Below are 67,799 nucleotides of genomic sequence, written 5' to 3' on the forward strand. Positions count from 1 at the left end.
GCAGAAGTGCAGATGGGGGCAGCATAAAGAAGGGGGCACAGAGCAGCGACAAAGACCAATCCACCTGTTATATATATACATAGATGCCTTGGATTACGAGCATAATTGGTTCCGGGACCGTGCTTGTAATCCAAACCAACTCTTAAACCAAAGCAAATTTTCCCATAAGAAATCACTGATAAACAAACAATGAGAAACAGCAGAATATGTGATATTATAAGTTAGGATGGAGCTGCAGATCCCCACAATGCAGTAGCGTAGTACAACAGGCTAGAATAGAGAAGCAGGGCTGCTGTCAGAGGTCTGTATGGTCACATGACAGCAATGGGGAAGGGGTGTGTGTTCAGCATGGACCAATCAGGAAGGTAGAATCACAGAGCTGTGCAGGAGGACAGTGACAGAAACTTTATTTACAGCAGTTTAAATTGCTGAGTGTGAGTGCAGGCACATTATAACAGTGGTGTGTATAGCTGAGTGTTAGTGCAGGCACATTATAGCAGCAGTGTGTATAGCTGAGTGTAAGTGCAGGCAGATTATAGCAGTGGTGTGTATAGCTGAGCGTGAGTGCAGGCACATTATAGCAGCAGTGTGTATAACTGAGTGTAAGTGCAGGCACATCATAACAGCAGTGTGTATAGCTGAGTGTGAGTGCAGGCACATTATAGCAGGAATGGAGAGGATGGGAAACACAAGGGCTGACAGATCTGCTATAATTTGAAAGGTGAAAGAAACTTCCTGGGTCAGAGTACAGGGCTGTAGGCCACCTTGTGCAGGCCATGCCGCTCCCTTTCCCTCCCAGTACAGGGAGCTCTTAAACCAAAGCAATGCTCTTAAACCAAGTTACAATTTTGAAAGACTGAGCTCTTCTTGCAAAACGCTCTTAATCCAAGTTACTCTTAAACTGAGGTACCACTGTGTGTGTCTATATATATATATATATATATATATATATATATGCAGTAATGGGAGCTCAGGCCACTAGGCGGCAGCATAACACATTAGTCCTAGTTGTCGGAATAAGAGAGGAGCAGCACGACATACATATCCGAGAAAACATCATCCAGAATTGTTATTTCACAGACAATACAACAAAAAACAATCCTCTCAGGATGGCTGCTTCCCTTTCAGTATATAGATGACTGGTGCACACAGAGCATAGTCCTCCACTGTCTACGGACAAGCTTCAGCCCTGAACAAATCAATGGCGTTCAGCATCTCAGCGAGTCTCCCTGCCAGAGCTTCTGTCTCCAATGTCCTGGACTGGAAGTTACATAAAGGTTCCTGGAAAACATCACAGGCTGAGATCACTCTGCACAATGCCAGGCAGTGTCTGGGAAGGTGTAAAGCCGCAGTCACTAAAGGAAAGACACAAGGAGGGATGAACCCCCCTCTGGATTTAGTCAGAGTCTGAGGATCGGAGGAACACTTCTTGCCCTTGTGTCTGTCTGATTTTTTCCACCTCAATACTGTGAATAGTAGGATGTGTCCCGATGCCACCTGGTCATCCCCCAGCCCACAAGTACATGGTTCCTGGCCTTTATTTCGGTGACCAATACCCCAAGGAGACCAAGGAGTGCTGGGACCTTTAGTTTTCTGGTAATGTTATTGAGGAGGAAGGTTCTGGAGGGACTGTAATTAGATATTTATAGTGCTTGATAAATCTCTATACTCTAATCCCTTTTGTATCTTCTCCTTCTCCCGATTTTCTGCAACTAATACAGCCCCAACCACTTTGCACACAGACTCCGTTCAAACTGAGTTTGAAGCCCTCGGCGGCGACAGGTGTGCTATGTATTTTTGGTTTTCATCGGATTTGTCTTTTTTAAGGAATTTACGTTTAAAGGGTAAAAATTTTCCATAGAAATAAATGGCAGAATGTTCAAAAATTCAAATATCCCACAGCGCAGCCCTAACCAGCCAATCACAGCACTTATGCAAATAGCTGAAACGTAGAAGCCAATAGAAACTCACAGGTCCTTCACTTAATGCTTGACAACATCCACACAGTCACATGTCCCCTCTTGGACAATAGAAGCAGACAGCCCCTTACGACTTAGCTTCAATTACATAAATAGAGTCTTCCACAAGATTGTCATGGTAACTGAGCACAAGGTCGCTGTAGATGCCACTGTTAAAGGGCCGGTATCAAAGTCGCTCTTAAAGGGCTGATACAGAAGTTGTTCTTAAAGAGCCATTACTGAAATCACTCTTAGGCTATGTTCACACTACGTAAAAGTACGGCCGTTGTTGCTGATGGCACCTGCATCAGAGCTCTGCGGGCGGAAATATCCTCCGGCCAGAGACTGGCCGTTCCGTGACCCGGCCGGATCACGGAACGGCCGGTCTCTTACGTAGTGTGAACATAGCCTTAAAAGGGCTGGAATGCTTTGGTCTTAAATGTTTCGTTACCTTTTTGTTAGAGGGGTCCCCTAAAAATAAGCTGAGCACAGGTTTCCTGCAGCCGGACCACTAGCGATCAGCTAAAATTTGCAAGGGAAGCCAATAGAGAGTGCTCAGTTCTTCTGCAGCGCCTCCAGAGGATAGTTTAAGTATTACATCGCTCCTATTGAAATTAGTGGATTAAACAGACCTGTTGAGTCCTCCACAGAGTTAACTGCCTTTAAAATAATATGGAGACTATGAACATGAGACAACTCCCTTTATGAACGCTGATTTCCCTCATTGTAACCCATACAACCCCTTTAAGTCATGCAGTCGGAGTGATATTACTGTTACCTTCTATTTCTCCCCTTTCTATGGCCGCGCGTCGCCCCCCTCTGGTTGGAGATTGTTGTGAGGTGCGACTGTACACGACCCAGATCACCGTATTGCGGAGGTTTCAAGGATCGCTGCCAGTGACAAGCGGCTCGCAACGCTCGGGGACGACTTCATGTCAGTTTTATAGGACGAGCAGTTAAAAGTACGAAACCTGATAACACATGGTAAACAGATGTCTGCATCACAGGCCGGACCCTCCCAAACCAGATATCCCCCCCTCGTGTACACATCACCCCTCCCAAACCAGATATCCCCCCCCCTCGTGTACACATCACTCCTCCCAAACCAGATATCCCCCCCTTGTGTACACATCACCCCTCCCAAACCAGATATCCCCCCCTTGTGTACACATCACCCCTCCCAAACCAGATATCCCCCCCCTCGTGTACACATCACCCCTCCCAAACCAGATATCCCCCCTCCCCCTCGTGTACACATCACCCCTCCCAAACCAGATATCCCCCCTCCCCCTCATGTACACATCACCCCTCCCAAACCAGATATCCCCCCTCCCCCTCATGTACACATCACCCCTCCCAAACCAGATATCCCCCCCTCATGTACACATCACCCCTCCCAAACCAGATATCCCCCCTCCCCCTCATGTACACATCACCCCTCCCAAACCAGATATACCCCTCAACCCATCAACCCTCCCAAACCTACTGATACCCCCCCCCCCTTTTTTTTTTACACTTGTATAGTCCCTTTAGGGGACTTTTACATACATACATTGGATTCTATGCCATAGCATAGCAGGGATCAGTGTTATCGATGATCTGATAGAGCCTGCCTGTGTCCTGTGGCCTGTGTCCTGTGTCCTGTGTCCTGTGGCCTGTGGCCTGTGTCCTGTGTCCTGTGGCAGACTGTATCAGAAGATTGAAGACCTGACTGCACAGAGGAAGGTAAGAGACCTCCAGCAGTCAGGCCATGCGATTGGGACCCCTGCAGACATGCTGAGAGGGTCCTGATCGCTAAGTGACCGGAGTTGCGGCATTTAAGAAGTTAATGGGGGGGGGGGGGGGGGCTGGCTGGTGATATCAGCTGGTCCTCACCCGCTATGGGGCGAGCTCAGCTCCTGAGCCCACTGCATAGCCCGGGACCCCAGCAGGGCGTACATTTACACCCTTCTGCGGTAAGGCACAGGCAGTGGGGGCATAAATGTACGCCCATGGTCGTTAAGAGGTTAAAGGGGTACTCTGAAAATAAAAAATGTCAACTGGTGGCAGAAGGTTATACAGATTTGTGATTTCATTCTATTTAAAAATCTCCAGTCTTCCAGTACTTATCAGCTGCTGTATGTCCTGCAGAAAGTAGTCTATTCTTTCCAGTCTGACACAGCGCTCTCTGCTGCCACCTCTGTCCATGTCAGGAACTGTCCAGAGCAGCAGCAAATCCCCATAGAAAACCTCCCCTGCTCTGGACAGTTCCTTACAGTGACAGCAGAGAGTACTGTGTCAGACTAGAAAGAATACACCACTTCCTGCAGGACATACAGCAGCTTATAAGTACTGGAAGTCTTAAAGTTTTTTTTAATAGAAGTAATTTACAAATCTATATAAGTTTCTGACACCAGCTAATTTGACAACATTTTTACCACTTTAAAGGAGTACCCTGACTTCAAAAATATCTGCAAAAGCACGTAGCTGTCCTGACCCATTTCGAAAATTATAATTAATCCTTGAGGACTGGAGTTGGGGAGCACAGATATAGACAAGTATTATCATGTAATGTTTTAGTTAAAGGGGTACTCCGATGCCAGAAAATTGACAATACACTATCAATTTCCTTATAAATTAAATTTTTTTTTTACAAATATTTATATTAGAAAATAAACTGAGGATTGGATCTACAAACATGATACATTCCCTTTAAGGAAGTGGCGTCAAACCAGCGGCGTTCCAGTTGTTGCAAAATTACAATGATCCCACCATGATCAGCTGGATGGGCACCAGTTTGATCCCTTTAAGGGTTAAGTTCTGACTTTGTACCCGTCTCTGGTTGTGGACATCGGGCCGGGCCCGGGGGGGTTGTTCCCAGGTACAGGCCGGCATTGTAGCTCTTCTAAGGAGACAATAAATTTCCCAAAGACAATGGTGGAAACTGGTGGAACACCCATCAAGAAATGTCAAAAACAAAAAGAAGATATTTTGGGTCCCAGTGTGCGTCCTCTCGGGCTCGCCTCCAGGACCTGCGTGTAAATGGATAGTACCAGCTGGTTTTCTCATAAGGAAAAGTAGCTGCCTTGGGAAATCCCGCTTCCTGTTTTTACACAGACAGCGGTTATTGTCAGATATTAAGTAGAAAGTCCAAATTTTTTGGTTTAAAAGAATCTGATGACAAAGGGAAGCAAAAAAAAAAATAATTATATATATATATATATATATATATATATATATATATATTTATATATATAGGAAACGTGATTAGAATTGTATATATTTTTTTAGCATTACTTTTTATTAATTTTTAAAATTATTATTATTATTATTTTAAATTCTCAAAACCAACCCCCACAAAGCATTATCCAGTAACTCCAATCCCGTAATAACATTGTTCTACTTCATAGATCTTTTAATGTTTTTCAAAAAATTTTATAATTTTTTTTATTTTCAAAATTTGGCCCATTAACAGTTCTTGCTTTCGGACTCAAGTAACATAATGGTCTCCATATCCCTTCCTCCTCCTTGCTCTGGGTTATGGGCAGAGTTATTCTTTAGCTATAATTATACAATAATCTCTTATCTGTAATTTTATTCTCATTACTTAAAGTGTTACTGTCAGTAGGATTATAGCGTCCTATCTCAGGGTAGCATAAACTAGTGACAGAGAAGCTGAACAGAATGATGTATCACTTACATTGTACTGTACAGCTGATCCAGAGATATCCTCCTGAATAACATGGACAATAAGTAGTCCTCTCCATTATGTGCATGAGCCCAGTAGTCCTGGATATTCATGAGAAACAGAAAACTCCGCCCACCAGCTGCTGATTGACAGTTATCTATCCATGCTGTGTATAGGCAGTCACCTGTCAATCAGCAGCTGGAGGGCGGGGGAGGGGTATGGCAATAATCTTATTCTCCTGCATATCAGGAGAACAGCTAAACAGAATGATGTAAGTAATACACTGATCTGTTCAGCATTTCTGTCACTGGTTTATGCTGCCCTCATTTAAGGTGGAATAAACCTAGAGACAGATTCTCTTTAAATAGATGTAAATTGCAGAATAGAAGTAATTTATTCATTCTTTCAAAGTTGCAACTTTTTTTCCCCCTTGGTGCAGCCATATTGGAAACATACACTGTATAGAGAGTACAGCAGGGCGCACTTTGTGGCAGCATAGAATGAATGGTGGTAAAAGAAGCACTCCAGCGTTTATGTAAGGCACACTTACTAACACTAATCCTACAGTGTCAGCTGTTTCATCCCAGCTCTGCCGCATACGATTCATTACTGTGGCTGGGTCATGTGACCAGCACTAAGACCACTAGAAAATCACATGGTTTTATGCGCCCTGGGTCAGCTGACTTTTGTGAACTACAGGATGATGACATCACCTATCAAATCCCTTCATGGGCTTTCAGAACCCTTCCCACCAACATGCTGCAGCTGTCATAGCTGTTATCTCTATGGGCTCTCAGTATATAGTAGGTATACACCTCACCTGAGGCTGCACATGATGTGCAAAGGGCCAGAGATTTGTAATTTACTTCTATTAAAAAATCTCCAGTCTTCCAGTACTTATCAGCTGCTGTATGTCCTGCAGGAAGTGGTGTATTCTCTCCAGTCTGACACAGTGCTCGCTGCTGCCACCTCTGTCCATGTCAGGAACTGTCCAGAGCAGGAGAGCTTTTCTCTGGGGATTTGCTGCTGCTTTGGACAGTTCCTGATATGGACAGAGGTGGCAGCAGAGAGGAGACAATACACCACATCCTGCAGGACTTACAGCAGCTGATAAGTACTGGAAGACTGGAAAATTTTTATAGAAGTAAATTACAAATCCCTGGCACTTTGTGGCACCAGTTAATTTAAAAGATTTTTTTTTTTTTAAAGCAAAATATTGATAAACGTTATTTTCATTGTTTTCCATTTGCTCCAATGGGGTGAACCACATGGGAAACAAAGTTAGACAAATTAAAGGTGAGCACCACGCATTTCGCATTGTGTTGTGTATTACCTTCAACAAAATGACTCACAAGGGGGAGAGAAACGGAATAAAATAAAGGTGGGCTCCGACGCGTTTCACATTGTGTCCTATTCACTCCAGTATGGAAAAAGAGAGTGAGCACAATACAGGCGTCTCCCACGCATTTCAGGTTATTTCATATTTATGCTGTGAAGCTCGATGGGAGAAAGGTTTCCCATGTAGCTTGGAGCACGCGTTTTGTATCTTACGAGGGTCTTGTCTTCCGCATCCGTTATAATGTGATTACAGGGGTTAATAATCCGGGAATTCTTCTCCACCTTGTTCTGACCTCGTTCCTGGGGTCGGAGATGCCGATGAGCAGATTACATTCTGTGAAGGTGGGGAAACAGATTTACACCCGCTGGCTCCATCTTCCTGGATACAGAAAACAAATACCGAGTATCGATGAACAGAAGCCAAGCATAATATTGTGTCGGAAATACGGAGGAGAATCGGCTTCTGTGGATTATTAATAGATTGCGCAGAGTGAAGTCATCCTTGTTATTCACGTCTTCTCGGACCTCGATGGACCTTCCTGACCTCAGCCGACATTTCACTATGGTGGAAGGACCGAAACGCGTCAATGAGGAGAGGCTGGTCCCAGTTTTCTTAACAATATCCAGGATCTGGCTTTATAATCCATAAAATAATAGCCATAAAAAGTTGCAGAAAATACACACGCCCTTAACCCCTTATGGACCGGGGAAAACTGCGACCTATTTATTGTTTATTTTCTTTGGTCCTAGGCTATGTTCACATGTGTATGGGCATCATTTAAAGGAAAATAATGTCCGTTATTTCAAAACCGAAATAACGGACGTAATCTGCCATTAAATGTCGGCCATCCACTCAATTTAAAAAGTGTGTGAACAGATCCTTTCTGTGTTTTCTGTCCACTCCTGGTTTTGGTTGAAAAATACTGACAAATATACTGTGTGTGACCATAGCCAAAAGATGTATAGTATATCAGAGATCATGTTTATGTAATTAATGCCGCTATATCAATAAAGCTGCCATGATAATAGTGTCACCATAATAATAGTGCTGCTGCCATATTAGTGTCACCATAATAATAGTGCTGCCATATTAGTGTCACCATAATAATAGTGCTGCCATATTAGTGTCACCATAATAATAGTGCTGCCATATTAGTGTCACCATAATAATAGTGCTGCCATATTAGTGTCACCATAATAATAGTGCTGCCATATTAGTGTCACCATAATAATAGTGCTGCTGTAATAATAGTGTCACCATAATAATAGTGCTGCTGTAATAATAGTGTCACCATAATAATAGTGCTGCTGTAATAATAGTGCCACCATAATAATAGTGCCGCCATAATAATAGTGTCACCATAATAATAGTGCTGCTGTAATAATAAGTGTCACCATAATAATAGTGCCGCCATAATAATAGTGCTGCAATAGTAGTGCCTCCATAATAATAGTGCCGCCATAATAATAGTGCCACCATAATAATAGTTCTGCTGTAATAATAGTGCTGCCATAATAATAGTGCCGCCATAATAATAGTGCTGCTGTAATAGCAGTGCCGCCATAATAATAGTGCTGCAATAGTAGTGCCTCCATAATAATAGTGCTGCTGTAATAATAGTGTCACCATAATAATAGTGCCGCCATAATTATAGTGCCACCATAATAATAGTTCTGCTGTAATAATAGTGCTGCCATAATAATAGTGCCGCCATAATAATAGTGCTGCTGTAATAGCAGTGCCGCCAAAATAATAGTGCTGCAATAGTAGTGCCTCCATAATAATAGTGCTGCCATAATAATAGTGCCGCCATAATAATAGTGCCGCCATAATAATAGTGCTGCTGTAATAGCAGTGCCGCCATAATAATAGTGCTGCAAGTGCCACCATATTAATAGTCATAGTTATAGTCATGCTGCGGTAATAATTGTGTTGCTATATTAATAGTTCTGCCATAAAAATAGTGCCACCATAATAATAGTGCCATGATAATAGTGCCGCCATAATAATAGTGCCACCGTAATAACTGCAGCTGTAATAATAGTGCCACAATAATACTGCTGCCATTATAATAGTACCACCATATTAATAGTGTCGCCATAATAATAGCACTGACATAATTATAGTGCCACCATAGTAGTAGCGCTGCTGTCATAATAGTGTTGCTATAATAATGGCGCCACCTTAACATTGCTGTCATAATTATAGTGCTGCCACAATAATTGTACTGCTATAATAATAGTACCGCCATATTAATAGTGCCGTCATAGTAATAGTGCTGCTGTAATAATAATGTTACCATAATAATGGTGCTGCCATAATAATAATAGTACCGCAATAATAATAATAATAATAATAATAGTACCACCATAATAATAATGCTTCTATCATAATAATAGTACCACCATAATAATAGTACCGCCATAATAATAGTGCTGCCATAATAATAGTGCTGCCATAATAATAATAATAATAGTGCTGCCATAATAATAGTGCTGCCATAATAATAATAATAGTGCTGCCATAATAATATTAGTGCTGCCATAATAATAGTGCTGCCATAATTATAATAATAGTGCTGCCATAATAATAATAGTGCTGTCATAATAATAATAATAATAGTGCTGCCATAATAATAATAATGGTGCTGGCATAATAATAGTGCTGGCATAATAATAATAGTAGTACTACCATAATACTCATAGCACCGCCATAATAATAGTGCTGACATAGTAATAACAGTGCTGCCATAATAATAATAATAGTACTGCCATAATAATAGTACCGCCATAATAATAGTTCTGCCATAATAATAGTGCTGCCATAATAATAATAGTACCGCCATAATAATAGTGCTGCCATAATAATAATAGTACCGCCATAATAATAGTGCTGCCATAATAATAATAGTACCGCCATAATAATAGTGCTGCCATAATAATAATAGTATCGCCATAATAATAGTGCTGCCATAATAATAGTGCTGCCATAATAATAGTGCTGCCATAATAATAGTGCCACTGTAATAATAGTACCGCCATATTAATAGTGCCGCCGTAGTAATAGTACCTCCATAATAATAATTTTACCAAAATATAATGTAATAAGTAGTGCCACCATAATGATGTTGTAAGAATAGTACTGCCATAGCTGCTTACTACCCAGTTGGCCGGTCCTGCCCAAATATACTCACCATGCTTCCAGCCAGCAGCAGCATGCCCCTATATACAGTGACAGTTATAAAGTATCATCTTGATCACTGCCAAAGTGACCTATATATATTAATAACTACAGTGGCCTATACATATTACCAACTACAGTGCCCTATATATATTACCAACTACAGTGCCCTATATATATTACCAACTACAGTGGCCTATATATATTACCAACTACTGTGGCCTATATATATTACCAACTACAGTGCCCTATATATATTACCAACTACAGTGGCCTATATATATTACCAACTACAGTGCCCTATATATATTACCAACTACTGTGGCCTATATATATTACCAACTACAGTGGCCTATATATATTACCAACTACAGTGCCCTATATATATTACCAACTACTGTGCCCTATATATATTACCAACTACAGTGCCCTATATACAGTATATTACCAGCCATAAACAGGTATATAAAGTGCTAAAGCTTCATGGCTGAGCAGCTGCATGCACGCCTTACATCACCAGGCACAATGCCAGGCATCAGATGGAGGGGTGTACAACCACCACCGGACTCTGGAGCACAGGAGACGTGTTGTGTACAGTGACGGTTCACACTTCTTTATCCAGTGTCTGAAGGAGGGGTCTGGGTTTGCTGATGCCAGGAGAATGTTCCCTGCCTGACTCCTATATTGTGTCTCTCTCCTGTTTCATTGACAATCCAGCACTTGTGGCCTAAGCTGACTCTTTAGGTTTGGGGCCCCTAATGGCGGTCGGACCGGCAGAACCATGAAGAGGCAGGGACACGAATATATTCAGTCATATAGTGTGTGATTGAATATATTGAATATATAGGCTGCTATCCTGCACACGGCCACTAGATGGCACAAGATGACATCTCTTTCCACAACTCGTCTAATTCCGCACTTCATAGACCTGAGTGCTGCGCTATGGATATATAACAGCTCTGTGATTCATTATCTGACAAGTGTGGGAACCTTCATGTGGTCTGATTGTACCGCCATCTATGTGGCAGTGTCTCCACCGTCTCTGCCTTGTATGTGTTGGAATCTTAATTTTTCAATAGAACTTTTCTGCACTTGGTCACCCCTGCAGCTTATAGATCCTGGACCCCAAGGAAGAATCTATGATGGGCGCCACCTACCAGGTGCCATATAGTGCTCCGCAATGCGATGACCTCCTATAGCTACAGCACTAAACACAACAAGATGAATCCTGTGAACAATATACATACATTGCTATGGCTCATGGAGCCATCACCTACACAAGTTGCTGCGATGGGCAATAATTCCCCATGCCAGGGCACACAATTTAGTTCAGAATGATCCCCTGGGTTCTAAAGCAACGTCTGTACAACCCCAAACCATCATGTGTAAGAACAACTGTCTCACATCTAGACATTACTCCTTTATAGGCTTCCTGTTCCTGCTGTACATTCTTGCCAGGAATTCAGCCACCTATTATTATGTGGGAGAGGAAATGGTCAAGAAGGTGTAGTGGGAAGGATATATTTTAGCTGAATTCCCGGCTAGAGTATAAAGCAGGAACAGGAAGTCTGTTACAGGATCTACACTAGACATGAAGTGAAGTGATGAAGACAACAGAGCAGACAGTTTGCTTTAAAAGTTAGCATGGGACCCCCTTTTGACATTTGGGTGGGAATTCCATCATGGCAAATAGAAGTGCCCCTTTAAATAGCAGGAAGTAGCTGCCTTACAGCTGTTATGAGGCTGCTTACCCTATCATATGGTCACCCGGGGATTCACTCGATCCCTTTCTTAGATCCTCCTGGCAGTCAGCAACAGGTACATTGCATCTGTGGTGTCCCACCACGGTGTTCTTTTCTGTTTCTTATGCACCTTTCGTAAAAGCTCTGTACTCAGGTTAAGTGGTGATGAAGGGTACTTTGCAGTTTCACCACTAGATGTCAGTGCTTTGTATTTCTATGTATTGCACGGCTAAAGGAAGCTAAGGGTTAAGAGTTGTGTTGTTTCTGACCAATGGGTGGTGCTTTCTACTTCTAACCTATTACCTTTCTTCTTTCTTATGCTTGCACTCACCCCCACCACTCACAGGGTAGTTCACTTAAACCCCTGTAGGAGGTGTTACTTGGTGGAGAAAGTGTAGCTCTCAGTTCTAGTCAGATTCTCGTGGGAGAGAGACACATGAGACAACAGTCCCAGTTGTAGCCAAGCCAGGGCCTGGCTTATTCCAGGACCCTGGTCAGGGACCAAGAGAGCAGTTTAGTCTAGGCATGAGTGTGTTCAAATGCAGCTAGAGACAACTAGTTATTTCACTACTTCTACTATATCTATTATGCAGTGCTAAGCACATTAAGGGAGAAGTGTCCAGGGACACCCTAACCCACGCCGAGAATCAGTCTTAAAGGTGCAGGGCAGTATCCTAAGCATACAAGAAGAACTAATCTGGATAGGACAAAGCTACCAAAGGAAGGTCTACGTATCCTATCTCGCAGTGCAGGTAACTGTGACATCCCCCGAAACTCAACTTAGCCCAGATAACCACGGCTGGGGCTTGTATCATCCTATTAGGACGGGTCACTTGACACTGTAGGGTACAAGGTGATCAGACCAAAGTCTATAGGCAGTATACAAAGTAAAGCATTATTCAGCTCAACACACCCACAGCAGTTCACCCGCCCGGTGCACGGCAGTGCAAGCTTCACCAAACAAACAAATTGGATAAAAGCCGGCAATCCTGGAATACGTCCAAAATTCGGTCTTTATTAAATCTTTACTTGCAAAAATAAGAAACTCAGCGACAGATCTGACGCGTTTTGGTCTCTATAGCTATGAGTAAGGTCGAGAGACCGAAACGCATTAGCTTCTATCGCTCAGTTTGTTTTTTTTGTAATTAAAGATTTAAAGGAGTACTCCGGACTGGGGGCTTTTTTGTCTATGGCCGGGGAGGAGGTGGATGAGGGCAGCGACTTCCCTGTTCCATCCCTGCCGCTCCATCGCGCCGCTCCAGGTCCGCACTGCCCAGCCGCTTCCTGGTCCCTGACGTGGGCTTGAGACGTGACGTTTCAAGTCCGCTCAGCCAGTCAGTGGCGGAGGTAGGATCCCGCCCCCGCCACTGACTGGCTGAGCGGACTTGAAACGTCACGTCTCAAGCCCCTGCAGAGACCAGGAAGCGGCTGGGAAGTGCGGACTGCGATCCGGGACCCTCAGGACCACAATGACAAGAGCCCAAGGGACCCATCACAACCCCGCAGGTCACCGACTTATTGGGGAACACAACGGGCCACACCAACAAAGCAGGTACCAACATCACACCTGTGTGCTGGACTAGCACTGGCGTCACGGCACTACCATCTCTAACTGAGCTGCCAGGCATATATATATATATATATACCATACCATACATATATATATATACCATCTAGTACCACCAACTAACTGTACAACAAAAACCTCTCATGTAACCACCACACATGGAATATTTGTTTTCCGTAGGGGAGCACTGCATAGTGAGACACCTTCTCTCCACCATAGGGCAGCCAGTGTAAAGGTCGTCCGGCGTAATGTCACCCTCCATAGGAAACCATTACTGGATCATAAAACTTTCTCTCAAGATTTCAGAACTTCCTTCTCTGGAAAATAAAATGTCAGAAGAATTAATGTCAGGAAACAATTTCTATAACTGCGGCTTCCTGATGTCACCACAGACAGAACCGAAATATGTAAGACTTCAATATACCGTATATAACAGAGAAAACTGCTACATACAGGTTAGTGCCGGGAGACACCTGGGGTCACATGACCACCTTTTGGGTTTGGTATAGAATCATAAACCATATTATAGTTATATATACTTGTATATATGGCACAGTGTTATGGTAGTTATATTCTTGTATATAGGAGCAGTATTATAGTAGTTATATTCCTGTATATAGGAGGCAGTATTATAGTAGATATATTCTTGTATATAGGAGTTAGTATTATAGTAGATATATTCTTGTATATAGGAGCAGTATTATAGTAGTTATATTCCTGTATGTAGGAGCAGTATTATAGTAGTTATATTCCTGTATATAGGGGGCAGTATTATAGTAGTTATATTCCTGTATATAGGGGGCAGTATTATAGTAGTTATATTCCTGTATATAGGGGGCAGTATTACTGTATAGTAGTTATATTCTTGTATATAGGAGCAGTATTATAGTAGTTATATTCTTGTATATAGGAGCAGTATTATAGTAGTTATATTCTTGTATATAGAAGCAGTATTATAGTAGTTATATTCTTGTATATAGGAGCAGTATTATAGTAGTTATATTCTTGTATATAGGAGCAGTATTATAGTAGATATATTCTTGTATATAGGAGTTAGTATTATAGTAGATATATTCTTGTATATAGGAGCAGTATTATAGTAGTTATATTCCTGTATATAGGAGCAGTATTATAGTAGTTATATTCTTGTATATAGGAGCAGTATTATAGTAGATATATTCTTGTATATAGGAGTTAGTATTATAGTAGATATATTCTTGTATATAGGAGCAGTATTATAGTAGTTATATTCCTGTATATAGGAGCAGTATTATAGTAGTTATGGCTCAGGGAAGAAACAGAGTGCTGCACCTCACACCTATGGCTGATACTAGTGCCGCTTGGCTAAATAAAAAACACATCAGAATTTTGTGTATGAATTGATCAAGCCATACTGCCCCATGTACCTCGTGCCGGTATCTGATACACATGGGTCCCTACACTAAGTCCACACCGTGCCAGTCAGTGGCCACCAACCCCGCAGGCGTGCACAGCCAGGGAACGGGGGCCATGGGACGGCCCTGCGACCCCCATGCCACAGGACCAGACCCAAAAACACCAAACGAGAACCCGGCCAGCACCGCCGGCGGAGAAGGTCGCCCCCAAGCAGCACAAGTCTGGATAAGGTATTACCCTCACCATAGCTGCAGCAAACAGAATGGGAAAAAAACAGGAGGGATTAAAACCATGACCAAAATTAGCAGGAGATGCCTGTGCTCACATGTCTGGACCTTATGTTTTTCCCATTCTGTGAGAGCAGCAATGGTAAGTGTAATACCATATCCATACTTGTGTCGTTTGGGGGCAGCCTTCCCCGCCGGTGGTGCTGGCCGGGTTTTGGTGGGGCTTTTTGGGTCTGGTCCTGTGACATTGGGGTTGCAGGGCCGTTCCATGGCCTCCCTTCCCTGCACGTGCACGCTTTGCGGGGTTGGCGGTCGCTGACCGACACGGTGTGGAGTTAGCGTAGGGACCCGTGTGGACCAGAGGACCTGCGCGGTGGTACACGGGGCAATATGGCTTGATCAATTCATATACAGACACTCTGGTGTTGATTTTTAATATAGGCCTAGCGGCATTAGTATCAGCCATAGATGGGATGTGCAGCGGTTCCATTCTCTCCAGTTCGTATTATAGTAGTTATATTCTTGTATATAGGAGCAGTATTATAGTAGTTATACTCCTGTATATAGGAGCAGTATTATAGTAGTTATATTCCTGTATATAGGAGCAGTATTATAGTAGTTATATTCTTGTATATAGGAGCAGTATTATAGTAGTTATAATCCTGTACATATGTAGAGATAAGGGGTAATATAGATACAGAGCAGTCAGATTGTCCTTGTTCTTGTTAATATTTTTCTACAGTTTCTTCTATATTGTCTCTATACATATATACTGCACATATATACGGTACATTACATTCTTTGCATCCAGCTGTCATAAAGCAGACTGCTGTGATGTTGCATTGCATGACATATGGAGTAATCCAATAATCAGTCAGCCATGTGCATGGAGTACCGGCATACACTTGAGTATTTCTCTGGCTGACGCGATGTTAGTTTTATTCCGGGGAGACACTTTGTGATTTTTACGTTAGGAGGAAACATCTCTGACACCTATATTAGTATTGTGCGGTATCAGAGTTGTCATCAGTCGGCTATACAGAAAATATACATGTGATATATATCAGTAACCCACAAACCATAAATCTCAGAATTATCTGTCCACAGATCTTTCTATCTCTCATTCTGTTGTCTGCTTGATGGGAAAGCGAAATCCTTGTTCTTATTTAGCCCAGGAGATGGGGATGTGATTATCCGTCTTTTGTGACAATGATATGTAGCGGACTGTATGTGTTCAGGGTTGGGTAAAAATCTGCTAAAGCCGGGAGGGAAAACTTGTATAAGGAAAGAAGCGAGCAGTAACATTCTCGAGAATCTGCCCAGATAGCAGAGGATGCGTAAATAATACCGTAATACAGTACCATACATCTCCACTGTATATTGCCATATGGTAACAACATAAATTAAAAGGAGAACAGTGCCATGCGGTAATAGAATGTAGCTCTAGAGATGATAGCACTATAGACTATCATAGGTTTACATATAATACTACCATCTAGTGTCATATATAGCTACAAAGTATTCAGCTTCCCAAATTATCCTACCACTTGATGATGCACCAAATCCCATGGGGACCACAGCTGGGTAATTTACACACAGATGGAAGGCAAGAAATGATAAGAGAGAGCAAGCAAGGAGGAGGGGAGGGTCAGAGAGAAGGGCATTAGGTAGTCTGTGAGAAAGGGGGACATGGAGCAGTCTGTGGGAGAGGGGGCATGGAGCAGTCTGTTAGAGAGGGGGGCATGGAGCAGTCTGTGAGAGAGGGGGCATGGAGAAGTCTGAGAGAGGGGGCATGGAGCAGTCTGTGAGAGAGGGGGCATGGAGAAGTCTGAGAGAGGGGGCATGGAGCAGTCTGTGAGAGAGGGGACATGCAGCAGTCTGTGAGAGAGACATGGAGCAGTCTGTGAGAGAGGGGACATGCAGCAGTCTGTGAGAGAGAGACATGGAGCAGTCTGTGAGAGAGGTGGCATGGAGCAGTCTGTGAGAGAGACATGGAGCAGTCTGTGAGAGAGGGGGCATGGAGCAGTCTGTGAGAGAGGGGAGCATGGAGCAGTGTGTAAGAGAGGAGGGCATGGAGCAGTCTGTGAGACAGGGGGCATGCAGCAGTCTGTGAGAGAGGGGGACATGGAGCAGTCTGTGAGAGAGGAGGGCATGAAGCAGTCTGTGAGAGAGGGGGCATGGAGCAGTCTGTGAGAGAGGGGGGTATGAAGCAGTCTGTGAGAGGTGGGCATGGAGCAGTCTGTGAGAGAGGGACATGGAACAGTCTGTGAAAGAGGGGGCATGGAGCAGTCTGTGAGAGAGAGGGACATGGAGCAGTCTGTGAGAGAGGAGGGCATAGAGCAGTCTGTGAGAGAGGTGGGTATGGAGCAGTCTGTGAGAGAGGGGGGCATGGAGCAGTCTGTGAGCGAGGGACATGGAGTAGTCTGCAAGAGAGGGGGGTATGGAGCAGTGTGTGAGAGAGGGGGCATGGAGCAGCCTGTGAGAGGGACAAAGAGCAGTCTTTGAGAGAGGGGGCATAGAGCATTCTGTGAGAGAGGGGGCATGGAGCAGTCTGTGAGAGAGGGGGCATGGAGCAGTCTGTGAGAGAGGGGGGCATGGAGCAGTCTGTGAGAGAGGGACATGGAGCAGTCTGTGAGAGAGGGGGGCATGGCGCAGTCTGTGAGAGAGGGGGCATGGAGCAGTCTGTGAGAGAGGGACATGGAGCAGTCTGTGAGAGAGGGACATGGAGCAGTCTGTGAGAGAGGGGGGCATGGCGCAGTCTATAAACAATCTCTGAGAAGTCCACTAGATACCATGTGTACCGTACAATATTAGTTCTTTCACCGCCTTAGATCACAGAGAATACTTGAATTAACCATAGATCATCACTGTCTTAGACTAGAGGGTAAAGGCACATTAATCCTTTCTGTACCCCAGACCACCAGGATACTGACATAAACCTCTTTACTGCGCCAGGCCACAAGGGGTGCAGACATTAACCCATTCTGTACCAGTGATTCTTAATTCCAGTCCTTACAGCCCACCAAAAGGTCAGGATTCGAGGATATGTCATAAATTAAACAATATATATATATTGAGAAGCACTGTCCTAGACCACAAGGGGTACAGAGATGAACCCATTCTATAGCCTAGACAAGAAGTTTTACAGACATTTCCCCCCTCTAGACCGTGCACCAGACTTTAATTCCTTCTCTGCTCTATACCACCTTTCCCTACATTGGTTACAGAGCATGCCCACTACACTTTCCCATAGAATTCAATAAGGCATCTACAGAGACCAGTTTCCTACAAGTCATGTGGCTTCTGTACCAGACAGCTCATACTCTCTCATAGTCATGAACACAGAATAGAATAAAGAGGAAAAAAAAAAATTTAACATTTTTACAAAAAAGTTTGGCTATCAGGTTGTGTTGGATTAGGGAGCGTTTTTCTTTGCTCTGTTTCTCGGGTTTGGTAGCGGAGATGAAAGGAAGGAGAAGGTGCTATGTCCTAATAATTCACGGGCCTGGTAAGTGGACGGGAGGCGCTGGCTCTTTGATTTAACCCTTCGTGGCTATTAGCAGTTTCCTCTCTCACCTCGCCGCTCCCCTCGCTTCCTCCTTGACCTTTTTATTTTTTTCATCATTTATGGTCCAATTTGGTCGTGAAAAACCCAGCGAGCGCGGCCGTCACTCCGGCCCGGACGCACCGCCGATCACTTTGACATTTGTAGCTATGGAAAAAGCATTAGGCAGGTGTAGGGGACGATCCGCAGCCCCCACAACAAGCCTTTGTTTCGCTCACATTTGCCCCCCGGCTACAACATCAGGCACAATTCATTTTCCACTGAAATCTCAGACCCTTTCCCCAGAAATACATTTCATTCTTTTTATGTCATCGAGAATCAGACTTCACAGCGCCCGGCTTTCCAGCTGTTCAGAAGGGCGGGGAGGCTGCTGAGACTTGTAGTCCTTCCTATATGTCCCTGCAGAGATTTTTACATGATGGTTGATTCCATTTTATTTCATTTGAATTTCTTTCCAGGGTTGGAGCCGATGTCACGCAGCATAGTAGATGGTGAATTAACCCCTTCAGAGATACGACCGACATAAAGACGTGTGGAGAGTCAAAGGCCGTTGCTGCTCCACTGGGAATTCTACGGGATTGTAACGTCTATAGTCAGCTTAACCCCTGAGATGCTGTGAGCAATACGAGTCCCTTTGTCTCTCTATCATCTGTCTATTGCAGTGAACCCCAACCTGCCGCCCTTCAGTTGCTGCAAAACAAAGTCCGTTCTTGCCTTAAAATAATGCACTGCATTGAATGCAGAATGGCCGTCGTTCACACACTGTATTGAACAACAGCTGTTGTTCCTCTACGGCTGCACAAATAAGGGAATTGTCAATTATTTGCGGCCACTTATTCAGAAACAATGGACGTTGTTCCCGCTCTGTCCATACAATGTATGGCCGTTCTGACGGCCGTACGTTGTATGGACTTCAATGGTTAATTGGATTGCAGGCTACACCCAAATGTACCCGCTATCCATATAAAAAAATGATGTTCCTATCGGCTGCAGGAGCGTGTCAAACAGCGGCCGTTGTTTATACATAGTGTGAACATAGCCTAAAAGTAACCAGATCTGTTAAACAGACTGCAAAATGCAGTGTGAACACAGCTGTATTTATACAGAATAATAAAAGGGTAGAGCCACAGTGCTTTTTTTTTTTTTTTTGTCTATTTAAAGAATACGTTTAAAGGAAAAAAACGGATGCAAATACACATGGTAAAAGCGGATACTCTTTAACGCCATACTGCAGCTTCAGTTTTTTATTGACTTACATTACAAAAAAAAAAAATGATGGAAACTGATCCATTTGGCATGATTTCATTAAACCTATACAAGATACAGTGAAACGGATGCAAAAACGCAGCGTGGAGCTTTATAATAAAAAATGATAATAAAAGGCCATACAGCAATAATTTCCGATTATCAGATCGATACTTGTGTCTGTAATATGGACAAGAAAAAAACAGCTTAAAGCCATGTTCACACAACGTATCTTTTGCATAAATCACCGCCGTGGTTGCAATTTGCAACAACGGCCGTGATTTATACAAAACATACGTTGTATTGGAATGAATGGAGACTCCGGCGGGATTCCATCCGGCCACACGAAAAACTGACATGTCAGTCTTCTGCAGCCGCTATTCGTTGAATGTCAGTTCATACAATGGAGCGTGCGGCCAGAGCCACACGCTCCATTGTATGAACTGACATTCAACGAATAGCGGCTGCAGAAGACTGACATGTCCATTGTGTACAGCGGTAAATTGGGATGCAGAGGCACAGGGGTGCGCCCGCATCCGAATTTAGCAGAAATGAAGATCATCCGGCCGATACTGCAGTACTGGCCGGGATGATCTTCAGGAACACCAGCCGTTCTGTGACCCGGCCGGGTCATAGAACTGTCGGTGTTATACGTAGTGTGAACCCAGCCTAAGGCCAGATTCACGTGTAACGTATCCGCAGCAGATCATTACTCTGCGATTTCGCAGCGAAATCCGCTGCGGATACCTCTCCTGTCAGTGTCAATGTGATAACATACTCGCTGCGGGATTGTCATTGTTATGTAATCACATTGACACTGACAGGAGAGGTATCCGCAGCGGATTTATCTGCGAGCTCGCAGTGTGAAATCCGCTGTGGATATGTGACATGTGAATCTGGCCTAAAGGTCAGGTATAGCAGCAGCACCTCTCTGGCCTCCAGGTCAGGTCTGGTTTGCAATTTAGTTCTATTCACTTCAATAAAACTGGGATTTTTTGAATGGGGTCCAGGGAAGCAGTTATCTATAGCAACCAATCAGATTCTAGGTTAAATTTTTCACAGGCCTTTTTGAAAATGAAAGCTTTATGTGATTGGTTGCTATGGTAACTCATAACTCTCCCCCCTGAGTCCAGTATGGCGTCATGGGTGTAACGATAGTTGTGTCGGCCATAACAGCTGCCATGGGACCCTGAGGCTGAGGAGGAGGTCACCATGATGTAGGAAAGCTTCTCTTTACTGCTAAGTGACATTCTCTAGCTGCATTACTGCTATTGGGTGGTGGGGGCCTAAACTGACTTTACTATGGACCCCTATAAAGTTTAGTTACACCCTGTATGGTGACATTATATCAAAGGCCCCCCTCTCTGAGAAGACCACCCCCTGCTCTGAACCAGACTGGCGGCCATTTTCTTTAAAGACCCCCCCCCCCTTCTTTTTATCAATTGTACAATTTTGGGTGGTCTGCTTAAAGCGAATGTACCAATTCACATAAGATTTTTTTTACATTGCCTTGTCAGTGTCAATGCAGAGATCCCAGTGGTGCAGTCTCATCCCAGTGTCTTCATGTGCACTTCGGCCCACGCAATGCACCAGTGCCCCCAGTGTAACAATATCCCCTCCCCTCGGTGACGCAGCCAGACTTGTTTCTAATGGAGGTGCGTCACGCTAGGCCCCCCACCACTGCATAGCGTGGGCCAAAGTGTTACACGAATAAACCGTGCCACCTGGATCTCAAGACACTGTAAAAAAATTTAAAAAATTATCATGCGAATTGGTACATTCGCTTTAAAGATTCTCCACTCTATTAGGTACTGTGTTGCTTTCACATGATATGGCAGTATATAGATATACATTTAGGTACGAAAGTGCATAGTATTATTGTTTAAAGGGGTATTCCGGCAAGCAAAACTTACAAAACTACATAACTTTATTACTAAAATGTAAAGGAAAAAAAAATCTTTTTCACCAGAATACCCCTTTTATATGTTGTTTTGCTATTGCCTTATTTTTGTGGAGGGTTGCACAATATGGCGGACTGAAGACCAAAAAGCAGCAGGATAACCAGAAATCATAAGGGCCCATAGCAAAATAAGGTGAGCCTCCACCATCTAATGTAGGGATGCGGAAACTTTGGCCCTCCAGCTGTGTCAAAACTACAATTCCCATCACGCCTGGACAGCCGAAGGCTGTCCAGGCATGATGGGAATTGTAGTTTTGCCACAGCTGGAGGGCCAAAGGTTCCCCATCCAGGATCTAATGTAAGAAAAAAGAAAAAGTTACAAAAATTTTGTACTAACAATCAATGGTATGGATAATAGCGCCATATATCAGAGACCCAGATGGTAGCACAGTGTTCCCCAATCTGTTGCAAAACTACAATTCCCATAATGCATAGGCAACCTTTGCACCTATGGGCCCCATATAAATCCAAGCAATGCATCAGGGTAGGGATCAACAACAAGCCCCTCCAGTACTTCTGACCTTGTCTGACCTTCAATCACTCCTATTCCCAGAATGCATTGCACTAGTCACAATGCGACCAAACACAATGTTGCCATTTTAAGTAGCAAACAATACAACCGTCGGCGCGTGAAAATAAAATTAACGCGGCGACCGTATCACGTGACCGCCATTAAACGTCGGGTCCGAGGGCGATCGGTTTCAGAGGCACACTCTCCTTTAATCCATGTCAGATCCTCGTTTAAAGTAGGTTCTTAAGAAACATCTGCGCCTTTAAAAGGTCTTGAAAGAATTTACGTTCATGGCCCATTAGAATTTCTAAACACCCCGCAGCCTCCAGCAGGAGAACACGTGTTGAGTGTATATTACCAAATCCCTTTCACTAAAGTCCTCCTGACTGCCGAGCTTTAATGGCCGCCCTCTCAGCTGACTCCAGGAGTGATTTGTTTTACATGCCACATTAATCTTTCCCACATTTGCTCGGCCCGAGCGGCCACAGTTCCACTTGTGAGGTGTTTGCTCTAGTTAGGAGCACAGATAAGCCCGGGCTCCAAATTGACCACTTCCTTCTAAGCAGCCGACAATGTGGTCAGTCCCAACCAGGCCGGCATCTTAAAAACAACAGGGGTATAATCTGCACTCAGGGTGGGCCGAAGCTTTGGCGGTTTTAGCATTCAGATCCCTTTCTACGGTGTCAATGGGACGGTTGTTAAATCGGAGCGAAACATTTGGGGGTGGGGAAGGATGTTGGTTTACGAGAGTACATAAACCAACACTAAATAGTGTAATATAATATACCAAAATAACACATAATGTAAGATAGCGTAAAAGTATATGAAGCAATGTAATATAATATAATGTAATTAGATATAACATAGGATGGCGTAAAAGTACATGAGTTAATGTAATATAATATAGCGTTATAAGATATAACATGATAGCGTAAAAGTATACAAATTAATGTAATATAATATATCGTAATAAAATATAACGTAAGATAGCGTAAAAGTAAATGAAGTAATGTAATATAATATGACATAATAAGATATAACATAGGATAGGGTAAAAGTACACAAGTTAATGTAATATAATATAACGTAATTAGATATAACATAGGATAGGGTAAAAGTACACAAGTTAATGTAATATAATATAATGTAATTAGATATAACATAGGATAGCATAAAAGTACACGAGTTAATGTAATATAATATAGCGTAATAAGATATAACATAAGATAGTGTAAAAGTATATGAAGCAATTTAATGTAATATAACGTAATAAGATATAACATGATAGTGTAAAAGTAAATAAAGTAATGTAATATAATACAGTGGTACCTTGGTTTAAGAGTAACTTGGTTTAAGAGTGTTTTGGTTTAAGAGCTGACAGTTTTTCAAAATTGTGACTTGGTTTAAGAGCATTGCTTTGGTTTAAGAGCTCCCTGTACTGGGTGGGAGGGCGAGTGGAGGAGGGGCATGGTCTGCATAGCGGGGTCTACAGCCCTGTACTCTGACCCAGGAAGTCTCCCTCACCTTCCAAATCATAGCAGATCCACTTCAGGCTGGGGCTTGCATCAGGGGACAGGACTGTGTGTGTGTGTGGGGGGGTAATCTCTCCATAGCTGTAACCCTTCTCTCCCCGGACAGAGAGCGCTGCATGTATGTGCCCACATCTGCCCTGCTCATTCCTTCATACTCCCTGCAGTCTCTGTCCGCCCTTGTGTTTCCCATCCTCTCCATTACTGTACAGTAACTTATAATATGACATAGTCAGCTGTTTCTGAATGTTTGTTTCATTTGTTTTACATGTTATTCAGAATAATAAATCATTATTTTTGGGGTGTGGAACCAATTGTCTGCATTTTTTATGAATTCTTATGGGAAGATTTGCTTTGGTTTAAGAGTGGATTTGGATTACAAGCACAGTCCCGGAACGAATTATGCTCGTAATCCAAGGCACCACTGTATAACGTAATAAGATATAACATGATAGCGTAAAAGTGCACAAGTTAGTGTAAAATAATATAACGTAATAAGATATAACATGATAGCGTAAAAGTAAATGAAGTAATGTAATATAATATAATGTAATAAAATATAATATAGGATAGCGTAAAAGTACACGAGTGAGTTAATGTAATATAATATAGTGTAATAAGATATAACATAAGATAGCGTAAAAGTACACGAGTTAATGTAATATAATATAACATAATAAGATATAATATAGGATAGCATAAAAGTATACTAACCATTGTAATAAGTATATGAACTAATGCAATATAACATAATAAGATATAACATAAAACAGCGTAAAAGTATGCAAACCAACACCAAATAATATAATGTAATATAATGTAAAAGTATATAAAACAACACCAAATACTGTAATGATATATATAACGTAATAAGATGCAATGTAGCTTAATAAAACATGATAGGATAAAAGTATATAAAGCAACACCAAATAATACAATGTAATAGGACGTAATGAGACGTAACTAAATATAACATAGGATCACATAAAAGTATATAAAACAACACTAAATACTGTAATATAATATAACATAATAAGATGTAATGTAGCTTAATAAAACATGATAGGATAAAAGTATATAAACCAACATCAAATAATGTAATAGGACATAATGAGATGTAACTAAATATAGCGGAAGATAGCATAAAAGTATATAAGCCAGTGTAATGTAATATAATATAATGTAATAAGATGTAATGTAACTAAATATAACATAAGACAGAGTAAAAGTATGTAAACCAACACTAAATAATATAATGTAATAAGCTGTAACTAAATATAGGATGTAATAAGATGTAAGTAACAATAACAGAAGATAGCATAAAAATATATAAACCAACCTTAAAAGTATAATGTAATATAATATAATGTAATAAGATTCAGGCTATGCTCCCACTTTGGGAACAGAGCAGGGAAAGGCGTCCATCTTGTTATATTCACGGCCGTGTATAATGTTCATCAATGGCCGCCTTTCCCTGCTATGGTCCCACAATGGGAACACCGCCATAATAGGATAAAAGTGTATAAACCAATGCCAAATAATATAATATAACATGGCATAATAGGATGTAACTAAATATAATGTAAGATAGCATAAAAGTAAGTTCACCTTAAAAAGTGTAATGGAACATAAAGTAACAATATGTAACTAAATATAATATACCATAGTGTGATTATATAAACTAACCCCAAATTATATATTGTAGTCTAATATAACATACTGTAACACAATATAACCAAAACTGAAAAGTATCATGTAACACAATATGACGTAATATGATGTAATATAACTAAATAACATAATGTAACTAAACTATATATAATGTAAGATAGCATAAAAGTATATAAAGTAACAGGATAATATAACGTAACCTAATATGGCGTAATAAGAGGTAATGTAAAAAAAATATATAATGTGAGAAAGCATAACAGAACACAAACCGACAGTAAATAAAATAATATAACACAATATGGTGTAATAAGATGTAATATAACGTAAACAGACACTATAATATTATATAATAAGATATAATGCAAACAAGATAGTATAAATCTATATAAGCCAACACTAAATAATATAATGTAACACAATGCAATGAAATGTAACTAAATATACCTTACCATACCATAAAAGTATACCACCACCAACAGTAAGCTTCCCACAGTGATGTAACACAATATAACATCATGGAACTAAATATAGTAAAAGAGCATAAAAGTCAACACTATACAGTATACGGCCATGTTCACATGGCGTAAGAGACTGGCCGTTCTGTGACCCAGCCGGGTCACGGAGTGGCCGGTCTCTGAAAAGATTATCCCGGCTGGTACTGCTGTACCGGCCAATTGATCTTTGCAGCCGCGGAGTTCTGATGTGAGCGCATCAGCACACGCCCCATCAGAACCTCCTGCAGCACACTATGGAGCGTACGGCCGCTCGCTCCATGGTGTGCACTGACAGGGTTTCCTACGGCCGATATTCACTGAATAACAGCTGTAGAAAACTGACATGTCAGCTCTCTACGGCGCCGCTAGGCATCCCGGACGGAGCGTATACTATGTGTATACTCTCTTGCCTCGATGCCATAGACACCCGGCCAACGTATTTTCTCGTATAAACTACTGCCGTTGTTGCAATAGGCAACAACGGCCGTAGAAATACGAAACAATACGTCGTGTGAACATAGCCTAATGTAACATAATATGGCGTAATAAGATGTAATGTACAAGCGGTGACACAACAAAATATAATGTAATATAGCATGAGGCTATGTTCCCACCCTATATAAACAACGGCCGCTCCCCGTGAAAGGCGGTTATTTATCCATACCAAATGCAAGAATTAAAGGTACCACTAGTTACATCACTTTTTGTTTTTCACATGAATAGACTGGAGCTGGCGCTGGGATGCTGGTGCCACCCTTAGGCCGACATGAGGCACTGGGGGTGCGACCGCCGGCCACCAGTGTGACGAAACTTCCTCCCCTCTGTGATGCCGCTTCATGCCAGCCCAGTGCTCGGAAACAGACAGGTGCTGTGCACGGGAATGAGGTGGCGGTTCAAAATAAGGACTGCGGCTCAGGCATCCCCGCACTGGCACCGGTCTGTTCATGTAAAATGCTTTAATGATCATGTTCATTAATTCCGGTCGTAGTGTTAAACAATGGTCGTTCACACATTATTTATACAAAGTATGAACATAGCCTAAAAGTATATAAAACAACAGTACATTCTATAATGTAACACAATATTGCATAGTGCCATTTAATATAGTTAAAGGAGAAGTCAGGTGAAAATTTTTATTAAAGTATTGTATTGCCCTCCAAAAATTACACAAATCCCCAATATACACTTATTACAGGAAATGCTTATAAAGTGCTTTTTCTCTGCACTTACTATAGCATTAAGGCTTTACTTTCTGGATAAAGTAGTGATGTCACTTCCTGAATAACATGGTGATGTCACTTCCTGGATAACATGGTGATGTCACTTCCTGAATAACATGGTGATGTCACTTCCTGGATAACATGGTGATGTCACTTCCTGGATAACTTGGTGACGTCACTTCCTGGATAACATAGTGATGTCACTTCCTGGATAACATGGTGCTGTCACTTCCTGGATAACATGGTGATGTCACTTCCTGGATAACATGGTGACGTCACTTCCTGGATAACATGGTGATGTCACTTCCTGGATAACATGGTGCCGTCACTTCCTGGATAACATGGTGATGTCACTTCCTGGATAACATGGTGATGTCACTTCCTGCATAACATGGTGATGTCACTTCCTGGATAACATGGTGAGGTCACGACCTGACTCCCAGAGCTGTGCGGGCAGTGGCTGCTGGAGAGGATGATGGCAGAGGGACACTGAGGGACACAGGGCACTGGAGGGACACTGAGCATCCCCCTGCCATCATCCTCTCCAGCAGCCACAGCCCGCACAGCTCTGGGAGTCAGGTCGTGACCTCACCATTTTATCCAGGAAGTGACATCACCATGTTATCCAGGAAGTGACATCAATATGTTATTCAGGAAGTGACATCACCATGTTATCCAGGAAGTGACATCATCATGTTATCCAGGAAGTGACATCACCATGTTATCCAGGAAGTGACATCACCATGTTATCCAGGAAGTGAAGCCTTGATACAGTAGTAAATTAAAATCAATTCAATGCCGCCCGTTCCGTGCGCACATCGCACCGACAACGGCCATCATCCCCCTGATGGCTGGATGAATAGTTGACGTCAATTATTTGCGGTCGCTAATGCAGGTACAACGGCCATTGTTCCCGCTCTGTCCACACAATGTATGGCCATTTTCTCCAATTAACAATAAACTATTGCAAACGACCTGAAATTATTCACCGTAATACACGGAACGATAGGCGTCAGTTACAGGCGCAGTTACATATGAACGATTTAGGAACGATTAATGACGGTTTTATGGTCAGCTGAAAAGATGCGATCAACCACACATGGAGGAATTTTTGTTTGATGATTGGCGGCATAAACACCGAAAGATTATTGATTACATTGAAAGATATAACGATTTTTCACATGATAATCTTTGCGTGTAATTAGGCCCTTAGGTGGAATCTATCAGGACGACTGAGGTGTATGATGAGGTTCTGCAGTAGCTGAGGTGTAGTATGAAGTTCTGCAGCAGCTGAGGTGTAGTTTGAGGTTCTGCAGCAGCTGAGGTGTAGTTTGAGGTTCTGCAGTAGCTGAGGTATATGATGAGGTTCTGCAGCAGCTGAAGTGCATGATGAGGTTCTACAGCAGCTGAGGTGTAGTATGAGGTTCTGCAGCAGCTGAGGTGTATGATGAGGTTCTGCAGCAGCTGAGGTGTAGTATAAGGTTCTGCAGCAGCTGAGGTGTATGATGAGGTTCTGCAGCAGCTGAGGTGTAGTATGAGGTTCTGCAGCAGCTGAGGTGTAGTTTGAGGTTCTGCAGCAGCTGAGGTGTAGTATGAGGTTCTGCAGCAGCTGAGGTGTGTATGATGAAGTTCTGCAGCAGCTGAGGTATATGAGGAGGTTCTTTAGCAGCTGAGATGTAGTATGAGGTTCTGCAGCAGCTGAGGTGTGTATGATGAAGTTCTGCAGCAGCTGAGGTGTAGTATGAGGTTCTTCAGCAGCTGAGATGTAGTATGAGGTTCTGCAGCAGCTGAGGTGTATGATGAGGTTCTGCAGCAGCTGAGGTATATGAGGAGGTTCTTTAGCAGCTGAGATGTAGTTTGAGGTTCTGCAGCAGCTGAGGTGTAGTATGAGGTTCTGCAGCAGCTGAGGTGTGTATGATGAAGTTCTGCAGCAGCTGAGGTGTAGTATGCGGTTCTTCAGCAGCTGAGGTGTGTGGGTGATATTTTACCCATAAAGCAATGCATCTCAGTCAATCACATCATCCTGGTATTTTTATCACAGGGAGAGGGAATATTTGTACTAATAAGCCCTCATGGGCACTGGACTTTATAAGGTGTTGATTATACCACGTGCAGCCGCTCTCTGTACACACTACGCCAAGCCCATTTCTGCCTCACATATTTATGGGCCGGCGTTTATGCTTCTTGGTTGTAAACGAAATCTCTAAAAAATGTTCCAATGTCAACAAGAATAAGAGCGAGAGCTGCAGAGGGATGTGGTCATGTGTCAGTGCGGGGGCAGGGAGCGTCCTGTGATGGGTTTTGTCTCCGGTCCTGTCCCATGTGTAAATTATAAATTAATGATTTTACGCTGAAGCTCCCTATAACATCAGTCTGGAGCCCCCTATCACATTAGTCTGAAGCCCCTTATAACAGCAGTCTCGAGACCCCTATAACATCAGTCTGAAGCCCCCTATAACAGCAGTCTGGAGCCCCTTATAACAGCAGTCTGGCTGTGTAGTCTGGACCTCCCCCTATAACAGCAGTCTGGCTGTGTAGTCTGGACCTCCCCCTATAACAGCAGTCTGGCTGTTTAGTCTGGACCGCCCCCTATAACAGCAGTCTGGCTGTGTAGTCTGGACCTCCCCCTATAACAGCTGTCTGGCTGTGTAGTCTGGACCTCCCCCTATAACAGTAGTCTGGCTGTGTAGTCTGGACCTCCCCCTATAACAGCAGTCTGGCTGTGTAGTCTGGACCTCCCCCTATAACAGCAGTCTGGCTGTGTAGTCTAGACCTCCCCCTATAACAGCAGTCTGGCTGTGTAGTCTGGACCTCCCCCTATAACAGCTGTCTGGCTGTGTAGTCTGGGGCCCCCCATAACAGCAGTCTGGAGCCCCCTATACCAGCAGTCTGGTTGTGTAGTCTGGAGCTCCCTATAGCAGCAGTTGGGAGCCCCCTATAACAGTAGTCTGGTTGTGTAGTCTGGAGCTCCCTATAGCAGCAGTCTGGAGCCCCCTATAACAGCAGTCTGGAGCCCCCTATAACAGTAGTCTGGAGCTCCCTATAGCAGCAGTTGGGAGCCCCCTATAACAGCAGTCTGGTTGTGTAGTCTGGAGCCCCCTACAACAGCAGTCTGGAACCTCCTATAACAGCATTCTGGCTAAGTAGTCTGGACCTCCCCCTATAACAGCCTTCTGGCTGTGTAGTCTGGCCCGCCTCCTATAACAGAAGTCTGGTTGTGTAGTCTGGACCTCCCCCTATAACAGCAGCCTGGCTGTGTAGTCTAAACCGCCCCCTATAGTAGCAGGCTGGGGAACCCCTCTTTTAAGCTCCGCCCCCTTTGGCTCCACACTATTACATTATGTATCAGTGTTATCTACAGATCTCCTTTATTGTGAGCTGTGAATGTTATTTATCTAGGATATGGGGGGGGGGGATTTTATATTATATTATTCTGTATTTTTCTAATGGGAGTTTAGGGGAAGGAAATCTGATAAGACCGAGGAAAGCTGAGGAAATGAGGAATTTGTAAGGAAACTTTATTAAAGCCGAGCTGATTGATGGTTTGTTGTCGGAGCTGAGATGAAGAATTGTAGGGGGAGTAGTGAGATAAGAGATGTAGAATCACAACGCTACAATGTATCACACAGTGTTTATAAACATCCTGATATTACATTGTTACTATTATCCGCTGCTCCTGTTCATTTCCCTGATAATACTAGTAGCTGCCGCAGATACGCTTCACCATCACATGGTCTGATCACATGGTCTGCACACACTCAGCTGGTTGGTATAAGGCTGTGATTGGGTCTGTAGAGTCAGGTCTGGGTTTTAGGGTTTGCTTAATAAATTGTGGGTAAATGTTCATGGTCAGTCTCATCTTCTCTTCTGTCTCTCCTCTTCTTCTTGACCATCTCCTCTCCCTTATATAGTCTCCTCTCCTCTCCCTTATATAGTCTTCTCTCCCTTATATAGTCTCCTCTCCCTTATATAGTCTCCTCTCCCCTTATATAGTCTCTCCTCTCATTTATATAATCTCCTCTCCCTTATATAGTCTCCTCTCCTCTCCCTTATATAATCTCCTCTCCCTTATATAGTCTCCTCTCCCTTATATAGTCTCCTCTCCTCTTCCTTATATAGTCTCCTCTCCTCTCACTTATCATATAATCTCCTCTCCTTTTCCTTATATAGTCTCCTCTCCTCTTACCTATCATATAGTCTCCTCTCCTCTCACTTATCATATAGTCTCCTCTCCTCTCCCTTATCATATAGTTCCCTCTCCTATCACTTATCATATACTCTCCTCTCCCTTATCATAAAGTCTCCTCACCCTTATAATATATTCTCCTCTCCTCGCCCTTATAATATAGTCTCCTCTTCTCACCCTTATAATATAGTCTCCTCTCCTCGCCCTTACAATATAGTCTCCTCTCCCTTATTATAAAGTCTCCTCACCCTTATAATATAGACTCCTCTTCTCGCCCTTATAATATTGTCTCCTCTCCTCGCCCTTATAATATAGTCTCCTCTCTTCTCCCTTATAATATAGTCTCCTCTCCCTTTTCATAAAGTCTCCTCATCCTTATAATATAGTCTCCTCTTCTCGCCCTTATAATATAGTCTCCTCTTCTCGCCCTTATAATATTGTCTCCTCTCCTCACACTTATAATATAGCCTCCTCATCTCTCCCTTATCATAAAGTCTCCTCTCCTCACCCTTATAATATAGTCTCCTTTCCCTTATCATAAAGTCTCCTCACCCTTATAATATAGTCTCCTCTCCTCTCCCTTATAATATAGTCTCCTCTCCAATCCCTTATAATATAGTCTCCTCTCCCTTATAATATAGTCTCCTCTCCCTTATAATATAGTCTCCTCTCCTCTCCCTTATAATATAGTCTCCTCTTCTCACCCTTATAGTATAGTCTCCTCTCCTCGCCCTTATAGTATAGTCTCCTCTCCCTTATAATATAGTCTCCTCTCCTCGCCCTTATAATATAGTCTCCTCGCCCTTATAATATAGTCTCCTCTCCTCTCCCTTATAATATAGTCTCCTCTCCCTTATAATATAGTCTCCTCTCCTCACCCTTATAATATAGTCTCCTCTCCCTTATAATATAGTCTCCTCTCCTCTCCCTTATAGTATAGTCTCCTCATCTCTCCCTTATAATATAGTCTCCTCTCCCTTATAATATAGTCTCCTCTCCTCTAACCATATACTCTCCTTTCCTCTCATTTACTATATATTCTCCTCTTCTCTCATTTATAATATGGGGGACATTTATAAAGTCAGGCGTACTAGTAAAGCTCTTAAATTAGACCCCCACCCCCAGATTCACTAAGAGGCGCACTTGCCTGCTCCCTCTTCTCTCTCATTTCCTCTCCTCTCTGTGTTCTCTTATTGGATCTTCTCCTCTACTTTCTTTTTTTTCTCTCCTTACCCCTTCCTTCTCATTCTCTCTTCTCTACTCTGCTTCTTTTCTCCTTTCTTCTGTTTTCACATCTCTACCTCTTTCCTCCTTTCTCCTTTTCTTTTCATCACTTTTCTCTCCTCTTTTCTCCTCTCCTGTCCAGAGCAGCAGCAACTCCCCATAGAAAACCTCTCCTGCTCTGGGCAGTTCCTGACATGGACAGAGGTGGCAGCAGAGAGCACTGTGTCAGACTGGAGAGAATACACCACTTAACAGGACATACAGCTGTAACAAACTTTCTACTTGATTTAATTATTACAATAATAATATTAATAATAATAATAATAATAAATTATGATCTAAGCCTAATATAACATCTAAGAAAAAAAAATCATATAAAACACACGGGAAAAATGTAACAATTGTTCAAAATTTCGAAATCCCAATGCAATTTCTATTTATCTTTACTTTAATTTACTGCAAGAATCCTTTCCCTTTCTTAATAGTCAATTATAATTATATAATAAATAGTTTTTTTTTTTCTATTCTAAATTCCAACTTCTTTTCATTTTATCTGCTAACATTTTTTTTTAAATTTTTGTTTGAAGATTTATTTTAAATCCAAACTTATTTACAATGTTTTTTTTTAGCTTTTATTTTTACATTTAAACCTTCAATTTTTTTCCCTCATACCTATTATTGTATCATCCTTCTTTCGTGATTTATACGGGCGTATTCTGTTTATTTTTAATCACTACTCGGCGTGTATGGAACGCTGTGCTAAACAGGCGATAGCAATGATCTGTGACTACAGGGAAATGTGCTGTTCACATGTTACGGTTGATGAACACACATCCTCCTCTATTATACCCGACCTGCTCTGTTTTTTGTCCACCTGAATTTCCGTAATGATCGGGACTGGTGCATTAATGGCCTAAAAAAAAAAATTGGCCGTTATCCCTCTAATGGTCCTTGGACGGGGTTCACTTGCCTATATTTCTATGTAACATGTGACCAGAACATACCTTTATTTAAAGGAACTCATATAATCCTTCCAAACCCAAGTTCTACATTCCATATAGATGAAAAACAAATCTGGGCCGTATATCTGAAGAAAAAGATTTTTTTTTAACCCCCCCGTTTTTTGTTTTTTTTCTTTCCCGCCCCCTTTACCTGGTACAGGCAAAACCGTCGTATAAATTAATACATCTGGAATTATTTTAAAACATTATTTCCCATAAGGGAAAATATTTTTGTTCGCTTCTCAATCTTTGCACGAAAACTACAAAGAGTTCAGCGATCTGATATTTTAATGGCTTTCCTGTTATGGTTTGGTAGCTTTATTGCTTTTTTTATATATATAATTTTTTTTTTTTTTTTGTCGATTTCAGTACAACTCTCAAAATGTGGTCCTGTGCACGGTAGAGTAAACAAGTCCTGGGCTGTGATTGGTTCCTGGCGTACAGGTAATAACCGGGTGAGGGAGAGGTAAACATCGGCTTATTACTATAATAATGTATTTCATATCGCACTCGTTACTATCGTTACGTTTTACACATCGCCTTTTCTGCTTCTCCTTGTGCTTTTAGATGTTTTTAGATTTATTGACGCTTTATATTTCACATATAAAATTCTCCTGGTTTTCTGCTTTTTGTTTTTCACAAAGGATAGGCACTCCGCTCACTTTTGAGGCAATTGGAAATAACAGAAGGCTTTCTCCAATGCAGGTATACTTTATTCCATATAGTCTGTATACAGCAGTAGGTCAGACACAATGGGCTGAAACACGTCCTGCATAACGTATTTACTGACTATATGGAATAAAGTATACCTGCATAGAAACATCAGTGTTGGGCTGCTATCATTTCACTTTTCACACATTTATATACATTGAGGGTACGTTCACACTTACCGGATCCGCAGCGTATTTTCTGCTGCGGATCCGCAGCGTATCCGCAGCAGATCCGCAGCAGATTTCATTTAAATAACTGAACACAGCATCAAATCTGCACCATCAAATCTGCTGCGGATCTGCTGCGGATCCTGTAGGTGTGAACGCACCCTGAATTTGAGTAATAAGGCAGTGAGCCTAATATTGACTTCTATGGGGCCATAGTGGGATGAGGCCTTTTTTATTGGGGGGTGATGTTTACACAGTTTGTCTTATGGTAAAACTGACATGTTATCTATGCTCCTCTAGTAGGTACATTTACATCGATATGTAACTTGTGTAACTTTTATTTTATTTGATGGCTTTTAAAAAATTAAAACCTTTTTAAAAATCGAAATGCTCCCTAAAATTGCTTTATGGCCATGCTTATAACGCTTTTATCCTTTGGTCCACGGGGCTGTGTGAGGTATCATTTGTTGCGTTATGATCTGTACTTTCTATCGTTGATTGCACATATGCGACTTTCTAATTGCTTTTTATTACAATTTTCTAGATTTGATGCAACAAAAAATGCACAATTGTGCACTTTGGCGGATTTTTGCACTTACGCTGTTTACCATGCGACATCAGGAATGTGATAATTTAATAGTTCGGGTGATTCCGCACGCGGCGATACCAAATATGTTTATTTGTTTATTTTTATTTATAAAATGGGAAAAGGGAGGGGGGGATGTAAATTTTTATTAGGGGAGGGGATTTTTTTATTACAGTTTAAGGCTAAGTTCACACTGCGTATATGTCCGGCCGTATATACGCAGTAAACTCCGGCCGGGGATTTACGTTACTTGCGTCCGGCTACGTACGGACTGCGAACTTACGCCCGAAGTCTACTTACGCTTCCCGAGCGCCCTACGTAGCGATCTGACAGCGGTATTTTACTTGGAAATCTTCGCCTAGCCCCTGACACCCCACAGAACCTTTTGGATCGGCACAAAAAGCTGCAAAAATGAAGAAATCACCACTACGTACAGGACCACATGTTACGCTACGGGCGTAAGTTACGGCATTTTCGTTCTCAAACAATGGTCTGGTTCATTTTTTACACCGCCGCGTACGATCCGGGCGTAAGTTCGTACGTAGTGTGAACTGTGCAGCCGTACATCGTATACTTTCCACTATACGCAAACTACGTAAGTCTCCGGCCACTTATTCACGGAACCCGCTACGCCCGGAAACTTACGTAGTGTGAACATAGCCTTACACTGTAATTAGAAGTCCCCCTGGGGGACTTCTATATACACAGCATTGATCTCCCATTGAGATCAATGCTGTGTATATAACATAGAACCAACCTATTAGATCGGTGCTCTGTTGGTCTGGTCTGCTGTAGACCAGACCAACAGAATACCGAGCTGGGATCAGCGCCATTCCAACGCTGAGGCCCGGCCGGGTAAATTAAACAGATCGCCCCTCTGCGATCGCATTGTGGGGGAACGATCTGCCCACTAGACACCAGGGATGGGGCACAAAGAGCAGTTTAGATGCAGCTGTCAGCCATGACAGCTGCATCTAAATGGCTCATTAGCAGGCACGCTCCTGCTCTGAACTCCCCTACCCGACCAAGGATGTACAGTTACGTCTTTGGTCGTGAAGGGGTTAAATGCCACCCTAGGGCTGCCATGAAAACATGGACACAGCCTATGACCTATGGCTGTATCCATGTTTTCCTGGACTCCCTAGGGCTGCACCCAACTTCTTCAGCTGCAGGGAGTCAAATGCCGAACAATCGGGTATTTTTACGACCCCAACTGTTCGGCAACTTCACTCATCACTATTCCTTACTAATCAAAATTTTTGACACACCTTTAGGAAACATTTATTAAAGGGTCAGAAACACTTTAAGACATGGCATGACATGATAAACATTTCTGAGATATAATGTGGTGGCACAAAGGTGCAAATTGTGTGTCGAAATTTGCCATGACCCTCCTCATAGCTCCAATGGCTTCCATAGTTTCCTTCTTGTTGTTGCAGCAATCAAAGATTCTTCCAGTCCTGTCTATTAGAGCGACCTCCTTCAGGTCACCGGACACCTGCACAGGAATTATGGCAAAAGGTGGCCATCCTAGGGTTAGAATCTTAAAGGGGATCTCCTGATGGAAAAACTTTTGACACGTCTTAAGGTCGTATGAGAAATTTTGATGGGTTGGGATCTGAGTGGAATAACATTGCCCACATTGCATGGTTGTCTCCATCATGTCACACGAATGTGATCTTTTAAATCAGCTGGTGTGAGAAATTTGTAGTTTACTTCAATTAAAAAATCTCCAGTCTTTCAGTACTTATCAGCTGCTGTATGTCCTGCAGGAAGTGGTGTATTCTTTTCGAGTCTGACACAGTGCTCTCTGCTGCCACCTCTGTCCATGTCAGGAACTGTCCAGAGCAGGAGCGGTTTTCTGTGGGGATTTGCTACTGCTCTGGGCAGTTCCTGACATGGACAGAGGTGGCAGCAGAGAGCACTGTGTCAGACTGGAAAGAATACACCACTTCCTGCAGGACATACAGCAGCTGATAAATTCTGGAAGACTCAAGATTTTTTTAATCAATGTAAATTCCAAATCTCTGGCACTTGCTGGGACAAGTTGATTTGAAATTTTTTTTGGGGGGTTAACAACCCCTTTAAGCAAGCACTATTCTCGACTCGATCTTCTTAACTTTTCACACGTCGCCATGACAGGTGTTAGGACCCATGGAACACGACCCCTCTCTAATCCAATTTCCTTTGGCAAATTTTTATATTTCTTTTGATATTTTTTTATTCTATTATTATAATTTTTTTTTCTCTCGAAACAATCGCCCTTTACTTCTTTTCGTAGATTTTTGGTGTTTGCAGTTTGGCAGTAAAAGTATCTGGCCTTTGCTTTCTCTCTGGATTACAGTTCATAGTGTTGGGGGGATGGGGGGGATTTTTTTTTGGGGGGGGGGGGGGGGGGGGGGGGGTGGTGCAGGCTCATTTTAAGACAAAGCTCAAAGGCAGGAAGGCAGCTGTGAGCGGGGAGCGGTGTGTGCAGCTGGGTCATTATCCCCCCGCCGCAGCCGCCGCCGCCGCCGCTCTCTGGCAGATCTTACACTCCAGGTGAAGTCGGGGGATTTGCTTGGGTGATTCTCTGCTGTGGCATCTGTGCGAGCCAAACTCTAACACTTTCATCAGAATAACTGGGAACATAAGTGTTTTATTAGTGTCCCAGGCAACCGCTTCATTGATAAAAGCCCAGGCCAGACTGGAGGAAACCCAGTGCAGTGCGATTCCTAAACCGGAGACATCAAAAGAGGCTTTTTATTACAAATTAAGAGAAATGGCTGAAATCTAACACTAATACGGATGGAGGCGGCCAGCGCCGGCGAATAAGGAAAACAATCGCATTGTGCAATATGTTTCACATGACTCATCAGTCTCATAGTGCTTTGCTAATAATGGAATGTAATCCGCTGTACGGGGTGTCATACACAGGGGGCGCTATATGGGGTGTCATACACAGGGGGCGCTATATGGGGTGTCATACACAGAGGGCGCTATACTCTGTGTTACCCCAAAGGGGAGTGCAATACGGGGTATAACATACAGGGGGCACTATATGGGGTGTAACAGGTGGCGCTATATGTATGTAACACACAGAGGGCGCTATATAGGGGGTGTAAAACACAGAAGGTGCTATAAGGGGTGTAACACACAGGGGGCGTTGTACAGGGTGTAGCACATAGGGGGTGCTATATGGGGTGGAACACACAGTGGGCACCATATGGGGTGGAACACAGGGAGCACTATATGGGTGTAACACACAGGGGGCACTATACAGGGTGAAGCACATAGGGGGTGCTATATGGGGTGTAACACACAGGGGGTGCAAAATGGGGTGTAACACAGGGGGCGCTATATAGGGTGTAGCACACGGGGGGAACCATACAGGGTGTAGCACATAGGGGGTGCTATATGGAGTGTAACGCACAGTTGGCGATATACAGGGCCTAGTATATAGTGGTACCTTGGTTTAAGAGTAACTTGGATTGAGAGCGTTTAGGTTTGAGAGCTCCCAGTTTTTCTAAATTGTGACTTGGTGTAAGAGCATTGCTTTGGTGTAAGAGCTCCCTGTACTGGGTGGGAGTGGAGGAGGGGCATGGGCTGCATAGCGGGGTCTACAGCCCTGTACTCTGACCCAGGAAGTCTCCCTCACCTTCCAAATCATAGAAGATCCACTTCAGGCTGAGGCTTGCATCAGGGGACAGGACTGTGGAGGTAATCTCTTCATAGCTATAACCCCTCTATGTGTCCACATCTGCCCTGCTCATTCCTTCATGCTTCCTGCAGTCTCTGTCGGCCCTTGTGTTTCGCATCCTCTCTATTAATGCTATGATGTGCCTGCACTCACACTTAGCTATACACACTGCTGCTATAATGTAGCTGCACTCACACTCAGCTATACACACTGCTGCTATAATGTAGCTGCACTCACACTCAGCTATACACACTGCTGTATAGAAAGGTTTCTGTCACCGTCCTCCTCCACAGCTCTGTGATTCTCCCTTTCTGATTGGTCCATGCTGAACACACACCGCTTCCCCATTGCTGTCATGTGACCACACCGACCTCTGACACAGTGCTCTCTGCTGCCACCTCTGTCCATGTCAGGAACTGCCCAGAGCAGATACAAATCCCCATAGAAAACCTCTCCTGCTCTGGACAGTTCCTGACATGGACAGAGGTGGCAGCAGAGAGCACTGGTGTCTAATATGGCTGAGGGGCCTTGGGGGGGGGGGGGGGTCGCACCTATTTTTGCAGATACACACACACATCACCTTACAATAATAAGCAGCAAGAAGGGAAACATATGAGCTTTGTCAGAAATAATCTCTGCACCTGACAAGTCGCCCTCCGCCGACTCTGAAGCTCCGTCCTGACTTTGAAGTTTAGCGAGAGAAGCCTGGGACGCTGATCCCGAGGTTTCAAGAGATTAAATCCGGACTTTGTTTTTTTACAACATATTAAAACAGCAGCTTAAATGCACGTCCAGCTGTGCGGCCGTCATCACCGACACTTTCATCTACCACGTCTCCCCTGGTTTACAGGCCGAGTGGGCAGCACGGTTGTTGTGCCGCCACACCGCACCGTCTCACCCCCTCGCTGCCGTCTATCAGCCATTCGTTATTGTCGATATATCCCGTGACCCATTGTTTTGGCTGAATCTAGAAATAATGAGGCTTTTCGGGTTTTTCGTATCTGTATACTTCCTTGCCATCAGCTAAGTAAGCTATTCTTTCCATATTGAGAAATATTTCCAGCGATTCGAGGATTCCTTAAAGGGGCAGTTTACCAAAAATGTTTCCTTTCAAATCAACTGGTGCCAGAAAGTGACAGAGATTTGTAATTTACTTTTATTAAAAATATCTCCAGTCTACCAGTACTTATCAGCTTCTGTATGTCCTGCAGGAAGTGGTGTATTCTGACACAGTGCTCTCTGCTGCCACCTCTGTCCATGTCAGGAACTGTCCACAGCAGGAGAGGTTTTCTATGGGGATTTGCTGCTGCTCTGTACAGTTCCTGACATGGACAGAGGTGGCAGCAGAAAGCACTGGCCACCAGCAATTTCTTAGTTTTTTGGCTAGCTGCCTATATCAGTGTGCAGACAAAACCATAGGGTAGAAGTAACTATATAAGTCTACAAACCACTGGGGCATGTGACGGTTATAAGTACACTATGATACATAAACCCTCAAGCATCGGATGTAGCTGTTGCCAAATGATGGCACATGGAACGTTTCCAGTCCACAGTCTATACTACAGTACAAATTTACTACACTGGACAAGATCTTGCATGGAGCCCCAGACCGAGGTAGATTGACAGTCATTTTGTGTTTCTTCCATTTTCTAATAATTACCCCAACAGTTGTCGCCTTCTCACCAAGCTGCTTCTCTATGGTCCTGTAGCCCACCCCAGCCTTGTGCTGGTCTACAATTTTGTCCCAGTTGTTCTTATACAGCTCTTTGGTGTTGACCATGGTGGAGAGGTTGGAGTGCGATTGATTGAGTGTGTGGCAGGTGTTTTCTATACAGGTAATAAGATCAAAGAGGTGCAGGTAATCCAGGTAATGAGGGCAAAGTAGGAGGAGCTTCTTATAGAGAAACTAACTGGTCTATGAGAGACAGAATTCTTGCTGGTTGGTCGGTGATCAAATCCTTATTTTGTGCAATAAAATGAAAATTAATTATTTAACCCTTAGGGAACACAGCTTTTCATTTTAGCGCGTTCATTTTTTTTCCTTCTCGTGTATAAAAGGCCATAGCGCGTGCATTTTTCCACCTAGAGACCCAGACGAGCTCTTATTTTTTGCGCCACTATTTGTACTTTGCAATGGCAGACGTAACTTTTGCCTAAAATATGCCTTGAAACCAGAAAAAAATTATATGTGGGGTGAAATTGAAAAAAAAAAACTAATTTTTTTTTAATTGGATGGCTTTTAAAAAATTAAAACCTTTTAAAAATATATATATTTTCCTTAAAATCGCTCCATTCCCAGGCTTATAGCGCTTTTATCCTTTGGTCTATGGGGTGGTGTGAGGTGTCATTTCTTGCGCCATGATTTGTACTTTCTATTGGTACCTTGTTTGCGTATATGAAACTTTTTGATCGCTTTTTATTACAATTTTTCTAGATTTGATGCGGCCAAAAATGCTCAATTTTGCACTTTGGAATTTTTTTGCCCTTACGCCATTTACCGTGCAAGATCAGGAATGTGATAAATTAATAGTTCAGGCGATTACACACGCAGCAATACCAAACATGTTTATTTATTTTTATTTATAAAATGGGGAAAGGGGGGTAATTCTTACTTTTATTAGGGGAGGGGGTTTTGTATTAATAAAAAAACATATTTTCTTTTACTTTACACATATACTAGAAGTCCCTCAGGGGGACTTCTAGTATGACTGCTGTGATCTCTCATTGAGATCTATGCAGTATAGTTATACTGCATAGATCAATGAGATCTGGGCTCTATTGCTTTCGGCTGCTGCAGCCAAAAGCATTACGGCGCAGACCGAGTGTGGTCCCGGGCTGCATTTAGCACCCGGGATCGCGGCAGTTGAGAGAGGGGTGGCCGCGCGACCCCCCTCTTAACTCCTATAGCTGCACCAGGACGTTCAGTAATGTCCTGGTGCAGCTATAGGTTAAAAATCATACAAATTTTCTGGAATTTTCTTTATAGATTCTGTCTCTTACAGGTGAAGTTAACCTACCATGAAACATCCACCCTTCTCCATTCTGTGTAGGTGGGAAAACCTGCTAAATCCAATGCTTATTTTGCTGATGTCGGTAACCATCGAACTGTTAGTACCTGTCTCGTCTGGTTTCCCCTAACACTCCATGTGTTTTCCTCATACTTCTAGACACGGTCACTACTTTCGGAGCTGGGAAACTCAAGCTGCCGTCTTCTGGGATGCGTATCACTGGGTAATGATGCTAATGTAAATCATTACTTTCATACACTGACAGAGTTGGACTATTTGTGTCTAAGATTTCATCCAAGGAGAACACAATTCTCTGGTTATCTTTTCAGTTTCCTCCGTTCTTTCAGGAGACAGATCTGTAAGTTTGTCAGTTCTCGGGATATGCCCCCCCCCCCCCGCCTTATCGGTCTCCGGCATATAATATAACATCTCTTTCTTCACATGTTTTATATCCAGATACATTCTGCCACTTCTACAGAAGTCCGGTGTAAATCAGGACGTCTGGATCCAGTAGGCTGTCTCTTAATTCAAAATACACAGAGGAAATTACCTGGGTTTATGGCAGGAACACTGCACAATTCAATATTCACCTACCAGGGGATTTCAATCTTTTCCTCTTCTTTTCGTATTAAATTGCAATTTTTGTTGAGTTAAAAAAAATAATGTAATTGTTTTTAGTTCCTGAGTCATTTATCATGGTGACAAAAGCAATATGAAATATTTATAACATAAAAATAAGTATATATTATCTATAGTTCTAGGACTGAAAAAAAGACAAGATGGACAAAAACTGCACAAACTCTGATCACTAGAACATATAGATATAAGAGAGAATCCAACACACTTAGCTGCTACTGACCGTGACTCATAGTCATCTTTAACATGATTTCCCATACTGCTCCTATATACAAGGATATAATTACTATAATACTGCTCCTATATACAAGAATATAACTACTATAATACTGCTCCTATATACAAGGATATAACTACTATAATACTGCTCCTATATACAAGGATATAACTACTATAATATTGCTCCTATATACAAGAATATAACTACTATAATACTGCTCCCTATATACAGGAATATAACTACTATAATACTGCTCCTATATACAGGAATATAACTACTATAATACTGCTCCCTATATATAAGAATATAACTACTATAATACTGCTCCTATATACAGGAATATAACTACTATAATACTGCTCCTATATACAAGGATATAACTACTATAATACTGCTCCTATATACAAGGATATAACTACTATAATACTGCTCCTATATACAATAATATAACTACTATAATACTGCTCCTATATACAATAATATAACTACTATAATACTGCTCCTATATACAGGAATATAACTACTATAATACTGCTCCTATTTACAGGAATATAACTACTATAATACTGCTCCTATATACAGAAATATAACTACTATAATACTGCTCCTATATACAGGAATATAACTACTATAATACTGCTCCTATATACAAGACTATAACTACTATAATACTGCTCCTATATACAAGACTATAACTACTATAATACTGCTCCTATATACAGGAATATAACTACTATAATACTGCTCCTATATACAAGAATATAACTACTATAATACGAACTGGAGAGAGTGGAACGGCTGCACATCCCATCTATGGCTGATACTAATGCCGCTAGGCCTATATTAAAAATCAACACCAGAGTGTCTGTATATGAATTGATCAAGCCATATTGCCCCGTGTACCACCGCGCAGGTCCTCTGGTCCACACGGGTCCCTACTCTAACTCCACACTGTGTCGGTCAGCGACCGCCAGCCCCGCAAAGCGTGCACGTACAGGGAAGGGAGGCCATGGAACGGCCCTGCAACCCCAATGTCACAGGACCAGACCCAAAAAGCCCCACCAAAACCCAGCCGGCACCACCGGCGGGGAAGGCTGCCCCCAAACGACACCAGTATGGATATGGTATTACACTTACCATTGCTGCTCTCACAGAATGGGGAAGACACAAGGTCCAGACATGTGAGCACAGGCATATCCTGCAAATTTTGGTCATGTGGGTCTTATAAAGGAGTGCGAGCTGTTCAGAGAGGGAGAACTGTGAAATACGAACTGGAGAGAAAGGAACGGCTGCACATCCCATGTATGGCTGATACTAATGCCGCTAGGCCTATATTAAAAATCAACACCAGAGTCTCTGTATATGAATTGATCAAGCCATATTGCCCCGTGTACCACCGCGCAGGTCCTCTGGTCCACACGGGTCCCTACGCTAACTCCACACCGTGTCGGTCAGCGACCGTCAACCCCGCAAAGAGTGCACATGCAGGGAAGGGAGGCCATGGCACGGCCCTGCAACCCCAATGTCACTTGTGTCGTTTGGGGGCAGCCTTCCCCGCTGGTGGTGCTGGCCGGGTTTTGGTGGGGCTTTTTGGGTCTGGTCCTGTGACATTGGGGTTGCAGGGCCGTTCCATGGCCTCCCTTCCCCGCACGTGCACGCTTTGCGGGGTTGGCGGTCGCTGACCGACACGGTGTGGAGTTAGCGTAGGGACCCGTGTGGACCAGAGGACCTGCGCGGTGGTACACAGGGCAATATGGCTTGATCAATTCATATACAGACACTCTGGTGTTGATTTTTAATATAGGCCTAGCGGCATTAGTATCAGCCATAGATGGGATGTGCAGCCGTTCCATTCTCTCCAGTTCATAACTACTATAATACTGCCTCCTATATACAAGAATATAACTACTATAATACTGCTCCTATATACAGGAATATAACTACTATAATACTGCCTCTATATACAAGAATATAACTACTATAATACTGCTCCTATATACAAGAATATAACTACTATAATACTGCTCCCTATATACAACAATATAACGACTATAATACTGCTCCTATATACAAGATTATATCTATAATAATACTGCTCCTATATACAAGAATATAACTACTATAATACTGCCTCCTATATACAAGAATATAACTACTATAATACTGCTCCTATATACAATAATATAACTACTATAATACTGCTCCTATATACAGGAATATAACTACTATAATACTGCTCCTATATACAGGAATATAACTACTATAATACGGCTCCTATATACAGGAATATAACTACTATAATACGGCTCCTATATACAGGAATATAACTACTATAATACTGCTCCTATATACAGAAATATAACTACTATAATACTGCCCCCTATATACAAGAGTATAACTACTATAATACTGCTCCCTATATACAAGAATAAAACGGCTGTGATACCTATGTACATTATTATGTGTCTAAAATTATGTTTTAATGAAAGTTTTTCCCTCTCTTTTTTAATTGGTTAAAATAGAGAATTCCAGATATTCCCTTCGGTTTGGTAGAAATGATTGTAATATTACATGCGGTTCAGCAAAGTGTGTAAAATATTCTCATTTTAGGAAAATACCCGACCTCTATGTGTTTTCCAACTAAACATTTTTGGCAGCTTTTCCAGTTCAAACAACACGATTTTATTTCAGTATCTCTCATTATCCAGTCTGATGATTTTGAGTGAAGACTTTTTGGATTGTCCCTTTAAGAATCTGCCGTTTATCTGTTTTTCTGTAAACAAGTAATTAGCAGTTATTTTTGGGAGACGTTCCCAGCGCTCACTTTGTGCGTTTCTTGGCATTTTTGCCTCTTTCTCTGTTTGTTGATTTTGGATTGTTTTACTTATCATTGTTATTATCATCCGACATTATTAAATTTCGCTGCTTCTTGTTGAAAGACACACAGGAGAAGAATACCGTGTTCACATTGCGCTTCCACCCTTCCTTGTATCACCGAACTGGGTGACGGTGGGTACAGGAAATGCTTTACTAAAATATCACGGATTACCTAGCAAAATAATAAAAAAATAAAGTAAAAATAAATAAAAAATTTATAAAAAATGTAAAATACACTTAATAAAAAATAATAATCATTATACAGTTTAAGGCCATGTTCACATGCTGTAGAAACAACGGGCATTCTACTTTGAAAGGCCGTTGTTTACCGCTACCTACGGCGAGAATAAATGATCATGATGATTAATTCCGTCCGTCAGTAAACAACTGACAATGGAACAGCCAATGTTTGTAAAACGTGTGAACATAGCCTAAAGGGGTGCTCTGGCAAATAATAATAATTATTATTATTATTATTATTTTTTTCAAATCAACTGGTGAAATTATAAAGATTTGTAAATTACTTCCATTTAAAAAATCTCCAGTGTTCCAGTACTTATCAGCTGCTGTATGTCCTGCAGGGAGTGGTGTATTCTCTCCAGTCTGACACAGTGCTCTCTGCTGCCACCTCTGTTTATATCAGGAACTGTCCAGAGCAGGAGAGGTTTTCTATGGGGATTTGCTACTGCTCTGGACAGTTCCTGACATGGACGAAGGTGGCCATGTGATAAAAAAGTGATACTTACCCAATCCCGACAATCACTGGCCAAACACTGAAACAGGTTAAACATCTTCAAGACTTGTCTTAAAAGGTATGGATGTCTCTCTTTTTTTTTTTTTTTAACTTATTGAAGTCCCATGATGCCTGAAAATCAGAGGCAGACAGGCAGGGGGGTGCAGGAACATAATAAAAAAAAAAGTATACTTACCTGTGCCCGTGCCTCCACAGCGCTGCTTTCACCTCTCTATGACGGCCCCTGGAAGTAATTTTTGTCTGGATTTTGTGTATTTCACAGCCCCGACTCCTTCTGCTGTAATGTCATGGTGACTGCAGTCGTGTCCCGCCCCCAGTCACTGATTGGCTGAGTGAGCAATTCATCAACCGGGTATGTGACATTACAGCAGTCAAAGCTGCAGGAGTCTGGTGGTTAACTGACATTGGGAAGGTATTGCTGCGAGGGGCACAAGGATGGGTAAGTACGCTTTCTTATGTTCCCGCACCCAGCTGGCTGTTTGTGATTTTTTAGTTTCATGGGACTTTACAGAAGAACAGACTTTCCAACTTGATCTCGCTGAGACTTATAATAATAACATAAAAGTGAATAAGTGAATGAATAAATTATAGTGACGCTCTATATAGCTGAATTACACATGTGGATGATAGCACCACGTTTAGTAGACGAGTTATATGTCATTGTCACTGTGTGTCGGTAGGGAGAGGGATTGTCCCGGTGTCCTCCCCGGCACAAACCGTCTTATCAGATCTACCGCTGCTTCTGATCATCCTAAAGTGCTGGATTTAGAGCGGATGCCATTTCGGCCAATTCTTGTATTATTATATTTATTTTCCCAGATCTGTAGAGCAAATCCCGGCAATAAGTCAGATATATTATTAGGATATATTCATCCAGATTCGTTTACGGTGTCGACGTCCTGTGTGACAAACGTCCGAGATCAATAATCCGCCCCCTGTGAAGCTTTATGAGGAGAAGCAATGTGTAGCATTTAGGGTTTATTTATGGTGAACTGAGGAGAAATCTTGGCAACTCAATTCACCATTTGTGGTGGCCAAATTATTCTATGCTTAAAGGGGTTATCCAGCGCTACAAAAACACGGCCACTTTCTTCCAGAGACAGCACCACTCTTGTCTCCATCTTGGGCGGGGTTTTGCTGCTCAGTTCCATTGAAGTGAATGGAGCTTAACTGTAAACCGCACCTGAACTGGAGACAAGAGTCGTGTTGTCTCTGAAAGAAAGCGGCCATGTTTTTGTAGCGCTGAATAACCCCTTTAAGCAATGAACGGTCTAGCCAACCTTGATTGTCTAATGACAACGCAAATGAACAACCACCATTTTTTTTTTTTGGGGGGGGGGAGCATCGTCTAGTACTGGAAGTCTTTTGAGCTGACCATAACATTATCGTCAATGGTTCGGTAATGTTTCGGTGCATGCACACATCGTTTGTTCATTTGCTGGGATCAGAAGGTTAAACGATGACCGTAATTACGATTGTAGCTAACCACTATCGTTCTGTGTGTTGTGGTAAAGGATTTCCGGATGTTCCTAAAAGCGTTTTTTTGCGATTGTTTTTGTTAATTGTTGAAACCTAATAATTGCTTTATCTAATAGCCCTTGATTTCAGCCAATACCTCTCTACCGTCCAACTCCAATTCCTACCTCGGTACCATCTCACGGTTACTACTGTCCATCTATATCCTTCCTGGTGGAGACTGCTTTGGGAGTAATGACCTGGGTTCCTTGCGGGAGACTCCATAGACTCTTGTGAAGATTGAGGGTGAAAAAAACACACAATCCTTTAGACTTTAGGGAATAGCGTAAAGACACATCCATTAGCCAGGGGGTACATTATTCCTGTTGGCTGTGTATCATCTGTGGATATTTTTGGAAAGATGCAGATACGGTGATCCATCATAGGGTCCATTTGTCCATCATAGGAGACCAGACCTTTACATAAAAGGGAGGGTGTATCCAAAAATATTACATAGAGTGGTGACATATTTATGAAGGATACCATATTCCATGCACCCAAGGGCATATTGTCTAATGGACTTTTTCTGGTTGGTTTCAATCTCTTCACTCTTCTCTAGAAGAAAACCATTGTTGGTGAACTTCATGATAAGGAATTGGCCCAAGCTCTTCTATCGGAGTGTAATGTGGGGCCAAGTTTGATCTTTGCGATGCCTTCCTCCACTCTCTATTCTTCTACCATAAAAACAAAAAGGTAAAAAATAGAGATGAGCACAACTGGAGGATGCTTGAGTTTGATCACTCGGCATTTGATTACCGGTGGCTGAAGAAGTTGGATGCAGTCTTAGGGAGTCCTGGAAAACATGGATACAGTCATGGGCCATAGGCTGTATCCATGGTTTTCCAGACTCCCTTGGGCTGCATCAAACTTCTTCAGCCACCGGTAATCAAATGCCGAATGACTTGACTCGAGCGTGCTCCGGGTGTGCTCATCTCTAGTAAAAAACAAAAAAAATAACAACAAGCCCATCACTCAAAAACATCCCGAATACTATATCCATGACATCCATGTGCAGCCAGGCCGCCATTTCTGCCTCACTCTTAACAACGATGAGAAGCAAAGTGATCACGGTCGGACGGGTTCTTAAAGCCGAGGATGGAATCTATCAATAAACACCACAATGTTATTTGGAGCCGATCCAATATCTCACGCCGCTGGTGTTTTCCCACAGGATAAAAGTAAAATAGAATTTAGGGGAAAATTATGATGTTATACATTTCTGTTTATATATCTGTATTGGCTTCTTACAGGGAAAGGTCGTGTAGTAACCCAGTGATGTCATCCGTCACAGTGAGATCATCAGGGAACATGTCAAGTGGGAGAAGAATGTAAGGGGGGAAAAATGATAAAATATTTATAATAATAATAATAATTTATTCATACAATGTTTATTATTAACACCTGTTACTCATATTGTATTATTATTATTATTATTATTATTATTATTACTATTATCTGTTATTCATTAGAGATGAGCGAGTAGTGAAATATTCGACTTTCGAGAATTCAAATCGAATAGGCACCGAGATTCGACCATTCGAACGAATATTCAATCCCATTATAGTCTATGGGGAAAAAATTCTCAGCACTTGGAAATCAAAATTCGACCACTTGGAGGTCACCAAGTCCCCCATGAAACCTCCCTAAACGATGCAAACACCTCCGGAATGACACTGGGACATTAGGGGGAGCATGCCTGGGTGCACCCAACACCCCAAAATCGCAGTATAATGTCACTCTCCGCAGTTGCAAATGAAAAATATTTCCGAACGCTTTATGAATGTTTACGGCAATGTTCACACATTTCCTTCGTATTTCTTGCTCAGCGTTACTAGGTTTTTACTAGGCTACTGGAACAATAGCTACACGTGGCTTTTACTGGGCACCTGGCACAATATATATAATGTTTACGTGCCCTTAGTGGGCTAAACCAGGGACACTATAAGTGACTTGTACATACAGGGTACTGGAATGAATACAGCTGCTGCTGCTGTTATATCATCTGTGTCTTAGCACTGAGAAGCTTTGGATTCAGAGATGACTTTTTCGCTGTTTCTTAGCCCTGAAAAGGACTTTTGGGTTCAGTAGTAATCCTGCCTAACCAAAACACTACTAAAACCTATCTCTCCCTGCTCCAAGATCTTTCCCTGGCTAGGTTGAAAGCGCATCTGCGGTTGAGAGGCAGAAGTCAATTATTAAATATTCGAGGTCATGTGGTTCCGCCACCCAATGAGGGTAGACGCCGTTTTTGCGCTGCGGCCGTACTCCCAGGGTCCCTCATGGCCTCCCTGCATAGTGATTGGATTAAATAAAGCGCCAACTGCGATGGGAGGGCTTTCGAATGTTTCCCGCGTATTCACCACACTATTTGATTGAATTCGAATCTTTCGAATATAGCAATATTCGATCGAATACAATCTCAATCAAATCGTACTCGCTCATCCCTAATTAATTATATATTATTATTACTATTATTATCATCATTATTATTATTATCTGTTATTCATTTATTATTATTATTATTATTATTATTAATATCAACACAAACATTCAGACAGAATTTCTCATTAACGCCTATAAAATCAAAAAGAAATTAACCAGTTCGGTGCCCACATTATACAGTTGATGACACCAGCTTCCGGCCCCATCCACTGTGTAGTGCTGGAACTGATCAGCTGATCGGCGGTGGTTTCGGCACCCAGCTAATCAGCGATTGATCACCCATCCTGTTGCTTGACCATCAGTCTATTTTACCTGGAAAACTCCTTTAATGAGATCTGAGACTACAGCCCTTACTACTCGGGCCAGCGCTCGCATGCTCCTTGTTCCCTGTTCACTCCCGACAGCGGGCAAACACACACCAACAGCGAGCGGGTAAGTGCGGTGTGGCCGTAGGGAGCTGCGGGGGGGAGGGGGGGGGCGTTCTGCTGCTGCTCCTGTTGCGCAGAGTGACGGCAACAGATTGCATCTATCCTAGTCGTTAGTCTTTCTACATGTTGAAGGATGTTGAAATACATTGATCAGCGGACAGCATGCATGTTGGCTGATCGTTGCCTTTTATTACACAAAGCAATTATTGGTGATAATGGCCGATAATCAGCCAAATATGGCCAATAATCGCTTCGTGTATTAGGGCCTTTACGTATTCAAAAATTCTGTACGTGTTACGGGGGTGTGATCCATGCTTTAAAGACAATGGGTAGGCCCAAGTACTGACCCACAATTGCAGCACAGATCAAAAATCTGTTTAGAATAGGTCCATGCGTTGCGGCTACCTATAGATGCCCTTTCCATAGACTGTCAGTTGATACGGGTCTACGCCTATAGACAGTCTACAGAACGTGTGAATGTAGCCTTAGGTGAATATTGTATCCTGTAATAACTTACGGAAGCTATATGTTACTATGGAGAGGGTGAGTAGGATGGCCGAAGTACCTGAAAAGGAACGTAAATTACGAGTGATGAAAAAATCTCAATTTTTTTTTTTAATATTTTTAATGGCAATGTCCATGTAAGTGTTCAAAAAGGAAATATTTAGGTTCGGGGGGAATTTGCAGGGAGTTTGTCATCCAGAAACTCAGAATTGAAGAAGAAACTAGATGTAGATACCTGAGCATTCAGGGAATCATGGTAGAATACAACGTGTTTCCTCTGACATTGGACATTGTCCTCTTCAGGGCTCATAGTCAGATTTCTTGGCACCAACACTCTGGAAGCCGGCTGACCCAGAAGAGCCCGATAAATCATACACACGCCGCCATACCGATGTGATTATTTTTCCTCTTCTATATGAAGTTTGTTATTACTTTACTTTACGAGCCAAAGAACAAGTCGGTTCCATCACTAAGTGCGCCGTGTTCTACCAAGACTTCTTGAAAGAACATCAGGACCCTGGCACGAGTCTTGGTTCTGGAGGATTATCAGCGTCCTTATGTTTCACCCGGCTATACCAGTTGTTTATATTGAGGGTGGTGGTGGACATGACAGCTTATTCTAAGGACTGGGATCGGCTGACTCCTTCATAGGACACAAAACTCACAATTTTATTTTAATTTTGCAATTTTAGCATCTGTATTTAAGGTGTCCCCCCCCCAAAAAAAAAATAATAATAATAATTATCTGGTCTAAAAAGTTAATTTATTGCCTTTTTGCAGTTTTTCACCCAAACTTACTACATTTCCCATTCCTCCTCCATTACATGACGCCTGAACGCTACACCCAGGAGCCCCATCTTTTTGGCTCTTAGTACTTTTTTTTTTTTTTTGGGGGGGGGGGGGACAGGTGCAATCGGCAACTAGAACTGAACCTGCATCTTACCAACCTATAGGTGCATGGTTAGTAGAGTGTAGACTGCATCTTAGAGTGTATGTAACACTGGTGGAGAAAGGAAGAAGTATATTACAGAAATCAAATGTGGACAGAAAGGACAATTGGTGGGTTTGGCAACTTTTTTTTTTTAATCAACTGATATCAGAAAGTTATATATATATTTGTCAATTTATTCTATTTAAAAATCTCAAGAATTCCAGTACTTATCAGCTGCTGTATGCCCTGCAAAAAGTGGTGTATTCTCTTTAGTCTGACACAGTGCTCTCTGCTGCCCCCTCTGTCCATGTCAGGAACTGTCCAGAGCAGGAGCAAATCCCCATAGAAAACCTCTCCTGCTCTGGACAGTTCCTGACATGGACAGAGGTGGCAACAGGGAGCACTATGTCAGAGTGGAGAGAATACACCACTTCCTGCAGGACATGCAGCAGCTGATAAGTACTGAAAGACTGGAGATTTCTAAATAGAAGTAATTTACAGATCTGTATTACTTTCTGACTACAGTTGGTTTTAAAAATATTTTTGTCTCCGGAGTCCCCCTTTAAAGAAGAAGTCTGCAGAACACGGGGGGGAACATAACAAACTATACTAACTCACCTCTACCTGTTTCTCTCCAGCACTGGATCACCGCTCTGGGACCCACGCTGGGCTCCGAGATCTCCTGCACTGCTAACGTCGCAACCCATCTGATAGACAGCCAATTGAGAGAGTAAATCTTGCACGCTGTATTTATTTACCCAGTGCTGAAGCAACTATAGGATTCTGTTATCCAAGATCCATAATGTAATATGTGTGTAAAAAGCCATCATGGAATCCAAAAATACTTCAAGGGGATGTCCATTTATGTTCTGATGATGAAAAAAAATACTTACCTAGACATGGCGGTCCACTGTACCTTTTTGGATGTCTGGTCCAATTATCTTTTCTCTTTCTGCTGCCATCCAGCCAATCACTAGAAGGGAGGGGACACTGCTGCGGCCAGTGATTGGCTGTCAGCTGACTGCAGGATAGGGAACCATCCAATGATCAGTCATGTATCATTCCCAGCATGATTACAAACCATGTGATAGGCTCTGTGTACTGATCTACAAGATCAGCGATTCTTTACAGAACAACTCATAGGTGCAAAATCATGGTCAAGTGTTTTTAGTGATTTTTTTTTTAATTTAAAGGAAAAATCACATGAACTACTGAACCAAAGCTATAAATATGTGCTACAGACAAGAAGTGGATCAGATAGCCCCCTCCAATGAAGGTGCTAGAAATAATCCCACCTGTAATGCATTCCTGCCGAATTTGTTGGCGCTACACAAATTATTATTATTATTATTATTATTATTATTATTATTATTATGATTACTACATCCCAAATCAATTGACTGTTAATTACTTGCATAATTTGTGCCGTCTGTAAAACAGGATTTCAGGCGCATTCTGGATGGATTTTCTACATTTCAGGCTCAGCTCCTATTCACATCAGTGGTGGAAGAATCAGTTACATAAGCACTAAAGAAATGTAACCAAATGAATTTGGTAAAATAACTTCAGACGTATCAAAAGTTATTGATCAGAGCAGGTCTCATGGCTGACAACCGCTATAATCACAAGATATAGCAGCGAAAGAAAAAGCGCAATGCAAATCCTGGCTGCAGAGTTAGTTAAAATTCATAATAGAAGTCTATGGGAAATTTTGACATTCTGAGCTGCCAGCTGGAGAGAGGGTCGCACTGCCACATCTTTTTCTTCTAATCCAAGAAGATGTCAGCAGTGAGACTCGCTCTAATCAATAACTTTTGACATGTGTGATAATATATCAGAAGTTATTTTTAGTGACAGTGTCTATTTAAACATTTCTTGCATTTAATGTAGTTCCTTATACAAGAATATAACTACTATAATACTGCTCCTATATACAAGAATATAACTCCTATAATACTGCTCCTATATACAGGAATATAACTACTATAATACTGCTCCTATATACAAGAATATAACTACTATAATACTGCTCCTATATACAGGAATATAACTACTATAATACTGCTCCTATATACAAGAATATAACTACTATAATACTGCTCCTATATACAGGAATATAACTACTATAATACTGCTCCTATATACAAGAATATAACTACTATAATGCGGTTCAGGGAAGAAACAGAGTGCTGCACCTCACACCTATGGCTGATACTAGTGCCCCTAGGCTAAATAAAAAACACATCAGAATTTTGTGTATGAATTGATCAAGCCATACTGCCCCATGTACCTCGTGCCGGTATCTGATACATATGGGTCCCTACACTAAGTCCACACCCTGCCAGTCAGTGGCCATCAACCCCGCAGGCGTGCACAGTCAGGGAACGGGGGCCATGGGACGGCCCTGCGACCCCCATGCCACAGGACCAGACCCAAAGACACCACACCAGAACCCGGCCAGCACCGCCGGCGGAGAAGGTCGCCCCCAAGCAGCACAAGTCTGGATAAGGTATTACACTCACCATAGCTGCAGCAAACAGAATGGGAAAAGACAGGAGGGATTAAAACCATGTGCACTCAGGTGTCTCCTGCTAATTACGGTCATGTGGGTCTCACCAGGAGGAGTGCAAAACACGGAGAAAAGAGAGAAACAAAATGCGGTTCAGGGAAGAAACAAAGTGCTGCACCTCACACCTATGGCTGATACTAGCGGTCGCTGACCGACACGGTGTGGAGTCAGCGTAGGGACCCGTGTGGACCAGAGGACCTGCGCGGTGGTACACGGGGCAATATGGCTTGATCAATTCATATACAGACACTCTGGTGTTGATTTTTAATATAGGCCTAGCGGCATTAGTATCAGCCATAGATGGGATGTGCAGCCGTTCCATTCTCTCCAGTTCAGTTCGTGCATAACTACTATAATACTGCACCTATATACAAGAATATAACTACTATAATACTGCTCCTATATACAAGAATATAACTACTATAATACTGCACCTATATACAAGAATATAACTACTATAATACTGCTCCTATATACAAGAATTTAACTGCTATAATACTGCTCCTATATACAAGAATATAACTACTATAATACTACCTCCTATATACAAGAATATAACTACTATAATACTGCTCCTATATACAAGAATATAACTACTATAATACTGCTCCTATATACAGGAATATAACTACTATAATACTGCTCCTATATACAGGAATATAACTACTATAATACTGCTCCTATATACAAGAATATAACTACTATAATACTGCTCCTATATACAAGAATATAACTACTATAATACTGCTCCTATATACAGGAATATAACTACTATAATACTGCTCCTATATACAGGAATATAACTACTATAATACTGCTCCTATATACAGGAATATGACTACTATAATACTGCTCCTATATACAAGAATTTAACTACTATAATACTGCTCCTATATACAAGAATTTAACTGCTATAATACTGCTCCTATATACAAGAATATAACTACTATAATACTACCTCCTATATACAAGAATATAACTACTATAATACTGCTCCTATATACAAGAATATAACTACTATAATACTGCTCCTATATACAGGAATATAACTACTATAATACTGCTCCTATATACAGGAATATAACTACTATAATACTGCTCCTATATACAAGAACATAACTACTATAATACTGCTCCTATATACAGGAATATAACTACTATAATACTGCTCCCTATATACAAGAATATAACTACTATAATACTGCCCCTATATACAATAATATAACTATTATATTTCTGTTGTCTATGCTCTGTAAATCTAATAGGTTACAATGAAGCAGCAGATTCCGGTTCTTTCTGTCTGTTCCAGTCTTGGAGTGTTTCACGCTTCGCTCACGTCCAGGTATGTGCGCTGGTTTCTGGTTTCTCCTCCGCTCCACCTTGGGGTTGCACGTCTGGGATATTGTTTATGGTCTTGGCTCCGCTCTTTAGTGATGACTCGTATCCCGATGCCAGGGAAGTAGTGCTCATCCTAAATGAAACCCACACCTCAAATTTGTCTCTAGATTATAACGTGTGACCCCGCTGCCTCTACACGGATCTCACTTTCTTGGATGTGGCCATGTTAGTGCCTGAAGTCTCTGTTTTTTATAACGTGTCACTGTTATTCTTTACAACTTAAAAAACAGATGTCTGAAATGTGAAGTTTTATTGTGCACTTCCATGTCCATTGTGTAAAACACACACAAGACAAGCAGATGACTGATGTTAGCAATCCCCCTGGAACTGGGAAAGGCAGCGGCTTGTATAACCCCAACGGGAAGCTAAGCACACAATAGATTTCTGGAGACTTCCACAGACCCTGGAGACAGATTACATGAAGGAACGCATAGCACCAAGCAGAGTAAATATGCCGCCACAAAACAATGAGGGGCTCAGTTCTCCACAAAAACACCATTTCCAGTTGGGTTTACTCAGCAAAAGTCGTAATAATATATAATTTCCTCCAGAAAAAGGTCATTTCGCTATATATTCTTAATGAAAATTTCCATCGTAACGTTACATTGTTTCCTCTTGGTAGGGATCGATGACGTTGAGTCTAGAAAATTCTAGAATTATAAGGTATATATTAGAGATGAGTGAAGCGAGTACATTGGAGCAGTATTCACAGCAAATTTAGGAAAATTTTGATTTGTTGACTGAGGTCATTTTTGCCGCCTCCCACCAGCTTAGACAATCACTGACTGAGGGACAGCACCGCAGCCGATAAGACACAAGGCACAAGAGTGACAGCCTGCTGAGCCAATCGCTGGCCATGGTGCTGTCCCTCAGTTAGTGATTGGCTGAGCAGAGAGTGACAGCCCATTAAGCCAATCACTGACTGACTGAGAAAGTAGGTGCTATATAGTTGCAGTAAAAATTTGCGAACATCGCAAACCAAATTTTTAATGATTCGCTTATCTCTAGCATAAATAGTTTCCCATGATGCATCATTTCTTTTTGCACTGAAAATATGATGTCCGGATAAGAGACGGGCGAGATGGTAAGCGTGGACGGCAACAAATGATGTCATGAAGAAGACATTCACAAGCTACTGCCATGTTGAAGCTATACTTTAACAGTAATTTCAAGGAACAAGACCTTTGCACATTGAAGATAGCGAAGACATCGAATGGCCACTTCTACTTTTTGTTTGAAGTTTTAAAAAAAAAGCTGCACACCCTTTTCAGGCCGCTGTATACTACCAGGTGTGTCCGGGACACTGATCAACCTTGTGCTGCAATGCCTCTCCCCATGGGCTGACAACGCCCCCTCCAGCGGGGGATGGTATTGCCACACTGGGCTTTGACCGCAAGGTTCTGATGATCTTATGGTGGGAATGTCCTCTGGTGGAACCCAAAAATTGAGTTTTGAAATCCAAAATGAATTGCCATAATGGATCTAAAGGGCTGTTTTATTCTATCCTATTGGCTTCTGGGCCCACCATCAAATATATAGGCCCTCTAGTGGAACAGTCCTCTAGAGTTGGTGTGACGCAATTATGCAAGAAACTAAATGGAACAAGATCTGCTCCTGGACCTCAAAGGCTCCGAATTCCAATCTGTTCCTGGGCCAGAAGATGGTATGATGGTCTTCTAGTAGCACGGTCTTGTTCATCCAACTGATTCCTGGACCCACCATATAATCTTATGGTCCTCCGCTGGGACAGTTTTTTTGGATGGATCCAAAGTTGTAAAATACCTGGAAACTGATCTTTTTTTATTGCGTTTTTTGACTTTAGTGGATCTTTTATCCTCGTATTCACATGCACAAAGAATATCCACTTCATCTTGGGGTGTTCTTTCTGTGTGTGAATACTTGGAGGCACTGTTGCTACTACTGGAACCGCTGAGCACCATCGAAGGAGGATGAGCAAGGAACTAGGGATAGACTCGTTGCATACTGTACATTGTGTGTGAGTAGTGCCGGTGTCTTTCTATCTTGCTATGTTGTTGGCGTTTATCCTATTATATGCTGCGGCCACAAGATCTGATGACACTCCGGTGGACCAACCCAATGGATAGATCCAAAAATGTTATATATCCAATGAACAAATAATCTACTCTCAGGTCTGATCCAACATTAAGGACACTTACTTTGGTCAGCGGATGTTTCTTCCTTTAGCAAGCAGTAGAGATGAGCGGTACTTGAAAATCAGATCTATTATGATGTCATATGTCCTTAGTTTTCACGAACAAGATGAATATAATTTTTTTTATTTTTTTTTACAAACGCAACAATGATATGATAATTATCACAAGATGATGGAGAGGAGAAACAGGCGGCCTCCAGCTGACTCCAGAAGTCTTAACCTCATCTGAATATACCGCTGGGTAATATTATAATACAAATACAATCAGCAGACTGAGATAGAGTAGGGGGAAAGGACTCAGACACATGGATAGCCCCCCCCCCCCCTCCCCCAACCAGGGATGGAGTCATCAGAACTAGCAGAACTGTACAAGACAAAGTGATGAGGATCAATTAAAAGAGTAAAAAATTACAAATAAAACATAATTAGTTACAGAAAAGACGCCATCCAGAGCCAAAACCCTGACTAGGCTTGAGGGGAATCCTGTAATTTATGCATTGATATATCATAAGTTATGGCCCCGCTTTTCTCTGAAGGTCCTTTTTTAACTTATATATATATACAGTGGTACCATGGTTTAAGAGTAACTTTGATTGAGAGTGTTATGGAAGAAGAGCTCACGGTTTTTCAAAATTGTAACTTGGTTTAAGAGCATTGCTTTGGTTTAAGAGCTCCCTGTACTGGGTGGGTGGGGGAGCGGGGGAGGGGTATGGTCTGCATAGCGGGGTCTACAGCTCTGTACTCTGACCTAGGAAGTCTCCCTCACCTTCCAGATCATAGCAGATCCACTTCAGGCTGGGGCTTACATCAGGTGACAGGACTGTGGAGGTAATCTCTTCATAGCTGTAACCCCTCTATGTGCCCACATATGTCCTGCTTATTCCCTCATGCTCCCTGCAGTCTCTTTCAGCCATTACACTCAGCTATACACACTGCTGCTATAATGTGCCTGCACTTGCACTCAGCTATACACACGGCTGCTATAATGTACCTGCACTTACACTCAGCTATACACACTGCTGCTATAATTTGCCTGCACTTACACTCAGCTATACACACTGCTGCTATAATGTAGCTGCACTCACACTCAGCTATACACACTGCTGCTAAAATGTGCCTGCACTCACACTCAGCTATACACACTGCTGTATAGAAAAGTTTCTGTCACTGTCCTCCTGCACAGCTCTGTGATTCTCACTTCCTGATTGGTCCATGCTGAACACCCCCCCCCCTTCTCCATTGCTGTCATTTGACCACACAGACCTCTGACAGCAGCCCTGCTTCTCTATTCTAGCCTGTTGTACTATACTACTACATTATAGGGATCTGCAGTTCCATCCTGTATCTACAAACTGCTTCTGTGTTATCAGGGTTATACAGTTACTATACATTATACACCACATGCTGCTATATTGTACAGTAACTTATATATCACATATCCAGCTGCTGTGTTATCAGGGTTATACAGTTACTATACATTATATACCACATGCTGCTATACTGTACAGTAACTTATATATCACATATCCAGCTGCTGTGTTATCAGGGTTATACAGTTACTATACATTATATACCACATGCAGATTGCTATACTGTACAGTAACTTATATATCACATATCCAGCTGCTGTGTCATCAGGGTTATACAGTTACTATACATTATACTCCACATGCTGACTGCTATACTGTACAGTAACTTATATATCACATATCCAGCTGCTGTGTTATCAGGGTTATACAGTTACTTTACATTATACACCACATGCTGCTATACTGTACAGTAACTTATATATCACATATCCAGCTGCTGCTGTGTTATCAGGGTTATACAGTTACTATACATTATACACAACATGCTGCTATACTGTACAGTAACATATATCACATATCCAGCTGCTGTTATCAGGGTTATACAGTTACTATACATTATACTCCACGTGCTGCTATACTGTACAGTAACTTATATATCACATATCCAGCTGCTGTGTTATCAGGGTTATACAGTTACTATACATTATATACCACATGCTGCTATACTGTACATTAACTAATAGATCACATATCCAGCTGCTGTCTTAACAGGGTTATACAGTTACTATACATTATACACCCCATGCTGATTGCTATACTGTACAGTAACTTATATATCACATATCCAGCTGCTGTGTTATCAGGGTTATACAGTTACTATACATTATACTCCACATGCTGATTGCTATACTGTACAGTAACTTATATATCACATATCCAGCTGCTGTGTTATCAGGGTTATACAGTTACTATACATTATACACCACATGCTGCTATACTGTACAGTAACTTTTATATTACATATCCAGCTGCAGTGTTATCAGGGTTATACAGTTACTATACATTATACTCCACATGCTGCTATACTGTACAGTAACTTATAATATCACAGATTCAGCTGTTTCTCATTGTTTGTTTCATTTGTTTTTCATGTTATTTGGAATAAAAAAAATATAATTTTGGGGGTGTGGACCCAATTGTCTGCATTTCAATGATTTCTTATGGGAAAATTTGCTTTGATTTAAGAGTGGATTTGGATTACAAGTGCACTGGCCGCAGCTGACCCCTGCCCTCTTAGTGATTGGTTTGTGGTAACAGTGGACCAGGAAGTGAAAATCGTCAACTTACTATAAGGGTATAAACCCACACACCGTATATGCAGCGTATTTACTGCTGCAATACGCAGCAAACTCGCAGCAAACTCGCAGCAGATTAGATCTAAATAACTGAACACAGCATCAAATCTGTACCAACAAATCTGCTGCGTATTTGTTGCATATCTGCTGCGTATACGGTGTGTGGGTTTATACCCTAAAGGTTGGAACGGCAGCTGCGGAGAACTAGTGAGGTGAGTACTGCTTAATTTGTTTTTTTTTTAGTTCTATACCTTCTATAAAAAAAACACAAAAACCTATGGACATCCCCTTTAACAACTGAATAAAAAATGACTGTAATGTCCTATGTTAATGTCGTATGTAATCCCAGCGAGGTCCAATACTTTTGCTAATTGAATAATAAAAAAGACAACAAAATGCTAAAAAATACTTTAAAAGCCAGACGTTCTTAAAGGGGTTGTTCACGATAAAAAAAATGGAAAGAATACACCACTTCCTGCAGGACATACAGCAGCTGATAAGTATTGGAAGACTTGAAATTTTTTAATAGAAGTTAATTACAAATCTCTGGCACTTTCTCGCACCAGTTGATTTGATTTGTTTTTTGGTGAACAACCCCTTTAAGCAAGCCGGCCAAAAGAGTCAACCCTGTAAACTTCTGTTGGTGAATGGAATGGTTGTTTGGTCTGCTGGCTTTGTGATCTACATAATCTATCACCTTGATACCTGATATTCCACCGCTCATGACGTTTATGATGATGTTTTTTCCCATTTGCTGATATGATATCTTGCTAAGTAAACGGGCCAAACCTATCTATCCCCCGGTTAGGGGCCCCGGTGCTGACATGCGATTTGCGCTCATGCTGTGGTCGGCAGCGCATTCTTTGGATGCGATCTCTTCTGGGTTTGATTATAAATAACGATCGGGCTCAGATATTGTTCTGCATTTTCTGTACATTAATGGTATTTGAACGGCTTCCAGGACATTAGGCTGTAAGACGTCTTAGATTACTCCGGCTACCAGATAAACTGATATTGTGCTATTTATTAGCTGATTCTGGTTATAGAGTCGGGGGCGAGGGCGGTGCAGGAACGCGGCACATTCTAGGGAGACTCCAATCATTGTGTTTGGAAATTCTTCAACCTCAGATCAGCCGTGAAACTCCGACTCCTGTCTGAGAACGCAATCCACTGTCCAAGGAATGCTTTCCTGTCTTACACAGATCCAAGGAAAATTCTACACAACATCTAACGTCTGAAGAACATTATTACCATAACTTGTGTAATACAGGGGCAGACGTCAGCACCCGGCCGAATGATTAATTGGTACTAGTCATCACCTCCGCAACTCCCATATGGCCTCATCTATTTATCTATCTATTATCTATCTATCTATCATCTATCTATCTATCTATCTATCTATCTATCTATCTATCTTCTATCTATCTATCTATCTATCTATCTATATATCTATCTATTATCTATCTATCTCCTATCTATCTATCTATCTATCTATCTATCTCCTATCTATCTATCTATCTATCTATCTATCTATCTATATATCTATCTATTATCTATCTATCTTCTATCTATCTATCTATCTATCTATCTATCTATCTATCTATTTATCTCCTATCTATCTATCTATCTATCTATCTATCTATCTATCTATCTCCTATCTATCTATTATCTATCTATCTATCTATCTATCTATCTATCTATCTATCTATCTATCATCTATCTATCTATCTATCTATCTATCTATCTATCTATCTATCATCTATCTATCTCCTATCTATCTATCTCCTATCTATCTATAATCTATCTATCTATCTCCTATCTATCTATCTATCTATCTATCTATCTATCTATCTATCATCTATCTATCTCCTATCTATCTATCTCCTATCTATCTATCTATCTATCTATCTATCTATCTATCTATCTATCAATCATCTATCTATCTATCTATCTATCTATCTATCTATCTATCTCTTATCTATCTACCTATTATCTATCTATCTATCTCCTATCTATCTATCTATCTATCTATCTATCTCCTATCTATCTATCTATCTATCTATCTATCTCCTATCTATCTATCTATCTATCTATCTATCTATCTATCTATCTATCATCTATCTCCTATCTATCTATCTATCTATCTATCTATCTATCTATTATCTATCTCCTATCTATCTATCTATCTTTCTATCTATCTATCTATCTATCTATCTATCTATCTATCTATCTCCTATCTATCTATCTCCTATCTATCTATCTATCTATCTATCTATCTATCTATCTATCTCCTATCTATCTATCTATCTATCTATCTATCTATTATCTATCTATCTATCTATCTATCTATCTATCTATCTCCTATCTATCTCCTATCTATCTATCTATCTATCTATCTATCTGTCTATCTATCTATCTATCTATCTATCTATCTATCTATCTAATGGAGGAAAATCCACAGCACTCCTTGGTAAGTTTCAAAAAAGGTGCGGTTTATTCAAAGGACTTGTGCAGCATACAAACGCGTTTGTATGCTGCACAAGTTCTTTGAATAAACCGCACCGTTTTTGAAACTTACCAAGGAGTGCTGTGGATTTTCCTCCATTATACACACCGGTCTTTGGTCCCGACCAGGATCCGCTGGCACCTGTTATTCTCTTGAAGTCTGAAGTGCTGCTCCGATTTCCTATTTTATCTATCTATCTATCTATCTATCTATCTATCTATCTCCTATCTATCTATCTATCTATCTATCTATCTATCTATCTATCTCCTATCTATCTATCTCCTATCTATCAATCATCTATCTATCTATCTATCTATCTATCTATCTATCTATCTATCTATCTTCTATCTATCTCCTATCTATCTATCTATCTATCTATCTATCTATCTCCTATCTATCTATCTATCTATCTATCTATCTATCTATCTCCTATCTATCTATCTCCTATCTATCAATCATCTATCTATCTATCTATCTATCTATCTATCTATCTATCTTCTATCTATCACCTATCTATCTATCTATCTATCTATCTATCTATCTATATATCTATCTATCTATCTATCTATCTATCTCCTATCTATCTATCTATCTATCTATCTATTATCTATCTATCTATCTATCTATCTATCTATCTCCTATCTATCTATCTATCTATCTATCTATCTATCTATCTATCTCCTATCTATCTATCTATCTATCTATCTATCTATCTATCTATCTCCTATCTATCTATCTCCTATCTATCTATCTATCATCTATCTATCTATCTATCTATCTATCTATCTATCTATCTATCTATCTATCTATCTATCTATCTATCTTCTATCTATCTCCTATCTATCTATCTATCTATCTATCTCCTATCTATCTATCTCCTATCTATCTATCTATCTATCTATCTCCTATCTATTATCTATCTATCTATCTATCTATCTATCTATCTATCTATCTATCTATTTATCTATCGTTGTGTTTTGTTGGTCTATTTATCATTGCCCCAGTAGCCAGAATCCTGCTCCACACTGACGAGGGGCAAATACCCCGAAACTGCAGTCTGTGGATGGATGCAGGGCCGTCTTACCCATTGGGCATGGTAGGCGGCTGCCCGGGGGCCCTTGTGTCCTAGGGGGCCCCTGCTTTTCGCTTTATAAGACGCACTTTTTTTCCTCCCAAAAGGGGAGGAAAAACTAAGTGCGTCCTATAAAGTGACTACGGCTCCCAAGCAGTGCTGAGCACCGCAAGGAAGCCGTCCTGCCCGCCCCCTCTATTGCCGCTCACTATGCATATGCATAGTGAGCGGCCCTAAGCGACCCCCTCCGCCCGCCCAGCCCACCCCTTCTATCGCTGCTCAGCTGAGCCGATCAGAAGCTAAAGAAAGTGCAATGAGCAGCACTTTCCTGGGCTTCTGATTGGCTCAGCTAAGCGGCGATAGAAGGGGCGGGCGGTCCAGGAACTCACCCATCCGCCGGCCCCAGCAGCTGATGTCTCCTGGCAGCGCGCACTCCCGACATCCTCCGGGCGCAGCCAGCGGGGTACAGAGAGACTGCCTGTGTCAGAAGTGTCCTGCAGCATCTATCATGAAATGCAATTCGCACCTCTGCCCAGGGGCCCATAATGCTGTTAAGACGACCCTGGATGGATGCCTAGCCTTGGTAACCATTGTCTTATGTCGTTATACTCGCCACAGAGTTAGACTTTGACTTACAGGGGCCACCCTGGTGTTTCCCTATTTAGGTCCCAAAGCTCGCAACAGAGGTAGGACCTGAGGGACTACGTATCAGGGTGGTTTGGTGCTCTCCCCACTAGGAGGCACCCCTTGGCAATGGGCTTCCTTCTCTGGAGAGAGGGATATCTGGCTATTCCCGTGTTTTGAGACTCGTAACTGAGGCTCCACGGACCCCTTTCTCCTATGTATCTATCTATCTATCTATCTATCTATCTATCTATCTATCTATCTCCTATCTATCTATCTATCTATCTATCTATCTATCTATCTATCTCCTATCTATCTATCTATCTATCTATCTATCTATCTCCTATCTATCTATCTCCTATCTATCTATCTATCTATCTATCTATCTATCTATCTATCTATCTCCTATCTATCTATCTATCTATCTATCTATCTATCTATCTATCTATCTATCTATCTATCATCTATCTATCTCCTATCTATCTATCTATCTATCTATCTATCTATCTATCTATCTATCTATCATCTATCTATCTATCTATCTCCTATCTATCTATCTATCTATCTATCTATCTATCTATCTTCTATCTATCTATCTCCTATCTATCTATCTCCTATCTATCTATCTCCTATCTATCTATCTATCTATCTATCTATCTATCTATCTATCTATCTATCTCTTATCTATCTATCTCCTATCTAGCTATCTATCTATCTATCTCCTATCTATCTCTTATCTATCTATCTATCTATCTATCTTCTATCTTCTATCTATCTATCTATCTATCTATCATCTATCTATCATCTATCTATCTATCTATCTATCTATCTATCTATCTATCTTCTATCTATCTATCTATCTATCTATCATCTATCTATCTATCATCTATCTATCTATCTATCTATCTATCTATCTATCTATCTATCTTCTATCTTCTATCTATCTATCTATCTATCTATCTATCTATCTATCTATCTATCTATCATCTATCTATCATCTATCTATCATCTATCTATCTATTTATCTATCTATCTATCTATCATCTATCTATCTCCTATCTATCTATCTATCTATCTATCTATCTATCTACCTATCTATCAATCAATCAGCTACCGTCCGGATGATTGATTGGCACTAGTCATCACCTCCACAATCTCAATTCTAAATTTATCCCTATATATGACTGGTATAATACTGTAGGTCAGTAGTCAGGTTTTTAGAAGTGAAAAGGGGGTCTCCAATGACCTTTGGGTCATCTTAGTGAGCAAAGTCCCGGTAAACGCCTCCTCTACACCCCCATTTCTCTTGGAGCTTTTGTAGATCTAGAGTAGATCTATGTTCCTGCTTGTGGGACCCCACGGGACATATGGACAATAGGTTGGGTTTATGGGGGAATGGTATAAATATAAAACCAGTCATACTCACCTCCCCTGATCCCCTGCAGCTCCTGATCCAGCACCTTCTGGCCCCCTGCTCCTCTTCACTTTGCCGTTTCCAAGAGGAGATCCTGGAGGAGGACCTGCCCACTCATCCAATCACTGACTGAGGTGGGTTAGTGCTGTGGCCTGTGATTGGCTGAGTAAGCAGGTCCTGCTGAGAAGACTCATGTTGAGGACTAGGAGCTGCTGTGAGGGAATGGGGTAGGTGAGTATGACTTTTTATTTTTACAACATCTCAACATTTTCAGATACTGGAATACCCCTTTAATTATATAATTATAGAGAATTTCGAACCTAAAACTTGAGCTAAAACATGGACATTCATTTTACGGCCCTGACACACCCGTTGGTCTTAGTTCAGATTTACAGATCCCTTGGGACTTAGATACAGAATTATCTTTCCTACCGAGTAACCAGACTAAAGCGATATTCCAGTATTTCAGTGGTCTCTGGTTGGTATCCATTGCCAGTCCATTACCGCTCATTATTTTTGTCTTACTCTTTACGTTTGGCACCAGGTATTACGTAGACATAAATCCTATGTGATGAAGGGTAACGCACAAGCTAGCCCAGGTCTTGTGGTTACTGACACAAGTTTTTATTCTCTTGGATGTTTTTTTTTTTTTTTATAGTGGTAGCCGCATCTTTTACATTTTGTGGAGCAGTTACTCAATTTTTAATCGTGTTTGCCTTTTTGATCTAATTTATTAATTTTTAGAGAAGAAAGCATGCCCACTACTGTATGCCCACACTCTATCCCCCCATTCCAGCTCTTGGAGGAAATGCTGTCTTTACTTCATATTCGGTATAATGCTGTAATGTGTTCTGTCTGATTTTGATCTGATTTTGTTGTACAACCCCTCCTCTAAAGTGAGGTCACCCTAGTGGTGAGGGACCGCATTACATGATGTCCTTCAAATGAATGTAATGCATGCTCGGTTGGATTATACGGAGGGAAGATGTCATAGGGCAAGATGGAGAGGCGGTCATGTATGTATGAGGTCACTCCCTTGAAAGTTTAAGGAAATTGCTAGAACATCTTGATAACTGTAGACTTTCTGTAGAGATGGTGAAGAGTTGAGGTAAGGGGTTCAGTGGGGTCCCGGTCCTGGAGGTGCACCCACCAAGCTTAATCCCGAAAGTCCTTATGATGTTCTTACGTTGGCGCCCCATGTGGTATACGGTATGAGTTGCAGCAGTAGCAGATTATAGG

General features: G+C 41.7%; 1 long non-coding RNA gene across 1 annotated transcript; it reads left to right on the forward strand.

Annotated features, from left to right (window-relative positions):
• Positions 1-21,025: 21,025 nt before the first annotated feature.
• On the forward strand, positions 21,026-56,051 carry LOC138784904 (uncharacterized). The gene is made up of 3 exons (XR_011361972.1): positions 21,026-21,102; positions 34,051-34,125; positions 55,974-56,051. It is a non-coding gene; the product is annotated as an uncharacterized lncRNA (long non-coding RNA).
• Positions 56,052-67,799: the final 11,748 nt, after the last annotated feature.

This window comes from Dendropsophus ebraccatus, chromosome 2, assembly GCF_027789765.1.
Source record: "Dendropsophus ebraccatus isolate aDenEbr1 chromosome 2, aDenEbr1.pat, whole genome shotgun sequence".
NCBI lineage: Eukaryota > Metazoa > Chordata > Amphibia > Anura > Hylidae > Dendropsophus > Dendropsophus ebraccatus.